We start from the raw sequence: 54,991 nt of genomic DNA on the forward strand, positions 1-54,991 counted from the left end.
ACCAGTTACTTGAGTGTCTGGTGTCCCCAGTCTTCTGATTCCATTTCTGTGTCTGCCTCTCCCAGGAGAGTCTGAGCCCTCTAGAGGTAGCAGTCATCTTTTATTTGAGAATTCGTAAGGCACAGATGGCGAGGTGGCGGGGGGAATGGGCTAAGTCGAGTCAGGACCCTGGACAGCTCAACAGGGACTAAGGAGGGATGGTGCCCCCTGCAGGCTTCATGAGAATGTGGCCACTCACGGCCTTGAAAAGTAACAAAGAGTGGTGGTGATCAAGACCATGAGGACACCACCCAGTCCCTTATCAGTCAGGGTAGACTGAGTCACAGGCACTAAAGAACAGAGCCTCCTTGGCTTAGCCATGGCGATTTCTTCATCACACCTGCAAAGATCATCTGGGTCCTAGTGACACATCAAGACACACGCAGTGAACCAGGTCCCCTCTGCCTGGGACCTGTGAGGTGAGTCAGGTCCCCAGGATGCTGGGGCTCTGCCTGGGACCTGTGAGGTGAGTCAGGTCCCCAGGATGCTGGGGCTCTACCTGGGACCCGTAAGGACATCTCAGCTGCTCCGGCAGAGCAGGAGCATGCTGGAGAGTTTGCACCTTCGATATCACTTCTGTCCCTGAGTCAACTCACAGCATTGAGGACACAGGGACAATCCAGGATATATGCAAGCCTGCTATACCTCCAGACACACAGGGCAGGCCAGGGTGTCTGGAAGTCTGCAGCCCACATTTGACAACACTGCACACCGCCCCCTCACTCTTATCTGTGAATAAGAGTTGAGGCCTTGGATTCTGGAGTCAGTTGATCTAAGTTGCAATTCTAGCTCCACAGGCACACACATGATGGCCTCCACAGGCAGGTGAGCTCCCCATCACAGGAAGCATGCAAACAGAAGGTAGATGGCCACATTGGGTAGGTACCATTATCACACAGCCTGTGATCTACCTGGAAAGACTTACTCTCCTTTTTACAGGGTCTCATGTATCCAGGTTGGCCTCAAACCCTGTAGCCAAGGATAGCCTTTGAGTCTCTGGTCCTCCTGCCTCCACCTACCGAGTGCTGAGATAACAGGTGTGCCCCACCATGCCCGGTTTACATGGTTCTGGGGTGAAATCTAAAGCTCTGTGCACACAAGGCACACTCTGCCAACAGAAATATATCTCCTGCCCCAACTTTATCCTCTCTGAAAACGTTTTATGGCAGTAAGACTTACAAACATGTAGAACTCCATGTCCCACTTGATGGACATTGGCCAATGCATACACCCTTGTAACTGACACACTAGCTCGGATGGCCAATGTTTGCATTACCTTAGGAAACTGCCCTGTCCCTGTGCCCTACCCATGACCTGCTACACCTCAGACACACAGGACAGGGACATTAAAGGACATCCAAATTGAAAGAAATGCCTACTCCCCTGCCACACACCTGCCCCTAGAAGACCCCACAAGGAAGGAATTCCAAAGGTGCTGAACAAAAATTGGGCTAGTCAGCTGACTCGCTGTCAGGGGTAACTCTGCACTTGAGCCAACCTGACAGTCAGTGTCTCTCCTATGGGTATGTACCCTTCGAACCTCCCTCCTTACAGTAGACCAGGTGTGAATTCCAGGCTTGGCCCTGGGGAGGAGAGGGGAGACTTTCCAATCACCATCCCAGAGCACCCTAGAAGGTAGTCCTGGGTGGGACTCTGCCTTGTCATGGCAACACATGGTCCTTGGTGTATTTCCACGCCGTTGGTAAGCTCCTGGGTCCTGAACACCTGCTAAGTGCCAGGCTGTCACTCCTGGGCTCTCAGCATGCGTGTTAGTATATCTCTGCCTCCCGCTTCCCTGCACTGAGAACACTAAGGCGCAGAAGGTGGACCTGCACTCAAGGTCACAGGGAGAATGGAGGAGAGGCAAATTTAGGACCCTGGTTCTCTGCCATCTCCCCAGGTGCCTCACACAGGTGAACTTGGGACCCTGAAGGAGAGCTTTGCTCCTCCTACCCTGACCCCACCACCACCCCAGTTTTGAGTGTTGAGTTCTTTTTTTTTTTTTTATTTTCTGGAGCTGAGGACCGAACCCAGGGCCTTGTGCTTGCTAGGCAAGTGCTCTACCATTGAGCTAAATCCCCATCCCGAGTGTTGAGTTCTTTTACACACACACACACACACACACACACACACACACACACACACACACAGCCGTTGTCCTTTCCTGGAGCCTGTCCCCCTGCACCAGCCAGGCTCCAGGGCTATGACAGCCCTTCCCAGGGAGCAGCCGGGGCTCCTTTGCATACTACGGCTCATTTGCATACTACTTAGGAAAAGTCTTCACTTTCCCACCTGCAGCACACTCTGGGCTGATTACTTCTCCCCACATCGGAGAGTTAATTACTCTCCTGCGTCGACCGGGTGTTTATTTGCAATCAGCAGAGGGCTGGGAAGAGGGGGAGGACACCGGCAGAAGCGACTGTCATTAGCCCAAATTTCAGCGCACCAGTGAGAGCGAGTCTGTGCATGGTAAGGACTGTGTCAAAACCCAGCCTTGGCCCAGCATGCCTAGTCACCCTGGGCACGTCCCCAGCTCTGGGGAAAGGAGCTGGTTGATTAGACCTGAGGTCAGGAGGACTGTTGAACAAAGACCCACAGGGAGCCTCCGGCAGGACAGACAAGCTCTGAGCAGCCCAATTACACAGTGACCAAGGTGCAGGGACACCTCCCAGCTGGCTCCCCCAGCTGCCTGGCTTTTCGCTAAGCCTTTTCTCCTAATCCTCCTGATCTCTTTACAACTCACCTGCCTGGAGCCCAGCTGGGCGACTTCTAGCTGGGATTTCTCCAAAAGGCTCCCCTGGCCTTTTCTGGACTTGGACGGCTGCCTTTCTACCATCTAGGGTGCCCCTCAGCCCAGGCAAGGATGAGGTTGAGGGTTTTAATCTCCTCTAAACAACAACAACAAAAACAACAAATGTCTTTTTTCATTGTTTTGTTTGGGTTTTGTTGTTTGTTTGTTTTGTGGGTTTTTTCTTCTTTTTTTCCTTTTCTTTTTTTTCTTTTATTTTTTCTCTTTCTTTCTTCCTTCCTTCCTTCCTTCCTTCCTTCCTTCCTTCCTTCCTTTCTTTCTTTCTTTTTTTTTTTTGAGACAGGGTCTCTCTACATAGCCCTGACTGTCCTGGAACTCACCATGTAGACTTGACTGGCCTTCAACTCACAGAGGTCCACCTGCGCCTGCTCTCTAAATGCTGGGGTTACAGGCATGCAACACCATGCCCAGCTTTCCATTTTCTTTCCCAGACTTTCCAGCAGTCCACTACGGAAGTGGCCCTCTAAGTGGCAGGTGAGGACAGGGCAAGGAAAGGCTTCCGGGGTGCCTCCAAGTAACACAGGCTCTGAAGGAGTGGAAGGCTCAATGCTCACCAGCTGAGGTCCATTACTCCCTCGATTTTATGGGTGAAGTCCCTGGTAGATCCGAAGTGACGACGCTGATCCTGGATCTCAGATCCGCTGCCTTCCACACCGCCTGTTCAGAGAGAGGCAAGAGTGTGCAGGGACCACCTCAATAGCCCCTGTCAGCCCCTCCCAGCTCCAACCTTCACACTCCATCCATCGGGTACTGAGGGCAGGACAGGAGGGGGAGACCCAAAGGAGCAAGGAGAGAGGCTGAGATACTGTTCATCAAAAGGGTGAGGACAGGAGTGTGAGAAAAGGGGAGGGGTCTCCACCAAGGTGCAGGGCTTGGGGGCATAGATGGGCAGAGACAGTGAATGGAGAGGCTGCTGAGCGTGAATCTGCCCTGGCTGCTGGAGAGAGCGCAAGAGAGGCTTCAAGGCAACAGTTCACAGGGCGGGGTGAGAACTTATTTATAAGGTCCCTCACAGCGCCACCTGTCCTCATTCCAAGCCACCCACTGACAGAACAGGGGAGCAGGCATGGTGGGTGAGTGTGGTGGATGCCCGGCAGCTGTAGACAGAACTGACATTCATGGCCACCCAGATGTCACCGGAAGCCAGAGGTACAATGAGGCAGAGGTGGACTCTGTACCTGAGGTTGGAACAGTGGTGATAGGAAGTGGGCCAGCCTCTCTGCTTCCACAAGGGGAAGGCGTGTGGCCTGAAAGGGGTTCCAGGACACTTGTGGGTACAGTGGAAATGTTCCAAGTCTGACCATGGTGGCAATGGACATAGAGGTATCTAATATCCGGAAAGCAAACATTGGCTATCATTATTCTCACTCTATACCAAATTATACTTTATACCTATTATTATTATTATTATTATTATTATTATTATTATTATTATTATTTATTATTTTGACCCAGGACCTCAGTATGTAGCTCAGTTAGGCCTCCCAGGTGTTGAGATTACAGGTCCTATACTACCATGCCTGTTCAATGTTTCTAAATGAAAAATAAAAAAAGAAATAAAATAGAATTTTATATATATATGTATATATACATATATATTTAACTACACTTTGCCTATTATGATTCAAAGAAAGAATTAGAAGTGGTGATTTGAAATAAAGTAGGGGTGTTGTGTTGCCTTCTGAGATGAGCAGGGTAGGGAGACTTTCAGTCTTCAGATCTACCTCAGCTCCTCAAACTGTGACTCCTGTCTTCAAAGATCCAATTCCTTTTGGGGAGGGAGTGTTGGCTAACATTAGTCAACTGCTCAACTGAATGGAAAATCTGTCCTAACATCAAAGTCCACAGGGACAGCAGAGGACCCTAGCAGAATGCTAATATGTCCTCCAATGTGGCACTTTCTTTGGATGTTTTCTCCTGTAGTATTTTTTTTTCAGTGCCAGGGATTAGAACGGGGGGGGGGGGGTGGCGGGCAGGCGGGGGGGGGGTGGTGGTGGCACATATACAGGCTCAGCAAGTGCTATCCCCATGAGCACACCCCTGCCACCAACAGAAAACACTGCCACAAAACAGGACTCACCTAACAGAACTCCACAAGAAAAAATCTGAATAATTGAAAGGATATTTTTTTTCTGGGTCTGGTGGTGCAGGCCTGTAATCCCAGCTACCTGGGAAAGCTGAGACAGGAAGATTGTGAGTTCAAGGCCAGCCTGGGGCTGTAGAATAACAAGCTGGACCTGGGCAATTTAGAAAGACACTCTGTCCTCAAAACAAAACGTAAAGGGAGGCTAGTTCAGTGATTAAGAGTGTGCCTAGTGTGTGTGAGGCTCTGGTTCAATGGTTCAATTCCCAGTAGTGTGTGCGCACACACACACACACACACACACACACACACACACACACACACACACACACACTTTGTTGTTGTTACTCCTTAGGTCCCTGACTCCACTATGCATCTGAAAACTTGGTCCATGACTTCATGAGTGCTGCTGCAAGAGCTTCTCATGTCCCAGTCTACTGCCTCCCCTCCAGGAGTCTGAGCGAGCTCTGTAGACAGGGAAGAATGTGCCCACCCACAATGTATGGGCCTGAAGATGTTCCCTGTGCAATATTTCTGAGGTAGTTTCTGACTCATTGGTGGGGGGGTGTGCGCACACACACAGGCATGTGGAGGCCAGAGGACAACCTGAGAACCTCAGGTGTCATTCTTTGGGCTCTGTCCCCCTTGGAGGTCTTTGTTTTAGACAGTCTCTCACTGTCCGGAATTCACTGATTAGCCTTGGATGACAGGTCATAGAGTCAGGGACCCACCTGTCCTCACCTCCCTAGCACTGGGATTATAAACACATGCCACCACAACCCAGCAATTTTGTGTGAGTTCTAGGGATTGAACTCAGGTCCTCATGCTCCCAGGCAAGCACTCACCCAGAGCCAGCTCCCCAGCTCTGACCCGCTTACTTCCCAGACTAACACTATGTGTGTGAATGTGAATGCTTGGGCTTCTTGCAGGGGTGTGCGCACAGACTGATGAGTAACACCATCCAGCATGTGGGAATAAGGCAGGCAGATAACCATGTCCTTTCAAAACCAAGTTTGAGCTGTGTCTAAGGAGTGCCAAGGGTCACCTGCCACTTTGTGGGAATGTCACTTTGCATAATGCACTGTTTGCTCTATAAAGACAGCTGTGAACAGGGAGAAAATTAATAAGTCAAGATTATTTTAGCCCCATAGAGATGTAAATGATGGTTTTCCTTAGACTTCATTGTCCATAGAACTGTCATTTTTTTGAAAATTTGCATTACATTTAGTTATTTATTTTGTGCTTGCATGCATAGAGTCCATGTGGAGGTCAAAGGGCAACTTTCTAAAGTGAGTTCTCACCCTCCACCCTGTGGCTCCCAGGAATTGAACTCCAATCATTAGGCTTTGATTCCAAAAGAACTTTAATCAGTTTTGTATCTAACGCAACAATCTCATGAATTTTCCAGAACTCTTGTTATTTTGACGGAATTCCTTCCTTCTCTTTTCTCTGTAGATACAAACATGGATTTTGGATGCTGGTCTCATTATTCCTAGGTCACAAAAGCTGACATGTTCCAAGAGACTTCTATTACATTGACTTGCTTATTTATGTATTCATGTGTCTGAGTGCTTATATACCACAACACATATGTGGAGGTCAGTCAATTCGGGTCACCAGCCTTGATGACAAGTGCCTTTACCTGCTGCGACATCTCTCTGGCCCTTGTTTTTGTTGTTGTTGCTTTATAGAGGGCCTCATGTAGCCCAGGCTAGCTTTCAAACTCACAATACAACCAAGGTGGCCTTGAGTTCCTTATCTTCCTGTTTCTGCCTCTCCAGTGCTGGTATTATAGGCAGGTGCCACTATACTTGATGTAATGGTCTATGAAACAAAAACAACAACAACAAAACCCTGCAAATCTGTGTGCAAACAATGCATATAGAAGTATGTCTTTAAAAAAAACCATTGCTGGGATGAAACTTAGGACCTTATACATATTAGGCAAGTCTCCAAGCTGAGCCACACACCAGCCTTGTGGCTCTGTTGTTTTTTAAAATATTAATTTAAAAGGGCTTGAGTATAGCTCAGTTGGTAGAGTACTTGCCTAGTATTCATGAAGCCCTGGGTTCGATGCTCAGCTCTGAATAAACCAAGCATAACAGAGGCACACTTGTAATCTTAGCACTCGGGAGGCAGGGGAGAGAGAGAGAGAGAGAGAGAGAGAGAGAGAGAGAGAGAGAGAGAGAGAGAGAGAGAGAGAGAGAGAGAGGAGAGAGAGAGAGAGGAGAGAGAGAGAGAGAGAGAGAGAGAGAGAGAGAGAGAGAGAGAGAGAGAGAAGAGAGAGAGAGGAGAGAGAGAGAGAGAGAGAGAGAGAGAGAGAGAGAGAGAGAGAGAGAGAGAGAGAGATGGCAATTTCCCAAAGACTGGCTGCTGGGAAGTGGAGCACTTCAAAACTGATTGCTCCATGCCTTCTACCTCCCTGTGGCTAGTAATCTCTGTTCCTTCTTTGAATTTTAGAAGCACTTGGCCATGAACCCTGTGTCTTCCCTAATCATGAAAAAGGTCCCCAAGTTACGGATTCAAAGACAGATTCCTTCTGCCCTGATATTCTTTGCTTCTCTGGATCCCAAAGCCCCACTCTGCTCTCCTCACAACTGGGACTGGGACAGGACATCCCGTGTCCCAATCTTGCTGAGGTCTGCTTAAAATTTCCGTGCCTGGTGTCTGGCCCTGGGGAAGTTCAGGGGGCAGATTCCAAGAAGGGGAAGTGGGGAAGGATGTGAAACTTGGCAGCGCCCTGGTGACACCCCTTTGCTGATGGGTGTCCCACCATCAGCAAAGGGCCAGAGCATCCAGTTTGAGCTGACCACGGAGGCAGGTGAGGCCAAGCTGGAGGGGGAGGGGGCTGGGCAAACAAGGTAGCTGGACCGGTCCTGGACAACTGAGGCAGGGAGGGAAGAATATTCCTGCTAGCTAGTTCTATGCAAGGATGGATGGGGTGGGGAATATTGATTTAGGACCCAGAGCAGATGGGCGGAGGGACCCTATCCTCTGGCCAAAGCTTGGGGGACGGTGAGAGAACCCAGACTCATGGTTCTAACAGAGTTAATGGATCCTGTTCTCTCTCTCACCAAAATTACACAGAAAGCCGGGAAGCGGGTGGGGGAGCCAAGAGCCCAGCAGCTGGAGCAGCAGGGGGGTTTGCAGGGACAAACCCTCATATGGATGTAGAAAGGGGGCCAAGGCTGTCGGGGAGCAGGCAGATGTCTGTGAAAGCCTGTGAGCACGCATAGTTTGCCATCTGGACAGGAGATTGTAAATTAAAACAGTGCTGACGCTTGGTAAATATTTGTTCAATGAGATCCATCATCCGTGGGAGTATGTGAGCCTGTGTGTCCAGAGAGTGGGGAGGGCTATGTGGGTATCAGATCTTGTGCTGAGCAGGTGCGAGGGGAAAGGCGTGAGGTTTGGAGCTGGGGCTAGGGATAGGATCAGGGTCAAGGTCAGGACCAGGATCAAGACCAGGGTTAAGACCAGGGTTGGGACCAGGGTCAGGGTCAGGGTCAGGATCCTAGCTAGAGCTAGGAGATAGAATTAAGGTTACAGTTAAAGTCAAGGTCAGAATTAAGGCTAGAGCTAGCACCTATAGGCTTGGATTAGGATTAGGGTAGGGGGCTGGGTGCTAGGCTTAAGGTCAGAGCTAAGGTTAAGGTCATTGTTAGGGCTAGGGGCTAGGGTCAAGGTCATTGTTAGGGCTAGGATTAGGGACCTATGATTGATCATAGGTGCTGAGGCTATATGTATATCTCATAGGTGGACACCAAGGCCCCAGATAGGGTCACCAGAACCTTGCATGTGGGATTCATTGTGTGACAGATGTGTGATTCTGGGTGTCCAGCCTGCCCAGGGTTCCTGTGTGTCTCTACAGGGACATCATGGAGGCCTCTCGGGGATGGCTGGTGGCCTGCATGCTGGCCATGACCCTGGTAGCCCACATTGACTGAGGATGTCTGCCGAGCACCCAATGGGAAGGATGGAGTTGCAGGGAATCCTGGCCGCCCAGGGAGGCCAGGTCTCAAAGGAGAGAGAGGGGAACAAGGTAAGCATTCTCTCCAGGGGCCCTGGTCCTGTCATCCTCAAAGCAGTAGCTTGAGATGGCCCTGAGAAGCAATGGTGCATCTGAGTCCAGGAAGCCAATGCAATGTGCAGCTCACCCTGGAACCTGAGAGCCTAGCCTTCTCTGGGACCCCCGGCCTCAGGCTTCTCTGGAACCCTTTCCAGTTCTTCCATACCCCACCCCACCCCAAAAACCAAGCTAGGTAGTTATAGTCCACTCTGTCCTGTCAGAACACATCACCCTGAGGGGGATGGGAAGGGAGGAGGTGATGATCAGAGCCCAGAACAGGAAGGAAAGCCCCTGTCATTCTCAGTCTCCACAGGCCAAAAGGACCCTCACCAACACTGACACAATTTGCACACGCACCCGCGTGAGCACACACACACACACACACACACACACACACACACACACACACACACCATCCCCCATTAAGGTTCCAAAACTGAGAAAGGAGTTGGTGATCTGGAGGCACGTGAGGTGACAGCCAGAGTGCCCACATTTCCTAGAATTCAGGGTCTGTCACATGACTGCCTTTGCTTCACTCCATTTTGTGGATGAAGCAGAGGCTTAGAGAGGCTGGCATGCTTGCCCAGCGCCACACAGCCAGTCAGCCCAGTCAGACTCTTTAAAGCAAAGGCTTTTTCTGTGAGGCCTGGCAGGCTCTAGACCCCATAACCCACGATGCCCCTCATCCATCAATATGCTCTTTCCACCAGGAGCTGCTGGCATCCGGACCGGAATCCGAGGCCCTAAAGGAGACCCGGGGGAATCTGGGCCCCCTGGCAAACCTGGCAATATGGGGTTCCCAGGGCCCAATGGGCCCCTGGGGAGCAGCGGCCCCCCAGGACCAAAGGGTATCAAAGGCAATCCAGGCAATATCAGGGACCAGCCCCGGCCAGCTTTCTCAGCCATTCGGCAGAACTCACTGACGGCTGGCAATGTGGTTATCTTCGACAAGGTCATCACCAACGAGGAGGGTCCATACCAGAACAACACGGGCCGCTTCATCTGTGCGGTGCCCGGTTACTATTACTTCACCTTCCAAGTGATCTCCAAGTGGGACATCTGTCTGTCTATCAAGTCCTCCTCCTCCCGGGGCCAGCCCAGGAGTTCCCTGGGTTTCTGTGATGCCAACAGCAAGGGGCTCTTCCAGGTGGTATCAGGGGGCACTGTGCTCCAGCTGCAACGAGGGGACCAAGTATGGATCGAGAGGGACCCTGCAAAGGGTCGCATTTACCAAGGTCCCGAAGTCGACAGCATCTTCAGCGGATTTCTCATTTTCCCCTCTGCCTGAGCTGGGAGCCACCCCACGCCCTGCCATCTTCTCTCCCTGTGGTGGCGCCCTGCCCTGCACCCCTTCTCTCTGCCAAGTGAAGGAGCCAGATAGAGCTGGGGCTTTAGCAGCCTGGGGTGGGGGCGGGGACGGGGGAGGGAGGGGCTGGCTTGGAGGGCCCTGAGGACTGGTGCGTCTCTGCACACAGCCCAGGGGTTTCTTCAAGCACTTTCTGGAATAAATGACCCCATCTGTGTCTGTGGCTGGAGGTGTAGTGGTGGTTGTTCTGGGCACTGGGCAGGAAGGAGGCCTAAAACTGGCCATCCCTGACAGCTGGAGAGGTGGCAGTGTTAGCATTGTATACAAATGCTGGCAAGGGGCGGGGGTGGGGGGGGTGGGGGGTGGGGGGGTGGGGGGGGGTGGGGGTGGAGGACTGGGGGTGGCGGGAGGCGGGGGGGGGGGGGGGGGAGGGGACATCAGCCTGGCTCCAATCTAAATGTCATCCTGAGTGGCCTCAGTTTCCAAACCTGCTAAGTGGTGCTAGTAATGGGCACGCCATCGGGGGAGGGACTGCCGCAGACCAGTGTGTGAACACTGAGGGCAGGGCCTGTCGCTGTTCTGTCTCGTTCAGTCTTGCTAACCGCATCTCCAAGATGACGGCATCTGAGACTAGAGCAGGGGTCATCAAGGCCCAGGTCATCACCTCAGGGGAGGAGCTGGGGTTAAAATCAGGCTGGCTGACCAACACCTCCCCAGTCTTCCCAGCTATACTGGGCAAATCACACTGGTGCTTCTGCAGCCTAGCCCAGAGAGGGCAAGTGAATGGCTCACAGACACCCAGCAGTCTTTCCCAGAGCTGGTTTTCCTGAGTGGTTTCCAGGCAGACATGGAGACTGGGTTGCTGTCAGCTGACTGCTTGGCAGCCTTCAGGGGGTGGGGGGATGGGGGGATTAGGATCCTGGATGCTCAGGTGTGTTCCCACAATCACACAGTCTCATACACAATTACACATGGAGGCTCACACACACAGTTTCACAGCAATCACACATACACGGTCTCCTGCTTACACATGTACTACCCTTGAGACTCACAATGTCCCACGTTCCTGGGCTGAGATTCACCCACTCCTCACCAAAACATGAACTTAGGGACTTCCTCCTCGAACACTATGTACACCCTTAGTTACTAGTTACTTCTCTAAGCACAAACACAGGCACACACGCACATGCACAACTGCACACTTACGATGAATGTACATATCCCCACATGCACCGGGAATAAGAAAGCTTGTGTTTTCTACCAACCCCGCACCCCACATGCTCACACTTCAGATGAAGTGTGCATCTGACTGTGCTTCAGGTGCACCTGGTCTCAGAGTTGTCCCTCATGCAGCCTGCATGTCCCTTTCCACATGCATAATTATGCCCTGTCCCTGCAGCCAAGAGCCTCTGAGGTCGGGAAGAAGTGGGACACTCCAGGGAGAGTGGGCCTCCTCAGCTCCAGGCCACCACCCGACCCTCAGAGCTCCTTGGCTTTTTCTCTGTCCACTCTGCCCCCAGTTCTCCCTGACCCCTGAACGTGTGCCTCCACAGACTGGGAAAGACACTGACTTTGGGGACCCCGTGTGCTGTCCACAGCCACAGAGTGCAAAACAGTTGTGGACACTGTGGCTCCATGAAAGGAGGCATGCCTCAAGCCTCCCTGCTGGAAGATGGATCTACACCTAAGCCAGGCTGTCTAGCCCCAAAGTGGAGGGCTCCCATCACTTTGTGGGGTACTGAGAGGAGGGGGATGTCTGAACCAGAGGTGGAGAGTGTTGAACCCCTCCTGAACCCACATTCCAGCCAGCCTCACCCCTTCACCTGCAAATCTCAGTTCCTCTGAGCCTGGAAGCTGAGCCAGGCAGAGAAATGGGCGGGTAGAGAGGACTGAGCACAGACCGAGACTGCCACCTGCTGGAAGAGTTAGGCATGGCACAGAGGTGACCAAGAGGAGAGCAGATTCCACTACTGCCATCCCATAATGCAGAGAGCCCATTACGCCTTCTCCCCCAAGCCCTGGGATGCTAGTGCATTCTCACGCTGGCCTCATGGCATATCCTGGGCTGTAAGTGGAGGGAGTATCAGGATGACTGGGAAAACAAAACCTTGAAGGCTCCTTAGCTAGGCAGCCTGAACTGCTAGCATGGCCTAGGGTGTAGCAGAAGCATGGTACAGGATCCTCCCCATGCCTTACGCAGGACCCCACCCAAGTCCAGGTAATAAGAAGGTCAAGGTTGAGCTGCTCTGCTTCCCCAAACTTCCTTTCATCCTAAAAAATCCCTCTTGAGGAAAGAGACAGGGAGATGCCTGGCCTGACCACCACAAGCCCTAGGACCAGAGACAAGGTGGGGGCCAGGATGATGGGGTGGGGAAGCCCATCAAGGCGGTGGGGGCCCAGAAAAGAAAGAGATAGTGCCAATCATGTCCTGGCACCCCACAGAGCAGCAATTGTATCTACTGGTTAGGGAGTCACCAGCAAGGAAAACCCGAGGCTCTGGCTCTCTAAGCCAGACCAGCTGATGCATGGAGGCAAAGTGAGCTTGCCCTGGCATCCTTCCCTGAGCCTGACAATGGAAGGGGCCTGTGGATGTTTCTAGAATAAGACCACCACTTGACGCCTGCATGTGAGGCTTGGTTCTGGGGAGCTGATGAACACAGGGGTCACCCTGACCACCATTGAGTGTGACACTTAGAGCAAGCCTCAGTCTCCTCTCCTGGAAGAGGGACTGTAACTTCCCCTCAGGGAGATGGAAGGACTTTGAGCCTCAGGCATGGTGAACGCCATAGTGGGGCTACAAATTAGATGGCCACCCTGCCCCTGGGAACAGTTGTGCCTTGGGCTCAGGTCTATGCACACAGATGTGCAACACACACACACACACACACACACACACACACACACACACACACACACACACACACACACACACCCCCTGATGTTCCCAGGATGAAGGGACAGCAGACACTTCCTCATTTCATCACACATGACCTAGGGCCAGGGAAGGAAGCGGGATAGAGATGTCATCGTGGTCAGCCTGGCTCAGAACAGAAAAGAAAGTGTCAAGTCAGGAAAAAATGACTGGAAAGAGGATGTGGGATTAGGGTGATGTGGGGGAGGGGCACCAGAGCCTGTTCTGGGCAGTTCTTCTCTGTCCATTCTGACACAGTGTCCTCCTGTCGGGGAGAACAGGACATCTCTTTGATTAGACCTGAAGTCCCCTACACCCTCAGGTGAGGCTGGGACCCTGCCCCGGTGGGAATGGACACAGTTTCCCCCTGGGTCCATTCCTGAACCATAGGAAGCCTGGGCCTGGGCTTTAGAAGAGACCCGACTACCCTTCCGTCCATCATCCATCCAACCATCATCTGTGGATGGAGGTGGGCTCCCCAGGGTGAAGGGCTATGGAAAGGGGCAGGGCAATGTGGGGAAGAAAGGCAAGTGGGGGGCTCAGTACCAGCTCCCCCCTCTCTCCACAGCCCCTCCTCAGGATGGAGGTAGGGCCCAGCTGCCAGCCCCAACGTGGACTCTACCTGCTGCTGCTTCTGCTGGCTCTGCCACTCAGGAGCCAGGCCAGCACCAGCTGCTATGGGATCCCAGGGATGCCAGGCCTGCCGGGGGCCCCTGGGAAGGATGGGCATGATGGAATCCCAGGGCCCAAGGGTGAGCCAGGTGAGTCTGCCGGCCTCTCTTTTGGCAGGCTTAGTTCCTTAGAGTCCCAGGCTTCAGCCTCCAGCTGACTCTGGCGACCTTGTAGCTTGTTGCCCTCATCCTGCGGAAGGGAGTTAAGGAGAGCCCCTGTCCCTGCAGGCAGGTAAACAGCCTTCTAACTATGCAGGTGGACACTTAGGGAAGGTGGTCCACCCTGGCTGCTTCAGGTGCACTGACTGTAGGGTCAAAGTCACACCCCCCAGCTCCCTCCACGCCAGCTTGCACGAGTGTCTTAACTGCGCCGTGCCTCAGTTTCCACATTTGTGAAACAGGGGCTGGGAGTCTTTGCTTCTCAGGGTGTCTCAGCTTTGAATGAGTTTGCATTTGTGGCAAAATGAAGCGCCCGGCAGATTTGATGGTCTCTGTCAATCAAGATGCAAGGGGCAGGTGGTCAGGACTTCACCCAGAATGTTCGGATGGGTGCCCTGGTGTGAGGGAAGGGCCAGGGAAAGGAGTGGGCAGCTAGAGTTAGGTAGGAGTGGAGGGCAGGTGTGGTGACCCCTTCCCCAAGTGAGCATGCTTCCCTGGGACATCAGTGGTATGTGGGCATGAGGAAGGCTGGGTGGGACTGAACAGAATTCATGAGAACAGAGGAATGTGGCCGGGGCGGGGAGGTGGGTTAATGGAAAGTGTCCTTAAGAATGTCCATACTGCCCTCTTCCCTCTAAACCACAGAATGGAATCTTGCAACTCTGGAAGGAATTACTCACTTCAGAGGAGCCAGTGAAGCCCCCTAAGGCTGCACTTCAGGGAACCCTGTACATAGGCTGGTCAAGGCTCAGCTCCGGTGTACTCTGAGCACTCTTTGAGTTCACCTCCCAGAGCAGATAACCATCTCAGGCATGCTTACAAATGGGGAAACCGAGGCCCAAATCCTTTAGAGGCATGATTTGCTTCTACTTTGCAAATGTTAAAACTGGGGTCCAGAGAGATCAAGCAACAGGCTCCGAGTCACCTAAGAGACCCTTGTTCCCCTGTCCTTCACTGCCACTCGGGCCCTCTCCTGCTCTTCCATCACAGATCTGGAAAGTGAGACAGGGATGGACCAAGTGTGGGACTAAAGCAGAGACCCCCCATACACACCCTGCCCCTTCCCCCTGGCCAGAGCCACCTGGGAAGTCCAGGTCACTGCCAGACCGACTTGGGATCCCCCTTCCTGTCCCCTACCCTATCACTTTCTTCCTGTCTGCTGTCTCTCCAGGAATCCCAGCCATCCCTGGGACACGAGGACCCAAGGGTCAGAAGGGCGAACCTGGCATGCCTGGCCATCGTGGGAAAAATGGCCCCATGGGGACCTTCGGGCTTCCAGGGGATCCAGGCCCCAGGGGACCTCCCGGGGAGCCAGGTGAGGAGGGCCGATACAAACAGAAACACCAGTCAGTGTTCACAGTCACCCGGCAGACTGCCCAGTACCCAGCGGCCAATGGCCTGGTCAAGTTCAACTCTGCCATCACCAACCCTCAGGGGGACTATGACACTAGCACGGGCAAGTTCACCTGCAAAGTGCCTGGCCTGTACTACTTCGTCCACCACACATCACAGACGGCCAACCTATGCGTGCAGCTGTTCCACAACGGTGTCAAGGTGACCAGCTTCTGCGACCACATGTCCAATAACAAGCAGGTCAGCTCAGGAGGAGTGCTCCTGCGGCTTCAGAAGGGCGATGAGGTGTGGCTGGCCGTCAACGACTACAATGGCATGGTGGGCACTGAGGGCTCTGACAGCGTCTTCTCAGGCTTCCTGCTGTTTCCTGACTAGAGTGGCAAGCTGGCTCCAGCCCCCATCCCCCCACCCCCTCCCTCTGCTTCTTCCATCTTCATTCAGACCCTTCTACACCGCTGACCTCTTCCTCCAGGAAGTCTGCCTGGCTCCTGATGCATCAGCCGGCTGACTCCTCTGAGCTTCTCCAGGAACCACCTACTGGTACCATTCCTGTGGCAGTTTACCAATACCTTGAGACTGTTTGTTTGTTTTTCAGATGGGGAGATACATAAATAAATAGATCACTAAATATGCATGACCCAGATTTCTTACTGCAAGGCTTTGAACTTGGCTTGTAGAGTTTTGCATCTGTGAGTTCGTGCTAAGGGAAGGGATGATTTGGGGTGAATTAATGAATGCTGAAACGAGCAAGTTAATGAATAAAAACAGAACAAATGAATGAACCAATATAAATCCACAATAACTAGCATGCAAGTCCTTCTTATGAATCCAGGTGCTTAATATTCACTCTCATGTTCTGAGATGAACATGGATACAGGGATAATAGAGAGACACACACCCCTGATGGCTGACACACAGATTCTAGGAACCCCAGTCTAAAAAGTAGCTGCCCTTAAGCTGCCAAGTTTGGGCTATGAAATTCCTGATGGCAGGGATTGGCCACCACAATCTTCAGAGGACCAGGGAGGTCCATGGGGGCACCTGAGTTCAGAAAAATGCAAAGTGCAATTGTCAGGCTAGAGGAAATGGCTCAGTGGTTAACAGCACTTGCTGTTCGTGAGAGGATCGGAGTTCCGTTCCCAACATTTCCATCAGGCAATTCATGATTGCCTTGGACTCCAGGGGACAAGGTGTCCTCTTCTGGACTCCACAGGCACCTGTACTCATAATGTACATACCCCCTCCCCCAAAAGCACACATTTAAAAATGAAGCTAAAAAAAAATCAGAGTGCAACTGTCCGGGGCAGAGAGGTATGAGGGAGGTACCCCGCTCCCAGTCTCAGAGAACCAGATCCAACCCGCTGGTATTTCAGCCTGTTACATGTGGCTCATGAGGATGCTGCTTAGCCTACATCCTTGGCACCAATAATAAATAAATAAACAAATAAACAAACAAACAAACAAATAAATAAATAATCAATCCTCAGCTCAGGTGAACGAGTGTTCTGAGCCTAGTTTGGCCCTTTCATCCCGCAAGGGGTCACATCACACATTCATGCTTCACCGTGGCTGTCCCTTCACTCTATAGAAACTATCCACACACCTTTGGGCAATGTCCTTCAATCAAGATCACCTCCTCCACGAAGCCTGCCCTGACTCCCTTATGAATCCCCCCAACACCTTTCATAGACTTGGACCCCAAGCTTAGGTTTTTTAGAGCCCAGTTTCCCAAGTCTGGTTGTCTATAAAATCAACCTAAAGACATTTTAAACAGAACTAGAGTTTTGTTTCGTGGCAGCAGTGGGTGGGCTACAGGTGAATCTGGTGCACATGGTCCCAGGGCCCATGAATCAGCTTTTGTTACTTACCTCTTCACGGTTCGGTGTTCCCCACAGGACTATGTGGGATCCTGTGATGCCCACCTGGCACGCAGTAGAGGTTCATGAAATGGGTAAGATGGCACAGAGGGAAATAAAGATGCATTCATACATGCATGCAAGAAAACACACACACACACACACAGCAGAAGGCCAGGGCTAGGAATCCCACCAGCTCACTGCATCTGGGCACTCAGCAGGGCCAGACTGGGTCACTGGCCACAGCATCCCCAGCTGTCCCTCCATCAACCACTTAGCAGTTCACCCAGCGATGCCCCGTGCGATAAATCTTTCTTCTCATTTTTCCTTTGGTTAAAAAAAATCAATGTGGTGCTTATGTCAACCATGTGCCTGTGTCTGGGAAATGAGATTTGTCACACACACACACACACACACACACACACACACACACACACACCCATTCCTCCATAATTGTTTCCTTGTCCTTGCTACAACATGATGAGCAGACCTTAGAGTGTGCTCATCGCCTACTGGCCATGTGGAGGAGGTGGGTACTGAGAGCTGGGACAAGGTAGGAAACAGAAGGAGACCCTGTTGCAAGGGACTTCTTTGGGCAGCTGGGGTTTCTCTCACTTTTCTCCACATTTAGTTATCACCGTTCTGTCAGGAAGTGAAGGAAGAGATACCACTTCTCACTTAGGGACCAAGGCTCAGGGGCCCCTCAGCTCCCAATCCCCAGGGATAGACCCTGCCAGGGACTCAGGCTCAGATTTAGACCCCACCCGCTCCAAGCTTGGCTGCTCTTCATACAGATAATACTGTGCCTGAGGCCACTTTGGCCCTGAACTTTGAAGATTCCTTCTCTGTCTCACCAACAGCCCGGGGATACAGGCTCCCCCATCTCTGATGTAGACCTGAAGGAACCCCAGTCAGTAATGCGCTCAAACCCACATGACTGGAGAGGTAGCGTTCAAACTTGAGATGACCGTCCCCAATCCCCCATTGCACCTGCTTCCTGCTCTTCACCCTGCTCCTTCTCCAGGTTCAAGTTCAGGCTGAACTTCTACTGGCACTTACTCAGGAATCAGGGATGCATCCTAGATGGCCATGAGACCCTCAGGAGGACCCGAGGCTGAGTGTCATGATGCACACCTGTAATCCCAGTACTTGGGAGGCAGAGGCAGAAGAACTTTGAGTCTGGGGCTAACCTAGGCTACATAGTGAGATTCTCTGAGAACTGGATGGATAAGAAAGAGGGTCCCCGAACACGTAGCCCTCAGCTCTCTCTTCTCTTGTGAACCTAGCTGAGCCTAGAGATCTGGTGTCGTCATATTTACCTCCTCTTTTCCTCTGTTCCTGTAGTCAATGCCTCCATCCATAGGTAACGGCATGAGCCGAAGACTGATCCCTCTCCAAGCTTCCAGTGGAGCTCAGTGCCTGTACCCCCTGGGTACCTACCCTGGAGTGATATGGTACCTGGCCATAGATACAGCTGCAGCAGCATAGCTAGACCCTGGCCCCAGAGCTCTCTGGCTTCAGGCCCTGCCCTGGGGGTATGGGTTCTAAGATTCCCTGATTTTCTGTGGCATTTACCACAGAAACAGTCAATGTCCAGCCGCAGCCTCCCCTAAAGGGACTCACAGTACCTGGCAAAAAAAAAAAAGCCTGTTGACTCATGCCTTTGAGCCTCAGTTTCCCTGCAAAGAGGGACAGGGTGGACACAGTAGCCTCCAAGCCCCTCTGCGGTTCTCACTTGGTGTCATTTTTAGATCCCTAGGCAGCAGTCCCCTGCCTGTGGCTATCATTGTCAAGGGCTCCGAGCCCTGTTGGGAGTGGAAGGAGGGGAATGAATAAGTAATGAATACATTTAAAATTCATTATTGGATTATTTTCTGGAGACAGAGAAGAGAGCAGAGGTGGAGAGAGGGAGGCAGAAGAAGAGATAAGGCCAGAAAGGGGAAGCCTAGGACATGAAGTGACATTCACAATTCACGAGTTGAGTTTGCTCTGTCCCCTTATTCAATCCCGCCTCTATCCTCCTGGAGGCCTGGGAGAGCCAGAGTGTATATAGCCATGGCTCCATCATTTAGTGGGGGAAAACTAGGGGTCCCCTGGGTTCTCTGTATTGAGGGCATTTTGCTGGCAAGTGGCAGAACTGTGGTAGGAATCCGGGTCTCCGGCTGTGAAGCCAGTTCACAGACCTTAGATGGGCCTCTCTGCATCCATGGAGGAACCCTAGTCCCTGTGGAAATCATCATGTGCTCACAAAGCCCTGGCAGGCAAGCAGCCAGCTGGGGACAATCCCCAAGGACAGGCTATCCCCCTTGACGCCTACCCACCCGGGTGCTGAGTCGACGAAACCGTGCTGGCCACAGCCATCGTTTACAGTAATTCCCTCCCCAGGGTCAGAAATGGGACCTGAAACTGCCTGAGGGCAGCAGGATGGGGGAACAGAAGGATGAGAGAGAGGGGGTCAGTGTGTTGGGCCTTGGGAGAGGACAACAAGGGAGGGCCCTTCCTGCCTCTAGGGACCCATACTTCCGCTTTCTGTGGACAGGAGCAGGCTCTGGGCTCTGAGAACGCACTGCTGTGCTGTCTGGCCTGGAGTGTCACAGGACATCAGGACTCTGTATTCAGGTGAGCACTCCAGGGTGGGGCAGGGGGAGACGGATTAACTCACCAGTACAGCCCTTGCTTCCAGCTATGAACGTCGGAATTATTAACTGGGCTGAATTCTCAGAGCCCAAACCCAGATCCACAGCACAGAATCTCTGGGGTGAACTAGGGGTGGAGGTATCTGTGGCTACCTCAGCACAGGGGATGGGTAGGCAGCCTGTAACAGGAGCACCTAGGATCCTGGTCTCAGGAACCATGGAGACTTAGAGCAAATACCACTTCTGTCTCTTGCATGCTGGTCACTCGCAGTCAGTCTCACAACCTCTCTGGTCCCAAAAACCCCTTCTGGGGAGAACAGAGCCTTTTGTGGGTGCAGTAAGCAGAGACCAAGCTTGATTCTGTCAGCGAGGCAGAGGCAGAGGCAGGATAAGAACCCAGGCCTCTTCTGTCCACTATCACATGTCCTCAGCACCTGGAGCTGGAGGTCATTGTTGGTTAGTTCTGAGTGACAAAATCGTATCTGCGAAGGACACATGCTGCCCAAGGGACCTTAATCTCCCCTGTGCCATCTCATTTAATACCACTGACAGCCCTGGAAGCCAGAAATGAACCGCGTCAGAGAGACCAGAGAAGTTAAACACTTGTCTGAGGTCACACAGCCAGGGAGCGGCAGATGGGAGTTCAAAGTTAGGTTGGTCTGGCTCCATGCTAGAGTAGAAAAAGATGAGGGGCTGTGATGATGGGCAGGCAGAAGAGGACGGTGGTCCAACCAAGAGGATTTGAAGGCCTCCCCATGTCTGAGACTTGAGACTCCCAATACAGACTAGAGTTCAGCGTTGCCCCCATCTCATAGACCAGTAAACTGAGCCCAGAGAGAAGTCCTGTCATGGTCCTGCCCCTGAACAGCTCACTAGGTGATACTGGGAGGTATTTTCAAATGGTTGAGCCTCTATTTCCTCATCTGTGAGATAGGCAGTTATCACAACCTACCTCTCAGATGTTGTGAGGATCCAGAAGCGGGAGCCGCAGATCCTGGGAGAACTCAGGGTTTCTTCTTCTCACCAGGGCTCCATACCAACATGAGAGAAAGGCAGGGCACCCTTTGTCCTGTGCACTGGGGGTTAGCCTGGGAGGGCTCCCTGGAGGAAAAGCCTTGACCAAAGGCTTGCAGAGTGTCTACACTGACCTGCTCAAAACAGTCCACAGCTTTCTTCTCAGTTCTCTGGGATGAGAAAGGGGCCACACAGCTCTCTGTCCCCCAGGAAACTCTGTGCTGAGCCTTTGTGGTCTATCTCTGTCCTACCTCAGGCCACACCATCTTTCCTCCTGCAACATTCTTTTTTTTTAATACTTATTTTATTACTAATAAAATTTTTAAAAACTAGATTTATGCCATGCAGTGGTGGCACATGCCTTTAATCCCAGCACTCGGGAGGCAGAGGCAGGTGGATTTCTGAGTTTGAGGTCAGCCTGATCCACAGAAACAGTTTCAGAACAGCCAAGGTTATACAGAGAAACCCTGTCTCAAAAAACAAAAATTAAATAAATAAATAATTAATTAATTAGATTTATTTCTTTTATTTTTCCGGCATGTATGTATGTCTGCCACACGCATGCCTGGTACCTGCAGAGGTCAGAAGAAGGAATCAGACCCCCTAGAGCTGTAGTTATAGATGGTTGTGAACTGACTGTGGGTGCTGGGAATCGAACCCAGGTCTTTTGCAAGAACAATGTTCTTACCCACTGAGCCATCTCTCCAGCCCCACGTTTTTTATCAGTTTTATTTATGTGTAAGTGTGTGTCTGTATGTGGATGTGTTCACGTGAGTGCAGATGTCTAAGGAGGCCAGAGGTGTTGGATGCCCTGGAGCTGCAGTTACAGACATTGGCAAGCTGCCTCATGAGGGTGCTGAGAACCGAGCTTAGGTACTCTGGAAGAACAGCAAGTGTTTTCAACCTCAGAGACACATTTCTGCAACATACTTGCCCCAGCCCTTTCTGAGCCTTCAGATCTCAGACAAAACATTACTTGTCTCCTGTGGAGAAGACAGTCCTGCTGAGATTAGCCCCCTCCAACTCCCAATCCTCCTCCCTCAGGGCACCATTGCCCATCTTCCAGAGCACCCATCAGTCTGTGTCCACCTCAGTCTACCTATGTACTTTTTGACTGCTTCCACTTAGTAACAAAAGACTTTGGGGGCCGAGACCATTTCTGCCTTGTTGTCACTGTACCCTTAGGGTCTAGTGTGTGAAAGGCAATCTGTAAACATATGCATGCATGCATGTACACATACATGAATACATGGGTGCATGAATGCATGGGTAAATGCGTGGGTGGATGATGCAATGAATGAATGGATGATTAGATGGATGGACAGTTGAACAGACAAATGGATGGATGGATGGATGGATGGATGAAGAGATGGATGGATAGGTGGATGGATGGTTATTTGGAATGATGGATGGATAGAGAGATGGGGAGATGGACAAATGGGTAGATGCATAAATGAAGGGATGGGTTAATGAATGATGGAGGCTACCATAGCAGTAACTTTCCACATGTTCTCACCTTGTAGGAGTCCTCAGAGGTTGAGCTGATGAAGACCTGGTGGGACAAGGTCTCAACGCTACTGTTATTGCTGCTCCTGGGCTTGCTCCATGTCTCCTGGGCCCAAAGTAGCTGCACAGGGCCCCCGGCCATCCCTGGCATCCCCGGCATCCCTGGAGTTCCTGGCTCTGATGGCCAACCTGGCACTCCTGGGATAAAAGGGGACAAAGGTACCGCACACTTGGGGAACACACTAATGTTGCTGGTCATGTCCCCATCTTCTACCTCCCGAGTCACAGCCTTAGAGATTGCAAGAGAATTTGAGACTCCAGTGTCCTTCCAGGAAGGGCTTCTGTTTGCCCTTTTGCAAACAGGGGAACTGTGTGGGAAGGCAGCTTAGGCAGTAGCATGGTTCAGATAAAACAATGGATCCTCCTCCATGCTAGGACAGCACTCACCCTGACCTCCAGGGTAACCAGCTACCCTCATCTGTAAGTCAGGGCAGACATGGGCTTGAGAGGCTCCTTGCTATGAAACTCCCTTCGTAAATAGAGTTTCATTTAATCCATGAGCTATGAGCCACCCTCTGTGGCAGCCCCTCTTCTCTCAGAAGCCCACTACGTCCTCACAGTTCCTCAAAATACAACCATTCCTATTTCACAGATGAGGAAGCTGAGCCTCAGAGATTGTGTCTCATTGTATCTGGGTGACACAATTCAGAAGGGCAGACATTACATGGGACACATCTGTGTCTCTAGAGAGTACGCTCTCGGCACTGTGCTCTGATTTTCTACTGGAATATTCCTTCTGTCTTATGGTGGTGGGGACCATGGCTGCTTACAGTGATGATGTGAGAGAAATTCTACATCCACAACTAGGTGTAGCCAGAGGTGGGCTGTGATCGATTAAGGATGTCTGCCATGGACTAGGAAAGAGAAAGGATAGCATGTAAGCTGTGAATCCATTGTCCCTGCTTCAGGCTTAAGCTTGACAAAGGTGTGTGAGCCAAGAACAGAGACAGAGCTCACATCTTCTCCATGAGGGTGCCACTCACTCAACCCCTGGGCATCAGTTCCCCATGATTCTCAAACCCAACACAGAGTTAAAGACCTGGAGTAGAGGGAGATTAGGAGGCTCTCTCTTTCACCCCCCACTATTTTATAGTTAGCAAGTCGAACCCAGAGAGGTGCAACGAACCCAGCTCTTCTTTTTAATCACAGTGACCTCTAGTTTCCTCTTTTCTCTTGATTCTGTTTCTCCAGGGCTTCCTGGACTGGCTGGAGACCATGGTGAGTTTGGAGAGAAAGGGGACCCAGGGATCCCAGGGATTCCAGGCAAAGTCGGTCCCAAGGGTCCTGTTGGCCCTAGAGGTGCTCCAGGGCCCCCTGGAGCCCCTGGTCCCAAAGGTGACTCAGGAGACTACAAGGCTACGCAGAAAGTAGCCTTCTCCGCTCTGAGGACCATCAACAATGCCCTGCGACGGGACCAGACCATCCGCTTTGAGAAGGTGATCACCAACGTGAATGAGAACTATGAGCCACGCAGTGGCAGGTTCACCTGCAGAGTGCCCGGCCTCTACTATTTCACCTACCACGCCAGCTCCCGGGGGAGCCTGTGCGTGAACCTCGTGCGTGGCCGGGATCGGGATCGCATGCAGAAGGTACTCACCTTCTGTGACTATGCCCAGAACACCTTTCAGGTCACCACAGGTGGTGTCGTCTTGAAGCTGGAGCAAGGCGAGATGGTTAGCCTGCAGGCCACAGACAAGAACTCCCTGCTGGGTGTCGAGGGAGCCAACAGCATCTTCTCTGGCTTTCTGCTCTTCCCTGACATGGATGCATGATCACAGGGTCAAGCCATACCTATTCATGACCATCTCCTGCCTCCCTACCAGCAATCCTCCTTGTACCCCTGACATCATCCTTGGCCTGCTCGAAGCCCAGGCCAGAGCCCTGTAGATGTTACAGAATAAATAAACCTTCAAGGCCAAAGGACAACGGTCTAGTCTGAGTCTTAGTCCCTGGACCTGGCTCATAGGAGGGCTGAGAAGTGCTAGTCAAAGAATAAACAAATGAATTTTCACAGGCTGGGGAGGTAGCTCAGTCAGTAAGGCATTTACCTCGCAAGCCTGAGGACCTGAGTTCAATCCCTAGCACTCACATAAAAATGCTGGGTATGGCAGCATGCCCTTGTATTCCCAGCACACTGAGAAAGCAGAGACAGGGGAATGGATCTCTGGGGCTTGCGAGCCGGTCAGTCTAGGAAATGGGCGAGCTCCAGTTTCAGTGAGAGATCCTTTGAGGAACATCTCAAAGGATGTTCCTGAGAAATGACACACATGCACACGTGCACACACACACACACACACACACACACACACACACACACACACACGTGCTCACACATTTCCAAGAGTTCCCAGTTAACCAGAGATGACTAGAAGGCTCCGTCTTGTGGTTCTCTCCGGGCCAGCATACAGTGGGAGACAGCACCAACACTTCTGAGCTCTGCCCTTTCTTCACTCTCCTTGATCCTCACACTCTCCCTCAGGGACAGGATACCTCAGACCTCGTTACAGAGGTGAGAAATGGGCCAGAAGATGGAGCGGTTGTGATCCCACAGTATAGCAGGTCTCCAAGTGGCTGTGCCTGAGACTTCTAAGCCAACGTGTCTCCGGCACCCCCTAATGGTCTTTGCACTGTAGTTTCACATTCTGCCACTTGGAGATCAAGGGATCCCCACCCCACCCCACCCCCTGCCTTGCATGCTCCCTCTTAGTGTCTCCCCAGCCTAGTGCATGCTTACACATTTATTAAAACAAATGTCAAAACCTTCAGTAGCTCTCCAATGCCTGCTGGAAGGAGCCCAGCCTGGGAGCCTGGGCGTCTTGCAGCTAGCTTGTATCTTCCCTCTGAAACACTCCTACAGTGGTGGTTCCTCCTCCCAGAAGCCTTCCACTCTGGTCATCTAGCCACCCTGTAGACCTGTTAAGTTACCCAGACTGGCCTTGAACTCTGCCATCCAGGCAATCCTCCTGTTTCGTCCTCCCCAGTAGCTGGGATTCCAGGCTGGGCCCCTGAGCCCATCTGAGATAGGGCTGGGTAAATCAGGATGATCTCTTCAGCGCTCTAGGCTCTTCAGCTGATGCAACCTACACAGTGGGTGATCCCATGGTGACTGGGAACCGTGAGACAGAGCAGTTGAGCGACCTGCCTGGTGTCACAAAGCTAGTGAGAGAAGCAGGCTCGAAGCCATGTCATTCCATGCTTCTTCCCTGCAGCAGGCAGGGCCCACCTTGAGGAGCTGTGTTGGGCAGTGAAGGGTGCTGGCTTTGGAGTCAGACAGACACAAGTTCAGGTCTTGTCTGGGCTCTGTAGCAACTGTGACTGAAAACAAGTGACGCCCCGGGTGTCCTGTTTCGACTCCCTATAAACAAACAACGGAGTAACAATGTCCGTGACTCTTCTGTTGAATTAATTTCCTAGATACAATCTCTCTTGTCAGGACGGAGACTGCCCCGGCTTTTAAAAATGAGTTTTCTTTTATTCTTAATTATATGTATGTGTATACACGTGTGTGTCCAAGTGTGGGCATGTGCATAGACTTGCAGGTGTCTATAGCGGCCAGGGACGTCGGATCCCTACAGAGCCTGAGGAGGAAGAAGTAAAGCTCCTGAGAAATGAGCCTGCCAATCAGCAAGCAGGGCTGGGGCTGGGACCCTAAGAAAAGCGAGGATACCTTAAATCCCTCCCACTTTGGGGACAGGATTGGTGGGTGGGGCTAGCAGGAGGATCTTAACAGGTAAGCCTCTGGCTGGGCTCTTACTCTTGTGGTCTTGATCCCTCAGGCATTGGATTGTATGTAGCTGCCATGCACCTGTGTCAGTCAGCTCAGCCCTGACCTCGTGAGGGGCTGAGAAGGGAGGAATGGGAAGGGCTGGAATAGCCCTGGCTTTGGGGGGGAGGTATGGCCTGATTACAGGTCTAAAGGGTGGCTGGAGTTACAGATGCTCGTGAGCCATCTGCTTCGGGTGCTGGGAACAGAGCTGAGGTCCACTGCAAGAGCAGTGCCAGCCCTCAACCCAGCAGTTCTCAACCTGTGGGTCATGGCCCCTTTGGGGCTCGAATGACCCTTTCATAGGCGTAGCCTAAGACCACCAAAAAACACAGATATTTTACATTATGATTCATAACAGTAGCAAAATTACAGTTATGAAGTAGCAATGAAAATAATTTTATGGTAGGGCATCACCACAAATGAGGAACTGTATTAAAGGGTCGCACGCAGCATTAAGAAGGTGAGAAACACTGTCTTAATGGCTAAGCCGTTTCTTCAGCCCTAAGGCTTTATTTTTACTTTTTTTTTTAAAGATTAAAAAATAGATTATTTTAGCCGGGCGGTGGTGGCGCATGCCTTTAATCCCAGCACTCGGGAGGCAGATGCAGGCGGATCTCTGTGAGTTCGAGGCCAGCCTGGTCTACAGAGCGAGATCCAGGAAAGGCGCAAAACTACACAGAGAAACCCTGTCTTGAAAAAACCAAAAAAAAAAAAAAAAAAAAAAAAAAGAAACAAAAAAAATAGATTATTTTATCTCATATATATAAATGTTTTGCTTGAATGTGTGTATGTGTGCCATGTGTGTGCCTGGTGCCCACTGAAGTCAGAAGATGTCAGATCTGACACTGGACTCGTAGATGGTTGTGAGCCACCGTGTGGGTGCTGGGAACTGAAACTGGGTTCTCTGGAAGAGCAGCCAGTGCTCTTAACTGCTGAACCATCTCTCTAGCCCAAGACTTACTTAATTTTTAAAACGATTTGTCTATGTAGGTGAGTGTGTCCATATGAGTTCAGGTGCCCATGGAGTCCAGAAGAGGTTGTCAGATCCCCAGATTTACAGGTAGTTGTGTGTCACTGGCTTAGGTGTTGAGGACCAAATTTGGGTCATTTCCAAGAGCAATATGTGCTTTTAACTGCTGAGCCGTCTCTCCAGCTGCTTCCTTTATATTTTTTGAGACAGAATCTCACCCTACATCCCAGGCCAGCCTCACACTCACAACACTCACTGCTCCAGTCTCACTAGTGCCCAGATTGAAGGTGTACACCACCACACCGGGCTGCTTCCAGGCTTTGGAATGTTTCTGCAGAGAGCCCTTGGCTTCAAGGATGGACATCCCGGCCAGTTTTAATCTTGCGGCCACCAGGGGGAAGTAGACACCAGGAGAAGGATGGCCTGCCCAGGACTGATGCCAGGTGGCACCTGGCAGCTCCCCTCCCTCCCTTCTCATCCCAGTCTCAGGGTGGGCCGTGATCTTCTAGGATGGGGGTGCCAGTCAGCTTTGAAGATCCATGTCCCCTAAGTTAGGGTCCCCAAATGTGGCCCCGGTCAGCCTCACCTTCACAGAGGCCGTCTTAGGAACCTAGAATCTCTGCCCCCACCTTGTGCCAACTGAAGCAGGCCGCCCATGGGTGGGTGGGGTCAGGAGGCTGAGAAACGCCACTTTGGAAACCAATGGCAGAACCGAGTAGCAGAGCATACAGCCAGCATGGCAAGGGCTGTGTTCCTTCCCCAGCGTACACTAACAACAAAGAAGTCCTGGAGAGCCAGTACTCCAGACAAAGGGGATGCCTAACTTTTTTTTCTGTAAAGAAACAAATAGGAGGGCTGGGACATAGCTCAGATGATAGAGCGTTTGTCAAGTGCACATAAAACCCTGGATTTGATCCCCAGCACAGCATGTAACAGCACTGTCAACACAACCTAGAGTCACAGAGTCCCAATAAGGGATTGTCTGCATTGGGTTGACCTAAGAGCATATCTGTGGGGTGATTATCTCATATGGGAAACCAGCCTGGTGTGGGTGGCATCATTCCCTAGGCAGGCATTCCTGAAATACTGAAGAGTGGAAAAATAGACCGAGCACAAGCAAGTAAGTGAGCGAGCATGCATTGATTCATTCTCTATCTGTTCTTGACTTCGGATGTGGCTAGCCACTTCAGGGACCTGTCTGTCTTTGTGACATTTTCACTATGGTGGGCTGTAATCTGGAAGTGTGAGTTGAAATAAACTCTTTCTCCCCTAAATTGTCAATGGGGTTTTTTTTTGTTCGTTTTTGTTGTTTACTTTATTATCTTGTGTGGGGGTGTTTTGCCTGTGTGTATATCTGCGCACTACATGCATGCTGTGACACCAGAGGACAAAAAAAGTATGTTGGATTCTCTGGAATAGGAATTATGGATGGTTGTGAACCCCCAAGTGAGAGTTGGGAATCAAACCCTGGTGTTTTGCAAGAACAGCAAGTGCTCTTAGCCGCTGAGCCATCTCTCTGACCCCGTGTGGAGGTGTTTATCAGAGCAGCCGAAACGAAACTAAAATACCATGTCATCCCAACATGGGGGCACATATGGGGGCGCCTGCCTGGGATTCCAGTGCTTGGGAGGTGGAAGTAAGAGGGTCAGGCATTCTAAACTGTCCTCAGTCTTTACAGCAAGTTTGAGGCGAGCCTGGGATGTGTGAAACCCTGTCTCATAACAAAGAAAAAGGAAAAACCAATAAATACTTTGTTTTGGGCACCACAGACTGTTGCGAGCACGCAACCTTGTTTTTGTAGGACGGAACTGCGCCTACATAATATACAGTCGCCCTCTGGACCCACCAGTTCTGCATTCATGATTCATCCAAGGGGAGGTGGAAAATACACAGGAAAAGTCGCATCTGGTCTGAACATGTGGGAACACCATCATCGCTCACCAAATAGCCCAGCATAGCTGCTTTCACTGTGTTTACATTGTGTTTGGTCTGACAAGTCTAGAGATGAGCTACACACGCAGAAGACTCGTACAGCTCCTATGTAGACATGGTGCCTTTCTCTGTAATATTCACTTGAGCATCTGTGGATTTTGAGGTCCCTGAGAGAGTTCTGGAACCCATCTCTGGAAGACTAAGAGATGATTATATGTACACAAATGATGGTTAAGTTCAGATATGTTTGTATGTGTATATGTGTATGACTTACATGATTGTGTGTGTGTGTCTGCATGTGTGTATAAGTGCTTGCACATGTGTGTGCAGGTCTGTATGTGTGTGTATAGAGGTCAGAGGCTAATGTCCAGTCACCCTTCCTTGGTCACTTCTCCACCTTATATATTAAAACAGGGTCTCATTGAACCAGGAGCTTGCCAATTTGGCTAGTTCAGCTTGCCAGCTTTTCTACAGAGATCACTTGTCTCTGTCTCTGGAATGCTGAGATTATAGATGGGTCATTTTTAATTTAATATAATTTAACTTTTTAAGACAGATCTCACTGGCTGACCTGTAATTTGCTCTGTAGACCAGGCTTAAAGAGACTTAAAGAGATCTGCCTGTCTCTGCCTCCCAAGTGCTCAGATTAAGGGTGTGCACCACCATGCCCGACCCCAGGTAAACTACTTACATGGGTGCTGGAGATTTGAACCCAGGTCCTCCTACTTGCAAGCACCTTAACCACTGAGCCATCTCTCCATTTTTTTTTTTTAAACTCAGAGTGCTGGGGTTACAGGCATGTTTCACCCTGCCCAGCTTCCAAAACATCTTTATGAAATTTGAGTTTTACATAGTTTTCCTTTTGGTGTGTTTCTATAATACATAAAATTGTGAAGAACGTTCTCAGGAGTCAGACCATGGTGGGGTTTGGTACCATGTAGAGCTCACTGCCCTGCTGTGGACACAGGAGTGGCTCCAAGCTTGGAGGAGAGGCTGAGGACTTCACACCCAAGACAGCCTGACTCCAAAGCAAAGGACACAGGACAGGGTTCTGGTGGGAACGTATTTGAGTCCTGATGCTGGACGGAGTGGCCTCTCCTCTTCCTCTCCATGTTCTCACTGTTCTGGTCTCCTGTGACAACCCAGTACCAGGTGCCCTGCCCACTTCCCACCCAGCACACACCCTCCTTTCCCAGAAAGCTGCAAGCTGAGTTTATTTTTGCACATAGCCAGAAGGCATTCTCATCGCCGACCCTGTTGGCCAGATGCAGGAGAAAGGGAGGTGTTTGTTCGAGAAACCCAGCAAGGCCCACCCAGGGAGGGACACCCACAGCGAGGGGTCCTGGCAGAGTGGGAAACCCTCTAAAAGAGAAGTCAAAATCCTCCTGTTCTAGGCTGGCTTTGCACCTGTCTTAACTGTGTGACTTCAGACAAGTTGCTAACCCTCTCTGAACCTCAGCCTGCACTATAGAAGGGTTTGAAGGAGATCAGCTGTGGCAGGCTTGCACTGGGAACTTATGGTAGAAACAGGCTCTAAGACTAACTGGAAGTCAGCTGAGTAAAAGCTGAGGGGCCCAGGCTCTCTGGTGGTACCCATGTGGAAAGGGCACAGAGTTTTCCCTCCTTTATGAAGACTATTCCCCTGTACAGATATCAGTGGCGACTCTGGGAGCAACAGAGTAAGCCAGAAGCCAAGCTTTCACAGTCCAGAGAGCTGGGGAGGGCCACGTTCATCAAATGAATGAATGAAAGTGTGGATGTATTATGTACCTAACTTACTGATTCATCTTGCTTACCTCATCAGGTATAGGGCCTAGAGCAAAATACTGTCATCCCCCTATGTCCCCACGCATCTCTGTGTCCTCCTCATAACCACTAGGCCTGTGAGGGGTATGTCTATACTGAATGACACAGGCTTCTTTGCCTTTTATTACCCCCTAAGCAAGATAATGTAACTATTTGCATAGATTTTCATTGCATTAACTACTAGAAGTCATCCTGAGGTGACCTCGCTAAGGAAGAGGCCACAAAGTCAATGAATAACACGTTTTTAAAAGTATACAGAGGTAAGCCAGGCATGGTGGTGCATACCTTTCATCCCAGCACTCAGGAGGCAGAGGCAGGCAGACCTCTGAGTTCAAGGCCAGCTCTGGTCTACAGAGCGATTTCTAGGACAGCCAGCTAAGGCTACACAGAGAAAACCACCACCAACAAAAGTATACAGAGAGACTCCAAAGATGGCTCAGCCAGTATGAGGGCTTGCCACATAAATATGAGGACCTGAGTTCAATCCCAGCACCTACATAAAAAGCACTGGGCTAGAGAGATGGCCCAGGAGAAAGGTTTTTAAGAGCCAGAGGCCAGGAAAGACCAGTGTCTTCTGGACATGACAGAACCTTTGTACTAACGAACACAATAGCTGTGGTTGACGGCACAGGATCAAGCCAGCATTCCAGCATGGACAGGGAGGGGTTCATGAGCCCCTCTGACTGAGGAGCTGGGCACAGTTAGTGGCTTCTGGGGCAGAGTCAGTTTTCCTTAAGAGTGTGGCTCCTGGTTGGTCAACCATGCTCCATCAGATTGCCCTATATGCAGAAGGATACGGAGGGTGCACACTGAAGCCAGTGGGCTGTTAAATTAAAATGAAAATTAAAAAGGACATGAAGTTGGGGGTGGGTAGGGAAGTGAGACTGAGTCTGGGAGAAGTTGGGAGGAAGATTTGGGGTTGAATATTATCAAAACACATTGTATGAAATTCTCAAGGGATTGTTAAAAATATGTATTTTTAAAACCTGGGTATAGCCCTTCATGCCTATAACTCCAGGGCTATGAGAAGGCAGTCCCAAGGGAACTGCTAGGACCTCCTTCCACCTGCCTTGCTACAGCTTCAGTGAGAGACCCCATCTTGAAAGAATAAGGCAGGAGTTAGAGAACAAGACATCAGACGTCTTTCTGTGGCCTACACTATATTTTCCATACATGCATGCACTACAAGCACACGTGCACTTATGCACATATACTCAAACACATTCAAGCTTGCACACACAATCACATACCTGTGCACACTCTTGACATTCACTCTTGCACACTCATATTCATACTCTCTCTGTCTCTCTCTGTCTCTGTCTCTGTCTCTCTCTCTGTCTCTCTCTCTCTCTCTCTCTCACACACACACACACACTAAATGTATTTTTTTTAAGTATTCAGGAGCTGGGGGATGGCTCAGTCAGTAGAGTGTTTGCTGTACAGGCATGAGCGTCTAAATTTGATCCCCAACACCAAAAAGCTGGATGTAACTCAAGATCTTGGAGGTGGGTAGGAACAGGAGGACCCCTGGTGCTTGTTGGCCAACGAGTCTAGCCAATTGATGAGTTCCAAGTTCAGTGAGAGACTGTCTAAACAACAAGGTGGTGTCAAGTGCTGAGATGGATTGGCAGATAAAGTCCTGGTTAGGTTTTTCATCAACATAACACAAGCTAGAGTCATCTGAGAAGAGGAAACCTCAGTTGAGAAAAAGCCCCCCTCAGATTGGCCTGTAGGCAACCCTGTGACACGTATCCTTGACTCATAGTTGATGATTGACATGGAAAGGTCCAGAACACTGTACAGCGCTGTTCCTGAGCAGGTGGTCCTAGGGTGTAGCGGAAAACAGGAGGAGCAAGCCAGCAAGCAGCATCCTTCCATGGCTTCTGCTTCAGCTCCTCATTCCAGGTTCCTGCCCTGACTTCCCTCCAGGATGGACTACAACTGTAAGCTGAAATAAGCCCGCTCCCCTCCAAGTTGCTTTTGGTCCTGGGGTTTATCACAGCAATAGAAACCCAAGACAGGTGCTTGCTCGCAGCCAAGCCTGGTGACCTGTGGAAGGAGACAAGTGACTCCCACAAGCTTTCCTCTGTGGCGTGGGTGAGTACACACAACACACAAACAAACACATAAACAAATAAGAAAAAAAGGATAAAATTAGAAGTTGGCAACAAAGGTGAAGAATGATAGAAGACACCAGATGTCCACCTCTACCCCCCATATTCACACGAACACACACGTACATGCATATGCCCACCCAAATGCAAATATGTCACGCACAGACATACTCAGTATACAAAAGGACAAGCCTCGTGCCAATATGGAGACATTTCCTAGAGAGAACTCTTAGCTTTTGGAATCTGAGGGCCCCAGCACTCCTCCCCTGTGAGTAAACAGAAAGGACATCAAAGTGATATCTCAAGAAAAGAATTAAGAGTGAGTGTTTCCATGCCCTTGGGATATCACCATAAGGCTTGGCACCCTGCAGAGAAACCAAGGCAGGTAGGGGGGGCTTTAGCTGAGCATGGTGAATGTGCTTGCTTCTCACCTCACATCCATGGACATCCTTTACCCATTCTGAAGTAAGAAAGACAAGGCTGCCCCCACCAGGTCATGGAGACCTGGGGCCTGAGGATGCTGCTGAGTGGGAAGGGCTGTGAGGAACTCAGTGTGGGGCACTTCCCCCATTCCCCCCTTGCTCTCATGCTAACTCTGCCTCCTGCTCTTATTCTGCTGCCCCAAGGATTCTTCTCACCTTCCAGACACCGCTCAAGCTGCTCATGGCCTCTGAACAAGGGAAAACGAAGCGGGTGGGAGCTGTGAAGGCTTAGGAGCTCCCCATGTACTGTAAGCTATGCAGGTGCACGCTGTGTGTCCCTCTCTATTTCCCCAGGGACCTTTGTGACTCAACTCTCCATCACTACAGCAAAGTACCCGAGATTATTCACTTGTAAGAGGAGAACAGCCGCTCTGGCTCACAGACTGTTTGAGACAGTCTCAAGTAGCCTAGCCTGGCCTCAAACTTGCTGTATATCCAAGGCTGGCCTTAGTTGTTCCTCTTGTTTCCACCTCTCGAGTGCTGGGATTATAGGCGTGTTCCACCACACCCACGTTTTTCTGTGTCTCTGGCCTTGTGTATGTCAGGCAAGCACTCTACTAATCAAACTTCATCCTTAGTCCCAATCTGTAATTGGGATTCCAGAACGGCAGCTCAGGCTGATAGGCCCAGCCTTGGGAAGTGGAGACAGAGAATCAGCTGTTCACGGAGTTCAAGTAGAAAAGAGAGAACCAATTCTATAGCATGCATGAACACACACACACACAATAAATAGATATATATACATATATATGTATATATATATAAAGAGAGAAAGAAAGAAAGATAGATGATAGATAGACAGACAGACAGACAGATAGATAGATAGATAGATAGATAGATGATAGATGATAGATAAATTCATGTACACATACACAAAAGAAGAGTTCAAGGTTCCACAAAACCCAATGACCTACAAGCCTCTCACAAGGCCACACTTCCTAAAGTCTTTTCCATCCTGGGCCTCGAGCCTGTAACACATGTGCCTTTGGGGCATGTTCAGGATCCAAGCTCCAGCAAGATCCAGCAAGTTTGTTTTGGCTTTGGCACTTTGCAGTGATGTGACCTTGGGCAAGTCAACCACCTTCCTGCTGAGTTTCTGCTTCTTCAAGTGGAAGTTGAGCCAAGCAAATGAATATTGGCCTGAGCTGAACAAGCCAGCCCGTGCAGAGCATTTTCCTGGCACACAGTACGTGTGCAGTGAGGAGGAGCCATTGTAAAAAGTCATGCACCATGCTGCACACATAGTAGGTTCTCAGTAAATATCAGCATCCTTATCTGCGAAACGCGATCCTCGGTTCAGGTAAGCCACCAGAGGCAAGATGCCTTAGAATAAAGAAAAACCTTGGGTGGTCTCCCTTCTCCCTCCATCCTGCGTTCACCACCCTGGACACATGCCAGGCTCACAGTGGGGTGTAAGAGACATAAGGGCCATGCCACAGTGCAGCCTGTCTGAAGCTCCAGTTCCCGAGCTAGCAGCTCTCCAGGGCAGCACAGCTCTCCAGGGCAGCTGTCCCTGCTCACAGGTATCCCCTGGAGAGACAGCCCGGCCCTCATTAACACAGTGTCTCCAGGCCTTGTTTGGAATATGTCAGCTAATGTGATTAAAGGCAGGACATAAATACCAGCCTCTCAGGGACTCAGTCCCAGCTGGTTTCCGGGGAAGGAGACCTGAAAGAAACATCTTCATTCCTTCTGTGTCGTGGCCCAGTTCCCCCTCCCCCATGGCATGATCGGAGGAAATCACCATGAAGGGTGGGGCTTGCCAGGAGTGGGGGGGGGGCAGGGGTGGATTTGGAGTTCTGTGTCAGGATAGAAAAGAGAGTAGAGATGCGTTTCCAGGGCACCCCATATCTGGTGGATAGTTGTGAGCCCCGAGGTCTCTTTCCTCCAGAGCCTCAGTTTCTTCATCTCCAAAATGGGAATGATGAAGTCTGTGCCCATATGCTATTAATGAGATAAAAGAGAACCTATAAGATGCCCAGTCAGGGCCTTGCACAAGAGTGTGTGCTCACAGCATCCAGAAAACCAAAGGAACACTGGAGCCTGGAGCCAAACACAGGCTATTCAGTTGCCCCATGATTGTCCCTTGAATGGAATCCAAGCAGGTAAGGACAAGAAGACCCTCACTGAAACTTTAAAACAGGTCACAGGGTGGGGGTATGATATTGGACCACTCATCCCACAATCCTTGGCTTACTAACTGACCCCAGGTAAGTGACAACTTCCCTCCAGGATCAGTCTCCTCATCTGTGAAGTGGGGCTTTACCCCTGGACTGGCTGAGCTTTTCATTCCAGGGCCCGGTGATGGGATCTAAACAGCTACCCAGGCACTAAGGGTTCCCTCAGGGTCTTAAAGTGCTCAGACTTGGGGAGTTTCCTAGGCCAGACTCCTGGCCCTATCATTAGCTGGGGATCTGAGGCATCTAGACCTCCACATCCCTATCAGGGGCATTTCAGCTTGAATGTGAAATATCTCCCACAGATTCAAGTGTTTGGACACTTAGTCCCAAGCTGGCAAATGTAGATCACTAAGAGTGGCCTTTAGTGGGCCTTGGAGGTTAAAGCCAGGTTCATCTGACTCTGTTTGCTGCCCCCTGCTACCACAGACCCTGAGGTTCCATTCCCCACCATGATAGGCTGTGACCCATGAGCATTGAGCCAAAATAAATCCATCCTGCCTAATCTGCTTTGGTCAGGTGTTTGGTCACAATGATATAAAAGTAATGGACGTGAGTGGCAGTGGGGTCTGGCTGTATCCGGCCCACTGAGGCAGCGTGGCATGCAGAAGGGCCAGTCCTAGTCTGAGCGCCCTCCATAGGGCTTTGGGAGTTATCATTCTCCCTTTGAGTCTCATTTTCCCAATCTGTAAGACAAGAAAGCTGGGCCAGCTTGGCCTCTGGTCACCAGAGCTCTGGCACACAGAAAAGGTTAAGGTAAGGGAAGGTTTCATTGCCTGGAGTTAAGGCAGGGCAGAACCACCTGACAAAAGCCCTTCACTGTTGGAGGCCCAAGGAGACAGAAAGACCCCACATCACGGCCTAGGCCCAGTGAAGGTGACCCGCAGAGGCCCAGGGACGCTGTGAGGCCAGGGAGGCGGTCCAAGGTCCCTTTGCTCAGAGGAAGATTTCCCCATAAAGAAGGCAGCTAGCATGGTCGCCTTCTCTCTGAACTCCCTTCTGGATGCTTCCTGAGTCTGGATGGAGCCCCACCAAGTAGTGAGGGATATTGTTGGGCCAGTTTCTCCTGGATGGAACCAGAGTGAAGGAAGAGGGAACCTGACCAGGGCCTCACAGCTCATGCTCAGTGGAGCTGAAACAGTACCGAGCTGTTCTTTGGAAGCACCTGATGAGAACCAGGCTGTGTGTTCACACTTTAGAAGGCCATTGTCCCCAGCTGTCAACAGCATCCTCTGTGACTCTCCAGCTGTTGTAGAATGGGAGGAAGGACATGCTGCCCCATCCAATCCAAAGCAGGGTGGTGCAGAAAACCATGCAGGGTGCCTGGGACTCTGTCAGGCCCAGGACAAGTCTCTCACTGAGTACCTGCTGTGTTCCAGACTCTACGGTGAACCCACGCTGTGGGTGCATTATCATCCCATTTTAAGGGTAAGGAAACTGAGCCTCAGACAGGCAGAGTCACTGGTCCACCATCAACATTTAATAGACGCCAAACTCAGGTCCTTAAGTCTGGGAGGCTCCCCCAGACACTCATCATGCCTTTGGGCTCCAGAGCACACGCTCAGCAGCCACATGGTCCTGTCTCACCCAGCTTCCTCCCAGAATCCCCTAAGGGGTTAGCGTCCCAGTGGCTCTGACACATCCCTCAGCCCCCATCCTCAGACCCACATTCAGAAGCCCAGCCCCACTCCTTGATCTGGGTGGCTGACTGACAGATTCTCTGCTCAGTGTTCTTGCTCCAGATAGTAAATTACTCATAAAATATTCGCTCTGTCCCCAGAGTGGCTGTCTCCTCCCTTTACCCGCAGCTCCCCCTGTACAGCCATGTTCAATGTTTCATCTTGGGGGATCTGGGCGCCCCACAAAAGATCAGTGGAGCCCGGATTTTCCAGGAGGGAAGAACTTGTCTGTACCTCCATTCAAGCAGACCCCAGATAGGGCCTGAAATGACTGCTCCCCCAAATCCTCGGACACAGGATATGGAGAGCTCCTCAAGATAAGGCCATGGGTGACCTGGAATAAGTTCCCATTGTCTAAGGGGGAGTGGTCTCTTTTCTCCTCCTCCCTCGACCCTCAGTTGCCATGGCAACCACGGTGGGGGGTGGGCAGCTGGACCGATTGCTCTCGGCCAGGCTACCCAGCATGCTCTGCTCTCACCCAGTTTTCTCCCTCACTGCCCTCAGGCGGGCAGGGGGTGGGGCTGGTCCTGCTCTTTCCAAGTCAGTCAACGGTTCATGTCCAGGGTCATCCCCTCCAATCCCCTGCCTTCGGGCAAGAGGTTTTCCTGCATACCTCCCAAGATGGGGGCTTTTATGAGTATGGTTTGACAAGGAATGACTGAGGTTTTCCCTTGAGGCCTCCAGAGTTAATGAAGTCAGTTAAACCCTGGGATTAGAAGGTCGGGGTCATGGGTACAGCCTGTTTGCAGAGTAACACCCACCCCACCCCTAGCTCCGCCAGCTGTTTCCAAAATGCCTGATGCTAGTTGTCTAGGAGACTGGTGAGAGTTGGGACAGGTCTTGGCAACCCATTCTGGTACCCATGATCTCTGCCCTTTCTTGTGCACACCCTGCAGCCTGAGAGTCCTGTCTCCTTCCTGTCCAGCCAAGGACCTTTCCCCACAATAGTGGTGGTGTGTGAGTAAGCTCTCAAACCCAGGGATGGCTTTCACAAATATGGATTAAAAAAAAAAAAAAAAAAAAAAAAAAAATGGGTCTCTGTGATGGCTCCACCAGGTGGCAGCAGTTACTACCCAGGTTAGGAGTTCCCCAAAATGATCCCCTCTCCACCTTTTAAATGTCTCTCTGCCCCAACCTATAAAATGCCATTGCTGGACAGGGTGTGATGACTTACTCCGGTAAGCCCCGGACCCTGGAAGCTGAGTTAGGTGGAGAGCCATGAGTTCCAGGCCAGCCTGGCTAGGCTACATGTTGTTGTTACTTTTCCCTTTTCTCTAGCCCAGGTCAGCCTAGAATGATTCTCCTGCCTTGGCCTCCAGAGTATGGGAGTAGGGGTGGTGGGGGTGGTTTAGGAACTTCGGCTCTATCCGGAGCTTCTCCTGTTGGTGTATTAATGTTTTGCGATGTGTCCTGCCCTCCCCTAACGCTTCACCTGAAGTTTCACTGGCAGACACCATAACTATCTTACGTCAACCCCGACTTGGAATATTAATATTAATGCTTGCCTTTGTCAAGAGCAAGATGCTGGGCTTGGGGCGTATAGGTCAGTGGAAAAGCATTTGCCTAGCATTCACAAAGGGGTTCTATCCCCAGTCCTGGGGAGGGAGAGAGAGAGAGAGAGAGAGAGAGTCTGATTTATCCCTGGCAGATAAGGACTATATCATATGGGACTTTATAAATAGCCAAAGTGACGCAGGCTTAAAACATACTCTACGAACCAGACTTCCTGAGTTCAAACCCAGGTTTGATTGCTCACTAGCTGTGTGACCCTGGACAAGTTACTTACTCTCTCTGTGCCTGTTTCTTTATCTGCAAAATGGAGATAGAAACCTCTCCTCCGGAGGGTTGTTCTGAGGACTTAACGCGTTGATGAGCACGAAGCGCTCAGAACAGCGCCTGGCACGTCACATTAAGCTCTTTAAAAATGTCGCTTATCAATATTTAAAGATGGTGCATGAGAGCAAAGTTCCAAAAATAATTTGTATTCTCTGCTTCACAGACATCTCTTTCCCCACAAAGTCTTTTATCTGGTGCTTCTAATCTGGTGCTTTGTCGCAGGGCTGTGCTGCCAGACGCCCAGAATCTGCCCAGATGTCTCCTCCAGCTCCCTCCTCCACGCATTCCAGCCTGTGTCCTCAAGCTTCACCCTCTCCGTGTCTGTGAGACTGTCCCCTGTGCTCCACATGCGTTTCTCAGTCTGGTCTCACACCTGGATGGCTGTGACTACCTCCTAGCCACTTGTCCAGCTCCCCTCAGATCCAGTCACAAGTGAAATTCCTAAAAAGAAACTAACATTCCCTTGCTCAAATGTCCTCCGTGGCTCCCCAGTACCCCAGGATAAAGTCTAAGCTCTTTAGAGCAGATCCTCCCCTCAGTTTCCTCCCCACTCAAAAAATCAGTGCCCTCCTCTTTGCTCCTGTTCAGCTTCTCAGCTTCTTCTTCTTCTTCTTCTTCTTCTTCTTCTTCTTCTTCTTCTTCTTCTTCTTCTTCTTCTTCTTCTTCTTCTTCTTTCTCTCCCTCTCTCTCTCTCTCTCTCTCTCTCTCTCTGAGACAGGGCTTCTCTGTACCAGCTCTAGCTGTCCTGGATCTCACTCTGTAGACCAGGCTGGCCTCGAACTCACAGAGATCGGCCTGCCTCTGTACAGTTTCTTCCTTGTAGGTCCCCCATTGTCTCTGGCACTCAGGGGTTCAGTAGTTAGGCCAGGGGCTGCTTCCTCTGCCTGCCACTGTCCTGCCCCTGCCTGCTTAGCGCCTGCCCTTCCAGACCACCGGCAAAGCTTCTTTGCCAGCTTTGAGGCCCCCACATGCCAGCAGGAGCCCGTCCTGGCACAGCCGTGTCCCCAGAGATGTTCAGCTCACAGCAATCCACACAGGGCCTCTGGGCGGTGTAGGAAGGGGCTGTGCACTCTGCTCTGTCTGGCCTGGGATACCTTCCCTTCTTCATGTCTGGGATCTCCCACTCACCCTTCTAGAATGGGCTCAAATGCCACCTCCTCCAAGAACCTGAAATGGGAACACCTGTCCCATTTCAACCATGTGTGGACTAGGTCATCCTGTCCCCGAGGAGGAGAAGGCAGTGTTTGTGAGCCTGGTACCCGCAGCCCCATGCAGCATGCCCTGTGTCTCAGCAATGGCACACACCCAGAACAGAAGAATGGTGTCCAGTGAAGCAGCGGATGATTGTGACCGCCACCCAGGGGGCATTTAGTCCTCTCTACAGATATGTCGTCATTGTCATTGGACATGCTTCTAAAATCTCAAGACAGTGACAAGAACCCCACTAGGGGCAAGAATTTAGCCCCGTGGTCCTGCGGGCCATTGGAAGGAGGCAGAAAATGTACTTGGTGCACAATAGCCTGTCTCCAGTGCAGAGGCCCCAGGACCCAGCTCAGTCTTATCTCTCTGCTTCCGCAGCACCCAACACAGCTCAGGCACTCAGCACCTCCGGTGTGCATAACTGCATGGGTGAGGTTCCCCCTCCTTCCTCGGGTACCATTCTCACCTCTACCACCCAGCTCCAGGCCCCTGGCCCCATGGCGGGACTTCAGCTGATGCAAACTTTCCTTCTCCTGTTTGAAGAGTCCCCCCAACCCCCAACCTTGCCCCAGGAATGAAACCACATTTTCAAGATCACAGTGTGCTCCAGTGGGTTGTGGGGTCCCCAAGAGAGAGTCCAGGGGACCCACTTGCTGTGTGACAGTCTAGCTTGTGGTCCCCTGTGGGCCTCTGGCTTTCAGTGAACCAAGGATCCAAGGACCCCAAGGAACCAAGGGTCCTCTGTTCTGCTGCTAGATTGTCCAGGGTCAGCATGACAGCGTGCTCCACGACATGTGGGGATCCTGGGACTTCCCACTTCCCTCCCCCAGCTTGGGTGCTCTGATGTGCTGGGTGTCCCACACACTAGGGTGCCCCTGACACCAGCTGTGACCCCTGCGCCCCCAGAGGCCAGCCAAACAAACGGCCTTTATGGTCTGGGCGCTGGCGGCCCAAGGAAACCACACAAAGGGTGGGAAGAAAGGCCGCCAATCCTCTTAGGGCCGAGCGCCTTTCCCACTGAGGCCCATCTGCTCCTGGGAGCCGGCAGAGCGCGCCTCCTAAAGCAAGCAAAAGCTTTCCAGCAATGAAAGCCTGGCCCTGACTGCCCAGATCCCCATGGCAAACACTGGCCTGGCCCAGGGCCTGGGAGGGGGCAGGGCTGATCTCCAGGAGACTGCGGTTAAAAGTGCCGCCCAGGGAGAGGGACCCAGGGCTAATCCCCTCCTGCCCCAAGCCTCTCCTTCCCATACCCCTGCAAAGCACAGGGGAGGGGAGAGGGGATCAAAGGTCCCCCTCTCCTTGTGCCAGGCACTCTATGGGAGCCCTTTAGACACACACCCCCCCTCTTCCTTGTACCACTCTGTTTTACAAATGGGCTCAGCAAGGCTGAGTCACTTGCCGGAGGTCACCCAGCTGCTTGCCACCTGGCAGAGCCGGGATCTCCAGTCGGGGCTGAACCTAAATTCCGTCATCTGGGGAGCTGTGGTTTGCTGAGCTTCTCCAGGCAGAGGTTCTGCAACCATCTCTGTTTCTTACCACTGACTGGCCTTTTGATAGGGAAACTGATTGATGCCAGCCGGCAGAAGACAACATGTCCCCATGTCATGGGGCAGAGAAAACCTTGGCTTTTATGCTGCCCTGAATTCTGGTCTCTGCTCCGTAACTCAGTTTGCAACTTGTCTGCGTGTCCTCAGATGGGACACGTCACCTGAATGAACTCCTTTTCTGCCTCTGTGGAGCGGGCATTGAAGGAGCAAGGTTCTGAGGTTTAAGGAGATGGTTTATAATTGACGTTTGCTACAGTCTGGCTGTGCAGAGAACACCCAGTAGTGACAGATTATTAGTTTGAAACACACCAGAGCAATATGGACCTGGAACAGGGAAAGCTGGGAACAGCACTTTCTGCCTGTGTGGCCCACAAATGCCCATCTTTTCCATGCTGAGATTTTCTTGGTGATTTGAAGAAGGGGGGGCTGGGGGGCAGAAGTGGCAACATCTGGGGCCCTGGACTGAATCTCTTCTTAGAAAGAGACTGAGATACAATAGTTCCCCCATACGCATGGGAGGCCAAGAGTCAAAATCAGCAGGGTCCAGGACATCAGAGCCCCAAAGCTGATTCCTACCCATGTGTACACACATGTACGTGGACTTGCACATATGTCCACACCTATGCACACACACGCATCCATGTATGCACATGTGCACATGTACACAGGCATACTCATACATACACACATGAGCATGTCCTCATGAATACCCAATATACACATGCGCACAGGGCCCCAACTCTGACTATTTACTGATTCCAAGCCTGGGGTGAAGAATGGGACTACCACTCACTAAAGGTGACCCAGCTCCAGAACATGACCTCCACCTCCCATCACAGGCTCTTGTCCCTTGTCCCTACTAGCCTCTCTTCAGGCCCTTCCCATCCAGGAGCCACACTGGGAACCAGGATAGAGCAACGTGGTGGTATTGTTAGGTTCTCATGGAAGTTGATTGACAGCTGTGGTATCCCCCACACTCCACTCTGCACCTGCTCTGCCCAGACTATGAACGTAAATCTAGGATTCTGTGTCTCTTCTACTTCCCTCTCTCCCCACTCCTTCCTTCCTTGCTGTTTTTTAAAAATTGCTTTATTTTTAATTATGTATATTGTGTGTGTGTGTGTGTGTGTGTGTGAGAGAGAGAGAGAGAGAGAGAGAGAGAGAGTGTGTGTGTGTGTGTGTGTGTGTGTGTGTGTGTGTGTGTGTGTGTGTATACATGAATGCAGTGCCCCTGAAGGCCAGAAGAGGGTGCAGGATCCCCTAGAGCCAGAGTTACAGGTTGTTGTAAGCTGCCAGACCAGGGTACCTGGAACCAGACTCAGGTCCTCTGCCAGAGCGGTACATGTTCTTGACTGCTGAGCTACCTCTCCAGTCCTCATTCCTGTCTTCTCGCCCTCCACATCCCTGTGTCTGTCCCTCATTCCCTGTGTCTGTCCCTCACTCCCTGCCTCTTCTCTCCCTTCTCTCCTCCTCCAACTCCAACCACCACGTGTTTTCTGCAGGGAAGTTTGTTGGTGGCTGAGCCTGTCTCTGTCCCATCCACACATCAAGGCCGCCGGCCGCTTCCCCACGGATCCTGGATCTGTCCTGGAGCACAGGATACAGTTCAGGCACCTGTCACAGACCCCAGACAACACCTTCCTCCTTCCAGAGCCCCTCCTCTGTGCATGGCATTCAAGGGTCCAGCCCCCACAACTGTTTGATCCTCAGAACTGGCCCTGGGGGAATTCACAGGAATTCACAGATTCGGGTAAGAATCTGCCCACCTTGGGCAGTGGACTTCCTCTAGACTGTGGTCCCCAGCTTCCTGCCCAGAGCTTTCAGCTGTCCCCTCCAAGGACAGAGTGAGCCTGCAAATCCCCATGTTCACTGAAACCAGGATGTCACAGACAGACCACATCATTCCAAGTAACTTTGGCCTTGGGGGTCTCAGGAATAAGTGAACTCTGGGGAGAGGCAATTTGGACTGAACATCTGCCACACCTCTAGTGGAGGGGCACGAGGCCGTCACCTTTCCTGGTCTCATGCTTCCTCGTAGGCCAACTTGTCCCAGGAATTTAAGGAGGGGAAGTTTCCAGACCTGGGGCTGAAATGACATCTCTCTGAATTCAGAGACTGTCTGACCGACAGAGAGCAGAACATCCCTTTGCACAGGCTTCCCTTCTGAGAAACCGAGGTGGGCAGAGGGGAGGCACCTGCCGAGGGCCCAGCCTGAAGCAGCAGCAGCGGGCAGACTTTCAGCAGGTCCCTGGGTGCAGGCATCAAAGCAAGAACCCGCAGAGAGAGAGAGATCAAAGGCAGCTTCTCTCCTTCACAGGGAGAGAGGGCCTCCATAAAACCCAGCCAGGGTGGGGAGGCCCACTGGGGATCTGAGATGCGCACATGGAAGAGAATTCCCAGACTCAGACAAGCTGTACTGAGTGTCCGGAGAGCCCAACTAGGGGCTGAGGACATCAGACAGGCTACTACCAGAGAACTCCAGCCTCTGGGGAAGACCAAAGATCAAGGAGTGCTAAGTCCAGTTACCGTTTATGGAGCGCCTACTGTCTCATGCCCTTAGCGTTGCCATGATTTCTCGGGGAGTCTGTCCTTACTTTCCAGAGAGGAAACTGATAGGCAGAGGAGTGATGGGTGATGAAACCAGGTCTGGGGTCCCCACACTCCCAAGTTTGTCATCACAGGCTCCACTGCCCCTGCAGGAGTGTGAGCGGTATAGCCTGTGTGTCTGGGGTTGGAGGAGCAATCTGTCAAAAGCAGACGTAGGCTGACAGGATGGCTGTGCTTGCCTCAGAGCCCAACAATTTGAGTTCCAGTCCCGGGATCTACATGTGGAAGGAGAGACCCAACACTCAAAAGTTGTGCTCTGAGCTCTCTGCAAGTCACACACACACACACACACACACACACACACACACACACACACACACACACACGTAAATAAATGTAATTTTAAAATGCTCTCAAGAGCAGGATGTGTAGGAACTGGCCTGGAGGAGCCTAGGGTCCTCACTGGACTGATGTGTTGGGACCAGTCTGTTGGAGAACGTCAGGCTGAGGGGGGCTCAGGCATTATCCACTGACTCAGCCAAATACTTGGTGAGTGTCCATATACTGAGGACTACCCCAGATCTTCCGGGACACGGTGCTTGGTGATTGAAATAGACACAGTATTTGCCTCTTGGAGCCTGGCTCTTGGGAGAAGGATGGAGGGTAAGTACACAGATAAATCAGATCGTTTTTTCATGTGCAGTGATGAAGAGCTCAGAGCAAGGTACCACAGCTCCAGTGGCTCAAAGCAGCAGGCACGGTTGTCTTGTTTCTCGGAGCTGGAGGTCCGGGCTGATGGCAGATAGGGCGGGCTTCCTCTGTGGGTCTAGGCAGTGCCTTCCCTGGCCCCCACCACCCTCTGCTGACCCCTACTGCTCCCAGGCCTGCTATAGCACAACTCTGCTCCTGCCTCTACCTGTGCACAGCCCCATCTCTGCGTCCCTTCCTTTTCTTAGATTGACTTGTCCCACTTTGCAGAAGAGAAGAACAAGGGTTCAGAGAGGGCAAGTAGCCCAGCCAAGATCACACAGCTAGGTGGGGGAGAGCCAGCGCAGGAAGCCACATCTGACTAAGTCTTCGCTGTGTGGGGCCTGGGCTCTGTGCTTTGCTGCTCCCAGGCAAGAGAGGCCTCAGCTCAGTGAGAGTCAGCCATTAAGGATAGTTCTCCCAACATCTTTTGGGATCCTGGCCTCACTCACTATAGGAAGGAGCGGCTTCCACAGCTCTTCCTACGACTCTGTCTAATAAACTCCTATTCATCCTTCAAGGCCCAGCAGTTCATTCTTGTCTGCTGTAGAGAATCACTTGAGAGTTTGTAGTAACCTCCTTTGGCCTCCCATAGCTGTCCCTGTCATACTTTGTCTCTGGTGGGGGCCTAGCGCTCTGCATACATTATCATGCATTAGCTCTGTCCACAGATCCCAAGCTCCTTAGCAGCAGGCATCATGCCTCTTTCAGTCACTCAACAAACACTCCTGAGAGCTCGCCTACTAAGCCTGGGCTCTGTGCTGAGGGAGGAACAGGTTTTCCCCTCCTCCGACTTCTCATCTTGTCTAAAGGGACTCACCAGAAAAGACAGCTGAAACCACGCCTGACATGATACTGGGGGGGTATGGGGCCACAGAATGTCAGAGCAAAGGTGAAGCCACTGTGGTCACTGGAGAGAGGGGCCCATGGCTGGGCTTCCAGGCAGTGGGTGCAAAGGTCCGGAGGTACACGGCTTCCGTGAAAGTAGAAGGATCACCGGAAGCCTGGATTATAGCGAGCAGGCAGAGCATGCAGGAAAGGGTTCTGGCTAAGGAACTGGGATTCTCTGCAAGCTTGAGAGGCCACTCAGGCATAGGAGGAAGGAGTGTGTGGGTTCGAAGGTGGAAAGATATGGTCCAGCCCACAGTAGGGCCCAGGCAACGGGTACAGTAGTAGCATGACCCAAGGAAATCAGACTGTGGTGGGGGCTGAGGGCTGGTTGTAATAGGGAAATTCAGGAGGGACCAGTCCATGGGATGCAGGGTTTCTATTCTGTGCAAGCTGATGGGATATCACCAAGGGAGAGGACAGGGGCCCCCATGTCCAGGGGTCAGAGGAAGGCAGTGGTCTTAGATTGGACATTTGAAGGAATCCAAACTCCAGAGGGAAATGGCATCCATCTGCTTCCACACTAACCTGCCCCAGTCCCCTGCAGCCACCTGAATGTCCCCAGCCACTCTGTGTAAGGCCCTGGTAGCCCTGAAGCAGTCAGGCTTCAGCTGTCCTCTTTGTACCTACTCTGTAGCCACTGCGTGGGACACCTCCATCCTCTGATCTCTTTTTCTGGGTAATTCCTTGTGCCACCCAGCACCTCCTCCAGGAAGCCTTCCCCATGTCCCCCAGCTGGGACAGTATCACCTTAGAGACCCCACAGCTCTTCCTGTGGCTGCCACCAAGTGGCACTCTGAAATGGCATCCATGGAGCATAGCAGTGAAACACCAGATTTATTAGATCAGCATCCTGGGCTCAAACCCCCCTTCCCCACCCACACCCACACCTTTGTCATTTCCCAGCTGTGTGACCCCGAGAGAGTTATGCAGCTTCTCTGTTCCTCTGTTTCTCATCCTTAGCACAGGGTGACAATATCTTTTAAGTCTTGGCATTTGTCCTGAGACCTGAGTGAGGTCTCCTCAGATGCAGGACCTGGCACTTGGCACTTATCACTTGTCAGTGTCCATTATCAGCTGTCCTGGCTGGTCTTATATCAGCTTGACACAGCTGGAGTCATGTGAAAGGAGGGAATCTCAACTGAGAGAATGTCCCCATAAGATCAGGCTGTAGGACATTTCCTTAATTAGTGATTGATGTGGGAGGGCCCAGCCTATGGTGGGCGGTAACATCTCGGGCTGATGGTCCTGGATTCTATAAGAAAGCAGGCTGAGCAAGCCAGTGAGCAGCACTCCTCCATGGCTTCTGCATCAGCTCCTGCCTCCAGGTTCCTGCCCTGCTTGATTTCCTGTCTTGACTTCCTTCAATGATGGACTAAGATGTGGAAGTGTAAGCCGAATAAACCCTGTCTTCCCCAACCTACTTTCGGTCATGGTGTTCCATTGCAGCAATAAAAACTCTGACTTGAACACAGATCTCAGTTTCTCTTTCCCAGCAGTCTTGCAGGTCCCTCCATATTTGAGGCTGGCAACTAAGAAAGAGCCGACTTGGAACTGGCTGGCATGGGGAGGGAGGGCAGAGGCACAAAGGCAGAGATGTGGCTTATGTGCAACCCAAACCAGTCCCCAGAGGCTCAAGAGAATAGCACAGAGTGTCCCACATGGCCAGGAAAGGTTGATGAAAGGACCACTGTGGGATCTCCTGGCCCAGCACTGCCCCTTCCTGGCCAGAAGTCAGAGATTCAAACACAGGGAGAAGTCTTTGGTCCCTTCCACACTGAAGTCCCCCCACCCCCCGCCCCCGGCACACACACCTTCTCAAACTGTCTACACAACCTGGGCACCTAAGACCTCCATGTCCCTAGGTCCGCTCTGGCTAGGCTCTTGACAGTTTCCACCATGGCAGCTGCAACTTAAAACAAGTTCTGGCCTCCCAGCTGGGAGGAGTCAGACACACCCTTCGTAATAGCACCTGCTGGCCACCAGGTACTGCTCCTTCCCAGGCCACCCCCTCCACTCCTAGAGGTCCTTCCCTGGAGTCCTGACAGCTTGCCTTCCTGGATTCACAGTGTTATGCTCTCTCCTGATAGCGCTTCCCTTCTTGGCTTAAGTCTTTTCTGAGCATGGCCTCTGGGGAGTCCACAGATCTTCAAACCCGGAGTTGCCAACAGGATCTGTCACCCCTCCCACAGCGGCTTCTCCAGTAGCCCAGCTTGGGCACCTAGCCAGCCTGATGGCTCCCGGTACTCACTTCTGCCCTCTGCAGGCAAAGTCTGACCACCCTCCCGCAGCCCTGGCTTCCCTTCCAATCCCCAAAGCATTTAGAAAATCTAGTCCCACTGGCCTCCACCTCTCATCTGCAGGGGAATGCCTCCAATCCACCCTCCTCAGAGGGTTAGGGGGACTCTGAGACCTTCCTGGGGGAGTTTGCAAAAGCCAAATGTTATCATAATAACTAGCTAAATGTAAGAGCTGTCAAAAACGAAGTGAGGGCGTCCTGCCCGGAAAGTGTTTTTGTCTTGGGAAACTAAATTTGTTTTCATAAAAAGTTAATAATTATTTTAACATGTAATAGAGTTATTCTTTTGAAATGAATAAATATGTTTACACCTTTAAAAAAAATTTTTGAGACAAGGGCTTTTACAGTCCAGGCTGGCCTTGAACTCCTTATCTTCCTACCTCCACTTCTCTAGTGCTGCATTAGAGTTGTGCACCACCACACCTGCTTTATAAGGCACTGAGGTTGGATCCAGGGCTTTGTGTGTGCCAGACAAGCACTCGACAAAGTTACATCCTGGCCTGTGTTTGCTCATCATTTCTAATACAAGCAAGTAACACATTAACGAGGTGTAACAATAATCAGTAAAAATGAGAGTTCTTTGGCATTATCCTCAAAGTGCCGTGAAGTCTAGAGCAGGTGGCACAGGGTCGGCTGAGTCTTTAAGGCCCTGGGTCCTGCCCCAGCACCTCTGAGATATGACAGCAACTTGAAGACTGTAAAGGTTCTGATATCTAAATATGTGAGGGTAACTGTTCTATAATTGCTGAGGTGATGTTGTTTGTGGAAACCAATAAATGAGTGATGACTCCCTCATGGCTAAACTCACCCTCTTCAGGTCTCTGCCCATACTGGCCTCTGCCCCCAACACCCTTTATCTTCATCATCATCATCACCACCACCACCATCATCATCATCATATACGTATGACTATGTATGATGTGAATGAAGTGAAGGAGATGAACACTTGTCAAGTCTTGTGTCAGAGGACAACTTTTAGGATTCCATTCATTTTTTTCTACTGTAGGACCTGGGGATCAAACTCAGGTCCTCAGGCCTTTCCAGCAAGTACCTTTACCCATAGAACCAACTTGCTGACCCCCTCCTTGTGTGTGTGTGTGCATGTATGTGTGTGTGTGTGTGTGTGTGTGTGTGTGTGTGTGTGTGTGTGTGTGTGCCCATGTGCAGTGCTAGGAATGGAACCCAGGGCCTTTTGCATGTTAGGCATTTTGTGAGAAAAGGTCCTTGGAAGTCTCACAAGTTTTTGAATACACATGCTGCTGCTCACCAAGACACTTGAAAGATGGCTAGCACTGTAAACTGTTTTTCTCTCCCCCACCACAATGAAAGAAAACAATTTTCTAACTTGCAGTGATCTAGATGCCGACATTCTAAGTGACAGCACCTCGCAGAACAGCGCTGTTAAAATTGCAGGGACCAGGGTGGGACGAGTGTGCCACGTCTGTCTTACAACATTTCATAAAGCCGCTCCTGCGAGCTGAGGCTGGGGTTGGGGCTCAGCAGCAGAGCACTTGCTTAGCATGTGAGAGGCCCTGAGGTTCGATTCTCAGTGCTGGAAAAAAATTATTTAAAAAAAAAAATGAAATTGAGGGGTAGTGGTGCACACCTGCAATCCCAGCACTTGGGAGGTGGAGGCAGGAGGATCAGAAGTTCGAGGCCGTCCCTAGCTACATACAGAACTTTAGGCCAGTCTTAGCTGTATAAATTCCTACCTAAACAAGCAAACAAACAACAACAAAAAAAACCGAAAACAAAACAGAAAAAGGAGCCAGCGAGATAGCTCAGGGGGTAAAGGGGCTTGCGGCTGGCCCTCATGACCTGAGTTCAATTCCCAGGACTCACACATGGTAGAGGGAAAAACCAGCTCCTGCAAGCTATTCTCCAACCTCAACACGTGCAAAGCGCCATCCTCCACTCCCTCCGTATGAAAGCACACACATACGAATAAATACCTAATAAAAAGAAAGAAAAGAGAAAAAGGAGGAAAAATACCCTTCTAGGAAAATGAACACAAGCTTGCACATAACAGTGTTCTCCCGGCACAAAAGGTTTTCAACACTTCTTGGCTTCTGGGCAGTTTGCACACCACCCCCAGTTCCAGACCACACACCAAGACTGCAGAGACACACCCATCACCAGCGCACACAGTTTATTACCTAACCCAGCTGCTGGCGCCTCTGTCACATGGTCCAGCACACCCTGTCACCCTCCACATCTACTCCTGTGACTGACAGACCTTGCTGGGGCCCAGAGGAAGAATGGACATGCTTTTCCTTATTTCTTGTTCTCTGTCCTCAACATGAGGGCTGCAGCCCAGCACTGCCCAGATCTGTGGGCTAACACTGCCAAGGTCCATGAGCTAACACTGCCGACTCCATGCAGAACCTGATCTAGGACACAGGAAGGCTGAGATCAGTGACAGGAAACCTTAGGTCAGAGAAAGGCCTAGTGAGACACCTAAGTCTTTCCTCTTAGAGGGCAGGGTTCCCAGTAATCCCAGCATCGGTGGGTGTCCGTTTCTCTCTACACTAATTACAGGCTCCAGAGGTCTTCACAAAAGGCTGGGGTAGGATGGTGTTTGCCTGGTATGCACAAGGCCCTGGGTTCAATCACCAGCACCACAAAAGAGAATCTAAACCAGGTGTGGTGGTGCACGCTTGACCTGCGTTTGGAAGGCAGAGACAGGAGGATCACTGTGAGTTTGAAGCCAGCCTGGTTTTCTCCATAGAAAATACAAAATGCGGGAGGAGGGGCTCAAGGGCCTGGTGTAGTGGCTCCAGCCTACAACCTCTGCCCTAGGAAGACTAAGGCAGGAGGATTGCCATGAGTCTGAGGCTACCTTGGCCTACAGAGTTAGACTGCCTCAAAATAATCAAAAGAGACTGGGAATATAGCCCAGTGGCAGAGCGTTTACCTAACATGTGTGAAGCCCAGTTGAAACAAGCAAAGACCCTAGAATGTGGGGATACAAGATGCACAGGACTCACACTTGGCAGCTGTTGGCTATTCCTTGTTGTTAAATAGGCCGTATCACCTCTAGATTTGTGCCTATGTGAGTGACATGGACTGTGCTTCAAGTATACCGTCATCTGCCTTCATGGCTGCTGGGTCTGCATATTGCTTACAGAGACAGTTAAAATCAAGAGTCTACTATAGCAGTGAGGTGTGGCAGCACACATGCTTATGATCTCAGCACTAGGGAGTCTGAGACAGGAGCATGGCCGTGAGTTCAAGGCCAGTTTGGACTACACCGAGAGTCCCTGTCACCCCAGAAGCAACAAAAAGCCAACCGAACAAAAAGACACTCCTGATAGGGTGTCATCACACCTGGAACAGGGAGTGATGTTCCCCCCGGGGATAGTGATTCATCACACACAGCCCCACCTCCTTCGCTCACTGTATCAAACACACAGCTCATTTCCGAATGGAAATATCGATTTAAGAATTTTATGGGCAATTTGTGGCCACATCCTCAGCAGAGCAAGTGTTTCCGCATTGAATTTAATTAAAAACTAAGAAATGCAATGATTTGAGAAAGGTGGTCTAGTTTTATGTCACTGTCAACAGAGCAGAAATTATAAAAAAAAAAATCTTACCTTTTCACAGTGCAGTTCTAATTGTGCTGAAATGAAGGCAAAAATTTTTTTAATTGATGAATCAAATATAATTTACGAGGAATTTGTTGAGGCATAGCATCCCCAGCACCACACAGAAAATTATTACTTGTGCTATGTTTTTATTTTGTTATTCATTCAAATACTATTAACCCTTCAAGGGACTCCACATATATATGCGATAATAATTATATTCAGTCAACTTTGATACTTTACAGACTTTCAGCTTATAAAGATTGTAGCTCAATGCATATTTTATATTTCATTGTAATAAAGGCATGTTTGCTGTATTTTACTTGTTTATTAGTTTGAGTTAAAGCGTGTGTGTGTGTGTGTGTGTGTGTGTGTGTGTGTGTGTGTGTGTGTGTGTGTGTGTGTTTGTGTGTGTGTTCCTCTGTCAAGCTCCATTTAATTGCCTTGAGACTGGGTCTCTCACCAAACCAGAAGCTTGACATTTGGCTATGCTGGCTGGAACCACTGAGTTCTTTCTGTCGGCCTTTCTGCCTCAGAGTGCAGAGGTTGCAGATTCATGCAACCATGTCCTAGCTTTTTGTTTTGTGGTTGTCGTTTTGAGACAGGGTTTCTCTGTGTAGCTCTGTCTGTCCTGGCCTTGAACTCAGAGATCCGCCTGCCTCTGCCTCCTGAGTGCTGGGATTGCAGGGGTGCGCCACTGTGCCCGGCCCATGTCTCAGCTTTTTATGTGGATGCTGGGAGTTTGCAGTTGGGTCTTCAGTTTGCAGAACAAGCACACTCTCACCCACTGAGCACTTCCCTAGTGGCCCCCAAATTTATGTAGCTAAAGATGATCCTCCTGCCTCTGCCTCCCATGGGTCGACCTTATAGGCCTTTAGCACCATGCCCAGCTGAGTTTTAGCTTTTAAATACTCAGATATGGGTCATAGGGACTCCATTCAAATCTTGCCCTGGCTGTCAAAATCCTCAAGTGGGTTTGGCCAAGGACCTACCCAAGACTACACAGGATCCAAGTGTCCAGCCCCTTATCCAGTGAACATTTAATGAACAATTATTAGCAGCTAGACGTGGAAATTAAACCAAGATGTTTAAATTAAAGCCTCCACCACTGGGATAGACCAGCCCATACTCCAGCCCAGGCAGTCTACATTTGGCCATTGGACCCCTGTAGTGGTGACATGGTGCTGACTGGACTCTTCCCAGATCTCATCCAAATGGATCAGGCCTTAGGTCTAGGGCCACCACATCCTTGCTGAGCTATGTCAGGCAAGTGTTTATGAAATGGGGGAGATAATACATATCTGAGCTGGGTGGTGGTGGCATATGCCTTTAATCCCAGCACTTGGGAGACAGAAGCAAGCAGATCTCCGAGTTCAAGGCCAGCCTGGTCTACAGAATGAATTCCAGGCTACACAGAGAAACCTTGTCTCAAACAAAACAAAAGTTATATCTGACTATTCCTGCCATCCTAGCACTGAGGAAGGAGAGGCTGGAGGATCCAGAATTCAGGGTCATCCTCTGCTACACAGCAAGTCTGAGGGCAGTCTGGGGTACATGAGACCCTGTCTCAAAGCAAATAAAAACGAACCCTATCCTGCATGGCTATGTGGTGAGAACACAGTGACAGAGCCCATGTTTAAATCTCCTTTACTGTGTGATACGTTTTCCCTGAAACCCAGTAGCTTAAATGATGAACACTGGTTTCTGTAGGTCAGGAACTCAGAGTTGACTCTGGATCTCTCCTAGGTTAGATCAGAATGTCAGTAAGGGTAGTAGCGATCAGAAAGTTTGCGGGCACTAGAGGATCCACATCCCAGGTAGCCCACTCATTTGGCTGCCAGCCAGAAGCCTTTGTCCGTAGGGGTCCTGAGACATGGCAGAGCTTCTCCTAAAGACAGTAGGAGGTCAAAACCTTCTGACAGCTCGGAACCACAGGGTGTCTCTCCCACTCTGTGCCACCGATTAGAAGCAGGTCCTTACTTAACTCCAGACTGCCTGCGTGGAAGTCTCTGCCTCTTGAAGGGAGGAGGACCTAAGGAGCCATACGGCAACATCACTGCAGTCTGAGGGCAGGATGAGGTTAGCATTTGGCAGAGAGCCCAGCCACAAACAACACAGTTATTTCCCATGATCTCACATACTGCTTTGAAATATTTTTAAAATTTTCCCAGTCAGCATAATAGTGCATGCCTTTAATCCCAGCACTTAGGAGGCAAAGGCAGGTGAATCTCTGTGTGTTCAAGGCCAGCCTGGTCTATATAGTGAGTTCCAGGACAGCCAAAGCTACATAATAGACCCTGTCTCAAAAAAAATTAAATAAATAGATAAATAAATAAATAAAATTTCAATCTTGCTATATTTAATGTCTATAAGAATCCTTGGCAGGGCTGGCGAGATGGCTCAGCAGTTAAAACCACTTGCTGATCTAGCAAAGGACCCCGGTTTGGTTCCTAGCACCTGCATTGGGTGGCCCGCAAGCTCTTGTAACTCCAGTTCTAGGGGATCCAACGTTTTCTTCTGGCTTCTGAGGGCACTGCATACATGTAGTACACATATAGACAAGCAGGCACACACACACACACACACACACACACACACACACACATTCACAAACACACACACACAAAAAAAAACTTAAAAAGAATCCTTTGGTATCATCATTTGAGACAGATAGGTCTCAAATAGTCTAACTAATGATTGTTTTATTTATTTGACTTAGGACTTTTTCAGCTTTATAGTGTTATGAAAGGGAAAGGAAACTGTTTTGCCTACCGGGTACTGAAATCAAAGACATGAGCAGCCATGTCCAGCTGTTTGTTTGGTTTCATGTTATCGATCAGACTGGCCTCAGACTCGTGATAACCCTCCTGCCTCAGCCTCCTGAGTGCTGGATTTAGAGGTGTTTTGTCACCCTGTCCTGCAGTACTTTGGGTTTTGCATTG

The 54,991-nt window shown here is 50.8% G+C and overlaps 3 protein-coding genes across 3 annotated transcripts; all 3 read left to right on the forward strand.

The window, feature by feature from the left end:
• Positions 1 to 8,794: 8,794 nt before the first annotated feature.
• On the forward strand, positions 8,795 to 10,523 carry C1qa (complement C1q A chain). The gene is given in 3 exon segments (XM_052716352.1): positions 8,795 to 8,866; positions 8,868 to 8,973; positions 9,711 to 10,523. Coding segments are annotated over 3 exon segments (741 nt in total). The 5' UTR covers positions 8,795 to 8,809; the 3' UTR covers positions 10,289 to 10,523.
• A 2,905-nt stretch (positions 10,524 to 13,428) lies between these two features.
• C1qc (complement C1q C chain) lies at positions 13,429 to 16,030 on the forward strand. The gene is made up of 3 exons (XM_052716193.1): positions 13,429 to 13,539; positions 13,786 to 13,978; positions 15,219 to 16,030. The coding sequence occupies exons 2-3, from the start codon at positions 13,798 to 13,800 to the stop codon at positions 15,773 to 15,775; spliced, it is 738 nt and encodes a 245-aa protein (XP_052572153.1). The 5' UTR covers positions 13,429 to 13,539; positions 13,786 to 13,797; the 3' UTR covers positions 15,776 to 16,030.
• Positions 16,031 to 19,743: 3,713 nt separating this feature from the next.
• On the forward strand, positions 19,744 to 24,398 carry C1qb (complement C1q B chain). The gene is made up of 3 exons (XM_052716226.1): positions 19,744 to 19,875; positions 22,430 to 22,631; positions 23,664 to 24,398. The coding sequence occupies exons 2-3, from the start codon at positions 22,451 to 22,453 to the stop codon at positions 24,242 to 24,244; spliced, it is 762 nt and encodes a 253-aa protein (XP_052572186.1). The 5' UTR covers positions 19,744 to 19,875; positions 22,430 to 22,450; the 3' UTR covers positions 24,245 to 24,398.
• Positions 24,399 to 54,991: the final 30,593 nt, after the last annotated feature.

The sequence above is a fragment of the Peromyscus californicus genome, unplaced genomic scaffold (assembly GCF_007827085.1).
Source record: "Peromyscus californicus insignis strain IS unplaced genomic scaffold, ASM782708v3 Scaffold_5__1_contigs__length_169319896, whole genome shotgun sequence".
Taxonomy (NCBI): Eukaryota; Metazoa; Chordata; class Mammalia; order Rodentia; family Cricetidae; genus Peromyscus; species Peromyscus californicus.

Bases quoted from the DNA above. Each gene is read 5' to 3' on its own strand.
- C1qc (XM_052716193.1), top strand. From the start codon at position 13,798: ATGGAGGTAGGGCCCAGCTGCCAGCCCCAACGTGGACTCTACCTGCTG. The intron at 13,979-15,218 runs GTGAGTCTGCCG...CTGTCTCTCCAG, and splicing joins AGGGCCCAAGGGTGAGCCAG to GAATCCCAGCCATCCCTGGG.
- C1qb (XM_052716226.1), top strand. From the start codon at position 22,451: ATGAAGACCTGGTGGGACAAGGTCTCAACGCTACTGTTATTGCTGCTC. The intron at 22,632-23,663 runs GTACCGCACACT...CTGTTTCTCCAG, and splicing joins TGGGATAAAAGGGGACAAAG to GGCTTCCTGGACTGGCTGGA.